Source organism: Erigeron canadensis, chromosome 8 (genome assembly GCF_010389155.1).
Source record: "Erigeron canadensis isolate Cc75 chromosome 8, C_canadensis_v1, whole genome shotgun sequence".
Classification (NCBI taxonomy): Eukaryota; Viridiplantae; Streptophyta; class Magnoliopsida; order Asterales; family Asteraceae; genus Erigeron; species Erigeron canadensis.
In genome coordinates this window covers 16,843,066-16,915,154 of record NC_057768.1, presented here as the reverse complement: position 1 = coordinate 16,915,154, position 72,089 = coordinate 16,843,066, and the positions used below count along the sequence as shown (strand labels likewise).

The following is a 72,089-nucleotide window of genomic DNA, read 5'->3' as shown; positions in this document are numbered from 1 at the left end:
TATATTTATAAAGTACTTTATGTGAATCTCACCAACTACTTTCGTAGTTGACCTTTGAACTTACATGCTTTTCAGGCTAGGTACTAGATCTTTAGCATAAGAGCCTTCCGTTCTAAGCTCATCCTTTTGGCGACGGTTCGTGCGTACAAGTTCAGGAGCTACGAAGACCTTATTGCTATTCCAGTTCAAGTTCTGTTCAATGAGACAATTGTTCTGTCCCATGAATTTGACTATTCTGATTCAGATATATTCTGTAATAACATTTGTACTTTTGTTCTAGACTTAATTATGATCTGTAATGACTTTGCTCTCTTGATCTTTGATTAATCTTTATGGCTGTGTTGAACTTGTACTGTGTGCATTTGTACTTGTCTGTGCATCCCGTATATTCCGCTTTAGCGGGGTGTTACAGATTTGCCGATTGAAGAAAGGAAAAGATACGCAATTGAGGGAAGGCCTTGTCCACACTTACTATGGCCTTACCTCAAGATAGTGTACACTTGTTCAAGAAATACACTACTTCAAAGATATTGTAAAACCTTTGAAGTAAAATCGTATTGGGATGCTCTTGAAAGATATTGTAAGGGCGATGCAACCTTGAAGAAAAATCGTATCAAACTTCTGAAGCACCAATATGAAGCCTTCAATGGACTGAAAGGAGAAAATTTAACTAGTTTAACTACTCAAAATGTTATTCTTAAGAAGGAAACTAAAGAGTCTGATTTATTTCTATAACAAGATTGCAAAAATGAAGAAGAAGTTGAACTAGATTTTGATCCTAATGAAGTAGTATACTATACCTTGAAAGACTGTGATACATTGTTTTATGATAGAGAAGTATCTATAACTAGGATTCATCCTAAGTCTAAAATTGATAAAGTTTGGTGTGTAGAAAATAAAGAAGAATGGTTAGCTGAACAAATTCCATATAAGGATAGACATTATGCTCCTTTTAAACCAGCAAGAACTATGGAAGAAGCAATACAAACGCTTGATACCATAGATGAAATGAATGAGTACGGTATTCCAATTCCTGAAATAGAATATGGTCACTTTAGAAAACAAGTAAAAAATTTTTATACTTGTCATGAGAGAGGTCATATAGCTATTGAATATCCAAATAGGAAGGTCAAGAATCCTAAGAATGACAGTTAAGTCAAGTCAAAGGATGTTAATGATATTCCTAATACTAAAGAGAAGGATAAACTAGTTGAACAAGTAACTTCACCACAATGTATGAGTGCATTTAGAAGATATTATTATGCAGGGTATGCAAAAAGACATCCAGATAATAAAAATGCACAGAATTATGTTAAGTTACTTAAATCTTTGTCATATGGTGAGTCTGTTGTGATAGATCAAAGGATTAATAAAAATAGATCTAAGACACCAAAACGACAGGGACCTTTACAGAATACTACTTCTATTAGTGGAAGTCCGAGTCGTTCTCGTACACCTCAAAGGAGTAATTCACCTAGGAAGATGGCTCAACAAAATTTCTAGAATTAATAGTTCGTTTAAATTCTATGATCGATTGGGGAGTCAGCCTAGATATGGTACTCATTCACCAAGGAATTCTCCTCTTAAGACTCGTTTCACATCATCTAAGAAACAGACTATGACACCATCTTCATCCAAGGCTCCATTACAGAGCGATGGATATTGGACAGAATTAATCATTAGAGATGAATTCAGAAAACCTAAACCTCAAAAGGTTTGGGTTCCCTTCAGAAACTAACCATCTTATTGTCTGATGTGCAGGGAGAACCAAGGAAGCCTATCAGTCTTTGGTATGTTGACAGTGGATGCTCTCAGCACATGACAGGGGACAAGAAAGTGTTGTCGTAAATGGTTCGTATGTTAGTTTCGCAGGTCCCAAGGGCGGCAACATCTCGAGCCAAGGTGATGTAGTCAATGGGAAAATAACGCTGGAGAAAGTCAATTATGTGGAACAATTATCACATAATTTATTAAGTGTTTCTCAGATTTGTGTCAAAGGTAATCATGTCCATTTTACAGAGAAAGAAGCACTTATTTTGAAACCAGGATATGTTATTCCTGAAGACTGGATCCTGCTAAAAGCTCCTAGGAAGAGAGACATCTATGGCCTTGTGTTAGGTGTTGATGATCCAAAGGAGTCAATTTGCTTATTAACGAAAGCAAACGAATCTGAATCGTTGCTATGGCATAGAAGAAAGGGACATATTAATTTCCGAAAGATGATTGATATTGTCAGACATGGTTTGGTTGAAGGTGTTCCCATGAAATGGTTTGAAATGGAAGACAAATGTGTACCTTGTCTGAAAGGGAAATAGCAAAAGTCTGAAAGGGAAATAGCAAAATTCTATTGCCAACCCAATTGAGCTACTTCACATGGATTTATTTGGTCCAGTGAATGTAAGAAGTATCGGTGGAATTTATTACTGTTTGGTGATTACTGATGACTACTCGAGATTCTCATGGGTATTCTTTTTTCAATTGAAAGATGAGACTCCACAGATTTTGATCAACTTCTTTGTTGAAACTGAAAATTTTTATGGTGTTCATATTAAGAGAATCAGGAGTGACAAAGGAACTGAATTTAAGAATAAGACATTGGAAGTCTTTTGTTTGTCCAAAGGAATCCAACATCAATTCAGTGCACCGTATGAACCACAACAGAATGGAGTTGCTGAAAGAAAGAACAGGACTCTACATAAATAGGGTTTCTGTAGTTAAGCGTCATAATAAGACATGTTATGAGCTTCTACATAAGAGAAACCAAATTTACAGAATGTTGAACCATTTGGTATACCATGTACTTTCTTGAAGTATCTACCTCAGTCAAAGTTTGATCCAAAGGTTGAAGAGGGATTTTTCATGGGTTATAAACCGGGTACTCCAATTCGACGGGTTTACAACCAATTGACCAGCAAAGTTGACTTGGTCACTAATGTCAAGATTGTCAATCATAAACCCGTTGTACATTCTGGAACTGGCAAGAATTTTGATTATGATAGTGTGTTTCGTTCATTACACGGTCCTGCTTCTTATTCAGATCCTGAAACAGTGGAAGATGTGATCATTTTAAGAGATCATATGGATTATTCCACTAGTCCTACATATCCTCCTGCTCAAAATGTTGACACTACTCCAGCAAATGTCCAGTCTACTATTATTGGTGAAGGTAGTAAGGACAAGAATAAGCAAACAGATTCAGATGACTGTGAACCCGAGAATACTACATCACTTACTCCGTTAAAGGTTTCACTGCCTGATGATGATCCTATTTATAAAGAATCGGAAGATGATTTTAGCTCTCCTGAGTTTCAGATTAGAACAAATTTAGGAGAAAGTCTGAATGTTGATTCGGTTCCTCAATATCGAACTAGTAAGGATCATCCAGTTGAAAATATACTTGGTGATGCTACAGAACCTGTTCGAACTAGAAATCAGTTGAATAAGGAACTGACTAGTTTGTTTTGTGAAGTGAAAGACACTGAGTGTTTATATTCTGGTTTCATTTCACAAGTAGAACCCAAGAATGTTAAGGCAGCACTTCAAGATCCATGTTGGTTGAAGCTATGCAAGAAGAATTAGCTCAATTTGAAAAACTTGGAGTATGGGAGTTAGTAGATGTGCCTAGAAGTAAAGAACTGATTGGAACTCGTTGGGTATTTAAATGCAAACGAGATGACAAAGGGGTCGTTACTAGAAATAAGGCACGGTTGGTAGTTCAGGGGTTTGCACAACGAGAAGGATATGATTATAACGAAACTTTTGCACCAGTTGCTAGGATTGAAGCTATAAGGTTATTTTTAGCCTATGCAAGTTTCAAAGGTATAAAGGTGTATCAGTTAGACGTTAAAAGTGCCTTTTTATATGGTGAAGTTAAAGAAAAAGTATATGTTCACCAACCACCGGGGTTTGAAGATCCGAATTATCCAAGAAGAGCATATCGACTGGATAAGGCTCTTTATGGATTACATCAATCACCCAGAGTGTGGTATGAGAAGTTGTCAACACATTTGTTGACAAATGGCTTTACAAGAGGATCGATAGACAACACTTTGTTTATCAAATGGAGGAAGCGAGATTATTTAATTGTACAAGTTTATGTGGATGATATCATTTTTGGTTCATCAAACACAAAGATGTGCAAAGAGTTCGAAATGAGCATGAAACAAGAATTTGAAATGAGTGCTATGGGGGGACTTCAATTCTTCCTCGGACTGCAAGTTGATCAAAGGAAAGATGGATTTTTCATACACCAGTCTAAGTATGTTGATGACATCTTGGAGAGGTTTCAAATGTTAGAGTCCAAGACATATGGTACTCCTATTCAGCAAAATCATGGTCTAGGATTTCTTGATCCGAAAGATGAACTTGTGGATGCAACTTATTATCGTGCTATCATTGGCTCATTGATGTATCTGACTGCTTCGCGTCCAGATATTATGTTTGTTGTTTGTCCATGTGCTAGATTTCAAGCTAGTCCGAAAGAGTCACATTTGGTTGCAGCAAAACGTATTCTACGTTATCTTAAAGGAAACCAAGGACTTGGTCTATGGTATCCTATGGGTGGAACGTTTGATTTTGTTGCATATACTGATTCGGACTTTGGCGGTTGTAACAATGACAGGAAGTCTACGACTGGAGGTTGTCAGTTTTTAGGAGGAAGATTAGTATCGTGGCAATGCAAGAACCATACATGTGTTGCTCAGTCTTCATGTGAGGCAGAGTATATGGCTGCTGGTAGCTGTTGTTCCCAGGTATTGTGGATTCAACAACAACTTCATGACTACGGTATGGATTTTCTTGATACTCCTATTAGAATAGACAATAAGTCAGTTACAGATATTACTAATAACCCTGTCATGCATAAGGTCACCAAGCATATTGATATTAGACAACATTTCTTGCGTGATTGTGCCCAAAAAAAGTTAATTCATTTGGAAAAAGTTATAACTGATGATAATATAGCTGATTTGTATACCAAAGCATTTGATAAGACTCGGTTTGAGAAGTTAATTCTTCTCAATGGGATGAAGAATGCTAATTCATATTAAATCTCTCAAAGAACTAATTTTGTAAGTTTGTGTCTGTAAATAGCTAGAGTCATAAAAATACAAAAAGAGTTTTTAGTGTCATATAAAAATCATAAAAATGTGAAAAATGAGAAAATGACAAAAATATGGGAGAGATTTAAGTTGATGCTGTCAGATGATTAGACGTGAGGATACTTAGCTTTTAAGTCTGCTTAATCGTAATATAACTATTTAGTTCAGTGATTACAATTTGGGATATATTGGTAGACACAAAGTAGCAAGGTTTCCTTAATTTGAACTTAATTTATACAATGTACTTGTGGGAAACATATTCAGATATATGGCTGAGAATGCTTGCTTTTAGGTAATGAATTGATCTAGTCCTTAAATTTTGTGAAAGATCTAGCATTACTATAGGATTTGTTCAATGTATAGGCAAAAACCTCTACAACTCATGAGCATGAAAGTTAAATGTGATATTGTTTATGCAAATGAAATGAATGTTAATTAAGGGGCTAATGTGGTCTTTGAGATTCGGGGGTATCCTTGTATACTAGCCTACCTAAAGCTTTCAACTTGGGATAGGTTGTCAGAAAGTTCGCTACATGGGTCTCATAGAAAATCACGGGTTCCTTACAAATAATGAAATGCAAAAGCAAATAATGTTAAATCACAAAGTAGTTAAATTTTGTTATCTAAAAAGTGTCTCATGGTTTGTTTAAGGATGTTTTTAAATATATATTGAATAAGTGTTATCTTAGTGCTTGTATCGATTACGGAAGTATATCTGAATGTGGGTCACATAAGTTCGCAAACTATTCAGTGGCATATTAGGCTACTCGGGTTACATGGTGACTGTCCTTGGCCGGGGTATGTCAAAAGTGAAATGTAGGTATATATCGAAATCCGGTTCGGTTCGGTTAACCGTGGGTAATGAATATCAAAAACCGTAACCGAACCGTTACACATCGGTTTTTTTGTTTTCGGTTTTTTCGGGTTTCAATTTTTTCCAGTTTCGATTTTTTCGGTTTCGGATTATGCGGTTCGGACCGGTTTTTCGGTTTACCGGTTCCTTTCTTACACCCCTACCCCCACCAGACCGTCACCGTGACAACTACCGCCGCATTACACGGGTACCGTGCTAGTACATTATAAATTGTAATGGTAAAAGATTTCAACAGTTTATAAGATTTAACTCAGTAATAGTTTCTCATTATAATTACTTTAGTTTTGCCATCAATTAAAATAATATCATAAATTTCATTCGTTAATCTTGTTTGGAGGAAGTGATTATATATATATATATATATATATATATATATATATATATATATATATTCGTGCACATGTTATCAAGAATCCAAATCTCCACATAATTGTATAACGGATGATAATCCATGCCTTCACACAATTATAAACTTCAAAATTACACATACGTTATTCAGAAAATAATCAAAAAACAATTTTCATTTAAAGAATAACCATCGGTTGGGCTTGATTTGAAAAGTTCTCAAAGGTTCTCGGGAAAAGAAATGGTTCTCAAAATAACTTTACCCTGTATATATATATATATATATAATTGAATTTCGTTGAAAACTTCAGGTCACAATTCGACAACGGGAGGTCTAAGCATACGTTGTCTTAACCAGGTCCGCGCTAGAGAATTTTACCCGATGGGGGGAAAACCCCCTGCTAATCCGCCCGAAGCTAGAACGATTAATAGGGATAAACTCTGCCTCTTCAGACTTGAACCCGGGTATACCTAAGCTAGCCAAGTCCTCGTAAAGAAACTTAATTCCTATGTTCTCCCTAAAACTTGAAGACAAGACCTCATGCAAACGAAATGGTATTTCAAACATTTAGCTTAAAGTTCATATAATGAAAGTTAAATTACTTGTGGATGAGTTTTCAGAACTAACTCAACAGTCCAGGTGAAATTTGAATTACGTGTCAAACTACGTTAGAACTTGAAGAATGACTTAACGGAAGAACTAAGAGGGTAGCCAATGGGTTCGTCCCTGGGCTCGTTCGACATACAGGGACGAGTCCACACCGTTGGGTGGGACTCATTCCATGCTTGTTCGGGTCGCTCGTCCGTTAGTCTCGTTCTTGCAGCGACGAGAGGTTTGTTTGTTTTTTTTTTGTTTTTTTTAATGCAACGGCAACTAGCAACTTTTGAATATTGGAAAAACAGGTCCCTTTAGTGTCACCTTTGTCACCTTTGTATCAATTTGGTTCCTAGAAGTGTCACCTATAGTCCCTTTAACGGCTATTTTTTTGTAACAATCAAACACATTTTATTATCAAATAAAATTACATGATTAAAAGACATAATTAAAGAACAAATTACATGATTAAAACACGAAATACATAATAACGTTTCGATTACTCGTCATCATCTTTGACTGACATTTTTCCTAATTCACGGTAAGCGCTTTCATTGAGCTACCATTTGTCGTGTTGCGGGCATTTGACTTCCCACGTTGTTTTGTCTTCTCCGCAGTTATCGTGGTATGATTCGGCCCAAGTACATTGGTCACCCAACGTGTGATCGGCGTCAAAAACATCATCAATTACCATCTTGACCCTTTTCGCCTCGTCTTGCAAAAAATATGAATATGTCTCTTCGTGTTTCAAGACCTTGCGGCCTGGTGCTTGTATTGCCTCAACATGTTGCTCTCATTGTCGCCTTTTCTCCCGTAGGTAACCTATGACCCCAGAGAGCTCAGTTTGAAGGAGGGTGTCTTCTTTGATATCAGCCATGATTCTTGTTTTCATCTCATCTTCGGTCAGACAAGGTCGGTGAATATTCTTTTTTGATGATGAAGACGCCATTTGCTTAGAAAGGGTGAGTGGGTTTGTATAAGAATGAGAATTGGAATGTTGATGAAACTAAATTGTGCTCTGGGTTGGTATATATAGAGTGACAATCCAAATAGCTGTTCAGGGACTGGAAGTGTAAGTATTTTTTAATTTTTGGCTGTTTGAGGGACTGGAAGTGTATATATTTTGAATTCGAACGCTGGAGGGACTGAAAGTGTAAATAATTTGATTTTTTGAACGTTGTAGAGGCGTCTTTTACTTTACCTATAAATACTAGTCTCTTTTATCAAACATTTCTGATCAACTCACAAACCTTATATACATCTTAAATGGCTTCTTCATCTTCTTCAAATGTTCGTAACCGAAAACGATCAATGACTGTCGATCAAGTGAATGACAGTATCATGGCTGATATTCTCGACCACCAATTGTTCAAAGAGGAACTTGTTGCAGTTATACAAAAGATAAGTGCGAAGAAGAAATGGTGTGCATAAGAAATCAGATACATACAAACAAGGCATTGTACTGAACTTGAGTGTCAATACTTTACGTATCTGCATGAAAAGGTTACCACGTTGGAGCATTTCATCATAATTGTCAAAGCAGTTTATGAGATGAAGAAATAAGTTTTATGTTGCATCTTTTTTTTTAGTTATATTATGTAATGTGTTATGCGTGTTTTCTTTATTTGTAGTATTGTAATGTTTTTTTTAATGTCTGTATTTTTTTAAAATAAATCGTTGGTTGTTTTTATTTTTAATGAAGTGTTTTTAATTTGTGTATGTTTTAGTTTGTTATAATTTTAAAGGGTTAAAAGTGTAAAGTTTGGATAAATTGATAGAATTAAATAATTTGTGGGTCCAAGACTAGTCCTTGAGGGATGAGTCCATTGAAGTTTGGATAAATTGGTAGAATTAAATAATTGGTGGGTCCAAGACTAGTCTTTGAGGGATGAGTCCATTGGGTGCATTTTGGGAGGATTAATTTTTGGAGTGTTTTTTACTGATATGACGCTTACAGAGACTAGTCTTTGATGGATGAGTCCTCACCATTGACTACCCTCTAAGGATGTTTCCCATTTTTATTAACTTTTGATAATATAACCCATCACAAAATCCAATTTTTAAAATTTTAATTAAATACATAAATTACCGTTTAGTCAAGTTTAACATCCTTGTTCCGCAAGACAAGAGCCAAGGATGTCATCTTTATATTTTACAAGACCGGATATCATTTTCTATTTTAGATAACCTAGACACAGTTTTTATACCTTAAATAGATATAAAACCGTTTATATTTTAACCTTCCCTTATGCTGACATAAACTGTATTAGGTCACGTAACCCATAAAAAATAGTATTGAAAGTTATCAAACTATTAGTGTAATTTGCGCTTACAATCTAGTGCATAAAGTTGAGAGTAGACCGTTACACACTTAGTAATCACTTTGATAGTAGTTCCAACAACTAAACTACACACACAAGTACACAACTAATAACTTCAAATATCTAACTAATCAAACCTTCTTTATTACCCTAAAATAATAGTGAAAGCCAGCTCAAAAAGAAACAATACCAACTAGTTTTCTCCTTGGCCTTTAAGGACGAGTAAAGGTAGTTTAAGTTGATTAGGGACACTAGCTAGTAAACAAAACCCTGGTAATTAATTAATAATCGTGTATTTAGTTGAACTAATGTGATTCATATATGGACCTCAAAATGGAAGTGAATTGGACTTAATTGGAGATTTTTGTTTACTTAGATCGTACATGACCGGTACTTGGCTTATACTTCGTTGTGATTGCCAATCATTTTATCAACTTACTGTATTTTAAGGATAGGTAGAGTATTGAACATTAATCATTTCGATCATTTTAATTATACTACACCAATTTCGTGAACATTGTATTGTTTAAGGACCAATGCACATGAAAAAGAAAAGATGTTGGGAAAGTGTCATTCTCATTAAGGGATGTTAGAAACAAGATAATTGCCTAGAGAGTAGGGTTGTATGGCATACCCCAATCTCTCCATGTTACCACTTCCATTACCCACCCCACCATTACATCCCCATCTTAATTTGTTCCAATCGACTCATATTTGAAGAGATACAAGGCTTACAAATTATTAATTTATACGGTTAATAATAAGTACTTATGTTTTCTTATTGAAATAAAACAGATATATAATATTGGGATTATGACCTGAAAATGTAACTAACTATGTCAAAATGTTTATGTTATGTAACTAACTATAAAAACGTTTATGTAATTTAACAAACTACCTGTTTTCATCTATAGTATGTATATAATTACCAGTTGAACACGTAGCCGGTCACCATTATGACCTGGGAATGTAACTAACTATGCGAAAATGTTTATGTTATGTAACTAACTACAAAAACGTTTATGTAACGTAACAAACTACCTGTTTTCGTCTATAGTATGTAAATTACCGGTTATCATTGGAAAGTAACCAGTTGTGCTTATGGAGATAGCAGATTTCGATGACACCAGCAGAATCAGTATCTATACACCATCACCACCACCGACAAATCTGTATTTATACACCACCGACATAAATCTATGTTTCTTTTTGTTCTTTTTTTTCCCCAGACCACCATCTTACTATCTAAACCCTTGTTGGAGATTAAACCCACGAGAAGTGAAAGGAGGTTAAACCTTGTTCGGATATTAAACCCTTGTCGGTGCTTCATTTACCCCTTTTAAGAAGACTCGACCCCATCAATTCTTGCTTTAGAAAAGAAAAAAAATGATGCTACAAGTATACCGAGATTGATTGATCCATATAGATATGGAATCGATAAAATTTCTTTAGATGTCAATATGAACAGATCCATTTTCTTTAGAAGATATATATATATGTATATATATGTATAGATGTGTAGAACAGATTGTTGCTCCGCCACCGTTGTACAGATAGAGATGGTGACATGGAAGTTTAACTTCCGGCTGCTCCACCACCGATGTGTCAGCTATCCCCATCTCTTTCGTCACCATCTATATATAGATCTATAAACTCACCTCAGTTTCTTGCTCCATTATATATATATATATATGTTAGATTCTTTCATTTCTAAAGTTTTTGTTTAAACATTGATTCTTCATATTTGTGATATTTAAGCACCACGAAGCAGATGCATACGGGTGGATGTCAAATTTGAAAGACTTGTGTGTGTGTGTGAGAAGGAGAGAGAGAGAGAGAATGAGACGAGTGTATGAAATAATTTGTTGTATCTTCATTAGTAGGTGAAGAATAGAAATATGAGACAAATGTGTGTTTTGATTCTGTAACTTGTTGATGTTTTTAATTGGATCTGTGTTTTTGTTAAATTGGATCTGGTTGAATAGTGTGTCAACAACGCCAGAATCTGCTGCTATACATATTATAGACGAAAACAGGTAGTTTGTTACATTATATAAACGTTTTTGTAGTTAGTTACATAACATAAACATTTTGGCATAGTTAGTTACATTCCCAGGTTCTAATCCCTAAGCACAACCGGTTACTTTTCAATGGTAACCGGTAATTTACATATTATAGACGAAAACATATAGTTTGTTACATTATATAAACCTTTTTGTAGTTAAATACATAACATAAACAATTTAGCATAGTTAGGTACTTTCCCAGTTCATAATCTCTATAATATTAGATGGAAAATCGTGAAAATAAAGCTCTTAAGAAGCTAAGAAGATATGAATTAATTTTTAAATCGATAAGTAAATATATGTGTATATATGAAAAATTATTATTGTCATGTATAAACAAGTCTATTTTTAATGTATTCTGGGATGTATACATTTTTTTTTTTTGATATGCAACACGTATACATATATTTTGTAGCAAACGCTACAATTTGCATACATTCAACTTGAATGTACTAAAATAATTAGATCATGACTCAACCTCGTTTATATTGAAGTAATTTTGCAGGACACGTAAAGACATCGTTTTAATAAATTTTATTTAATGAGAATGAAACTATATAGACACAACTACAATTGTTGTTAACGCTCATTTAAAAACTAAAATTTATGTGAAAATTAAACAACTGGTTAAAATACACTGTGGCTTGAATCTAACACAATGTGTTTTAGTTGTGTTTTTAAAAGACACATTGTGTTAAGTTTTAAATCACAGTGTGTTTTTGATAACACGTGAAAATCAGAAAATTGTTCAAACACACTGCGATATGAACTTAACACAATGTGTTTTCTAAAAAAATATATATTAAAAACACATTGTGTTAAATTCAGATCACAATATGTTTTGACTAGTTTTCTAGTTTTTACAAAAATTTTATTTTTCAAATGATCACAACTGTACTTTTAAATGATTTCGAAAGTAGGATATATAGTAGTGCCTCTAAGTTTAGGTTTTATATATAACACAACTCAAGTCTATTTATGCACAATTTTACACCAAGTAGAACATGCTTAATTTAACTTTCCTTCATTTAATTAGTGACTTAATTTTTCGTTTAATCTAGCTAAAACAAAGTTTTGAGTATTTGTCCAATTTTTTTTGAAAAATCAATATTAATGAACAAAATCAAACATTAGATTATATAATAGGGTACAATACCAAAAATCAAATCAACCAATAGACGTACCTGACTTTTTATACGCTGGTTATAGGTTCGAACATTATGGTCACGTCATGCTTATAATTTTTTTTTTTTTCAGAGCCACTGTGGTTGTACAACTCGATTAAGAAAACGAGAGCAAGTACTCACGCGTTGCGACGGTAAAATGATGAAGGTGATAGGTGATAAAGTGTGATGGGTCATAGGAGGTGATATGTCATAGAGTGTCATAGCCAAATGCCTTAGCTGTACGGGCTCCGTTCTCAGATTAAAAAATTCGTCGAAAGTATATCGAATGACATCTTTAGATGAAAGAGCATGAAATTTTAAGAACACCCATATAATTTACCTATGTACGGTTTTTGGGATAAAAGATTTTGAAAGAATTAGAGTAATAAAATGATTTATGAAAGAGAGAGAAAGTTGTATGCATTGATGTATGGTACATCATGTTTTACGAGAGCAAGTACCCGCGCGTTGCGGCGGTAAAATGAAGAGGGTGATATGTCATAGAGTGTGATAGGTCATTGGAAGTGATATGTCATAGAGTGTCATAGTCAAATACCTTAGTTGTACGGGTCCCGTCATCGGATTTAAAAATTCATCGAAAGTATATCGAATGACATGTCTAATGAAAGAGCATTAAATTTTAAGAACACCCATATAATTTTTATAATTTATCGATGTACGGTTATTGAGATAAAAAATTTTGAAAGAATTAAAGGAATAAAATGATTTATGGAGGAGAGAGAGAAAGTTGTATGCATTGATGTATGGTATATGATGCATTATCATGTATACATTGTTGAAATTGAATGTTGAAAGTTGAAAAGTGAATTTGTTTTATAATATAGTATAGATATAGATATATATAATAGGGATTATGGCATTGGAATGTAACCAACTATGGCTCAATGGTTATGTAATGTAGTGACCTTTCAAATTGGCTATCTGATGTAAGTACTTTCCATTTTTGTTCTTTTTGTGTATCGGTTGACCTGTTGTACCGGTAGCCGGTAACAATGTTAGATTTACTTTGGGATTATGGCACTAGAGAGTAACCAACTATGACTGAATGGTTATGTTATGTGGTGATCTTTAAAACTGGCTATCTAATGTAAGAACCTCTCATTTTTATACTTTTCATTGTACGATCATGGTTACGGTTGTGGGTTATAAAATCTGACGAAATGGATGGTGGATGGTCTTAGACTCTGACGAGGTTGTAGTGGGTGCTCTCGGTCTCATTTTTTCTTCCATTCAAAAAGTGCGTCCATCTTTCCATCGTCTCCACATCCAGACACGTGCCACCGCTGATTGCCACCAGTAAAACAAACAAATGACAGCCGCCACCCAGACAAACACCGTTGTCATTCTCTGTCAAAATCCCCCCTTTTACCCCATTGTAAACCAAAGTTATTGGATCTTGATTATGGTGGGGATGGGATGGCCGGATCTTTATGGTTAACGATGATGGGGTGATCATAACACAATCCGATTTGGGGATTAGGGTTTGAGTATGATTATTATTGAATCGTGTTCTGAAATCAATAAATGTATATATGCATCTAGTTATATCTAGTGTTGATTTGTGTTCGGGATTGAAGTTAGACATTGAGTTACAGTTTCACATTTGCTCTCCGGAAAAAATTGTTGTTACCGAAGATAGTGCCGGAAATTAGCCGGAGAAGATGACCAGAGTATAAAGTCGTCGGAGTAACCCGGTAGGATACATCGAGTGAACAAAACAGAGAGGTTCTTACATCAGTTTTAACACTTTCGTAGGTTACCACATTACATAACCATTCACTCATAGTTGGTTACACTCCGGTGTCTTAATCCCTATTATTTTTTACGTACAACGTGGCATTACCGGTTACAAATAGGATGTTACCCGGTAGGATACGTTAAAAGAACAAAAATGGAAGGTACTTACGTTAGATAGCCAATTTAAAAAGTCACTACATTACATAACCATTGAGTCATAGTTGGTTACATTTCGGTGCCATAATCCCTATATAATATAATAGGGTTATCTTAAATGGGTGATGACTTGATGGCGATTAGAAACACCTAGGTGAAATTAAAGAAACTAAACTAAACACCAACATATATATTTTACTCTCTCAAATTAGTACCTAGCTAGCTTATACGTAGCCACTTTCTCACATTGGTTTTACACTATAAATAAACACCATCTCATCTATAGCAAACCCTTGCTTCAAAACAAACACATCACCTAGCTTCTCAATTCAATACAATCTTCATTCATTCATACATCAACTAATAAACCATCATGTGTTCTTCAAACTCCAAACAACTCCAATCAAATGATGTCACTACTTCAGCCACCACAACCGCTACCATTTCCGATATCAATGGCCGCCCGGTCCTTCAACCAGCCACATATTCAAACCGAAACTCACCACTTTTCGAACGACGTTCCCTAAAAAAAACCCTCTCCCTACCAAAATCCATCACCATGATTCCCTCAGCTCCAACAACTACTACTACTAAGACTAACCAACCTCCAGTTTCCCCTAAACTAAAATCGCCACGACAACCAGCGGTTAAACGTGGCGGTAACAACCATGCAAATGACATGAATTCGAGCTCCGACAAGCTTATACTTCCTTTACCAACCAAATGCAACAATACTCCCAAATCCGTAATCCCGGTTAAGAAATATAAAAAATGTAGTAACACTGCTAGTGGTGATTATGATCACCTAGTTTTACATAATTCATCAGTAGGAGATGCTACTACAAGTCCGAATTCTATGGTGGTGAAATATTCGTCACAATCAATTGTGGATTCGCCAGGAAGTATAGCGGCCGCAAGGAGAGAACAAGTGGCTGTGATGCAAGTTCAAAGGAAAATGAGAATTGCTCATTATGGTCGATCTAAATCTTCCAAGTTTGATAGCTACTCTAGTAGTCATAAGCTAACATCTTATACTTGTGACCCAACTTCATTTACTAACAATAAAGAAGAGAAACGATGCAGCTTCATCACCCCTAATTCAGGTATACATTAATTCCTAACATCTTCATTCTTTTACTCGATCTATATCTATAATACTCGTAGTAGTTAATGAAAAATTTGTTATAGTTTTATTGACAAGTTTAATAGTAAAGTACGTGAATAATGTATCTTGTTGGACAGACCCTATATATGTTGCATACCATGACGAAGAATGGGGAGTTCCTGCTCATGATGATAAGTGAGTATTTTTCCAATTTCTTTAATATTGTTACATATTTATACTGTAATGAAAAGTGTCAATTAAACTGCGCGCTAACGAATTTGGATTGTCTTATGAAGGGTGTTGTTTGAACTATTAGTTCTAACTGGTGCTCAAGTTGGATCGGATTGGACTTCTGTTCTAAAGAAAAGACAACACTTTAGGTCGGTATTTAATTAATGGTGAAAAAGATTGTTGATTATGAATTGTTGGCATTTTTTTGTTGTTGTGAAATTGGAATTGTTATGTAAATTGACAATGTTATTGAGCCTATGCTGTTAAAACCAAAGTGGCCGTATAAATGACTTTGATTATATATGGTAGTTACTTGTTCATATATGATGTTACTGTAAATGCAATAAGTCCATCACACGATAAAAACCTTTCATTTATCATTATTACCATTATATTTTTATTTGTGTAGATGAATATGTTATATTTAACTTACACTTTACACTTTACAGGGAAGCTTTCTCGGGATTTGATGCGGATATTGTGTCGAAATATTCAGAGAAAAAAATCACATCTATTAGTAGTGAATATAGTATTGAAGTTAGTCTTGTCCGAGGTGTGATTGACAATTCTAAAGCCATTATTGAGGTATAGAAAGTTTAACACCTTTTTTAATGTTACGGAGTAAAAATAGTATACAATGACATACTTTAAGCCAATATGATATTAACTTAATTAATCATGACAGATTAATAAGGCACATGGATCTTTCAACAACTACATTTGGGGATTTGTTAACCATAAGCCAATCGCGACACAATACAAGTCAAGTCACAAGATGCCGGTAAAAACATCAAAAGCAGAAGGCGTAAGCAAAGACATGGTGAGAAGAGGATTCCGACAAGTGGGCCCCACTGTTATCCACTCGTTTATGCAAGCAGCCGGTCTCACAAATGACCATCTCACCACTTGCCCTCGTCACCACCAATGTATCGCATTAGCATCCTCATCAACTACGTCAAAGCCTTTAGTTTCTGCCAATTAAATCTATCCTTACTAGTTAATTAGTGCCCGCAATTAACATGTTTTATTTGATCTCTAACATGACATACCACCCTTTTTCAAATTTTCGAATTGCGGTTTGTATTTTGCTGATGATGTTGATTACTATTTATGTAAATTTTTCGTGTGTCTCTAATAGGTAATTTAAACATCCAACTTAACTGATAACCCAAATGGGTAAAATGTACTGTTATGGTTTTTAAGTGTGGGTTTGATTGGTTGTATAATTGATTGAGTTGAAATAAAGAGATGTGGATCATGTGACAAATCATGTGGTAAAATGGAATCTATGCCATGTGCTTGGTGACCACTTGTCTGGTATTTAATCAAGTTGCTTGCTTTACTTTTATATGGCAGCCTAGCATTGCAGTTGGACCACTAAAGTCAAATTAAGGTTATGCCAAGTCATAACTCATACGGTATAAGAAACTTTAATTTCGTTTGGTGTCATTTAGCTTTAAAAGTTGGAGTATATTACATAAATTGTCCCTGTCTTTTCATGATTTTCGCATCCATGATCCCTTCCACGTTAGTTTCGTTAAATGATCAGTCCAATTTGACAGATCCGTCAGCCATCTTCCGTTAAGTGGTCCATATGCCCTTAAATGGTGAAGGGTCAATTCATTTTTATAAATAAACATGAACCATGCTTGTAAATACCTTGAATGACTTTTTATTATCATTATTTTTGGTTTATTATTATTATCATCATGTGTAAGACCGTAACTCGAGTCGGAGAACGCTTTCGTAACCTTAAGGTGGGATTATTTTATAACGATCGTCTTATCGCGAGTTATAATCAGCAATTTGTTTTTTGAACGGTGGTAGAATTAAATTTTAGTATATTAAGACTAACAGGAGTGGGAGGTTTGGGAGGGAGGAGTGATTTAACCATGTGTCATGTGGGGTAAGAACAGTTGCTCCTTAATAAAAGGTGGAAATGAGTGAACTTTGGAGAGTAAGGCGACTTACACCATGTGGCATGTGGGTAGGGAAGTGTTGTATATATATAGAGGATGAAGGGAAAGAAAGATAATAAAAAAAAAATTCAGTCTATGTCGATTTCTTGGTCCATGCAAAAGTCGAAGAAACAAAGGGCGACCTGTGTGGTTCGCCTAGGAGGCGGTTCGCCCAAGGGGGATGGTGTTTGGGGCGACTTTGGACGAAAAATGGCATGGTTCGCCCCCACTTCCTTCAGTCAAATGGAGCAACTAATAAGAAACAAACTATTATGTTGAGAGCTAAGATAGGCTTAGAAATGTCACAAAAGAAAAAAAACTTTTTATGTAAAAGAGCTCCCACATCATATCTTCCAACTAGTTTTACAGTTTTGTTGGTTTTTGTTAATAAAATTTATGATTATTCAAGACTAGTAGTTCGTATTTAAGCAAAATTAGCAAACATATTTTTCTTGAGGGAAACTAGAGTGACAAACAAAATACAAACAAACTTTTACAAACATCCACTAATGAAAATTAAGAAGAGCAAGAGGAGAGAGAAAACACAATCAAATATCATTGGTTCAATTCACATTACATGTTAGTTTGTAACATTATATTAGTCTATAAGCATAACATTTCTCATTTTTTTTATTATTATATTGGTGCTTTAAGGTCGGGTCATTAGTAATATGGTTAGGGCCCATAAATTTTGGTCTAATAGTCTAGGTATATATTGGGCTTTTTTAAAATGTTATGCAGATAAACAAAATAACCGCTCCAACTCTCGGTTCTTCAAGCATCAACTCTTCTTGAAAATCTTGTATTTAAATTCTATTTATATATGTATATATATATATATATTTATATATATCTAAATTGTATTTATATATGTATATATATGTATTTAGTATATTAAAATTGTATTTATATGTGTATATATATGCATTTAAAAGTATACGCGAATTGTATGAAGACGTATACATATGGAGGCCTACTTGGAGTGATCTTCAACGTATGTATGAAGTTCACGAAGAAGTTCATGGACTCCCCGGCATGAAAGGTAGTTTTGACTGCATGCATTGGGCATGTGAAATGTGTCTCACAGCGTGGCGAGGTACCCACACACGAGGTGATGTCGGCCACCCGTCGTTGATGCTTCAAGCGGTTGCATGTTATGACTTATGGATTTGGAACGCCTACTTTGGAAAGCAAGGATCAAACAACAACATCATTGTATTCGAATCATCACCCGTTCTCGAGGAAATCATTTCCGGATTGGCTCCTACAAGTTTGTTTTTAATTATATAACTTATGTTTTTAATTATATAACTTACGTTTATTAACTACGCCTACTTATCTTTTTAGTTAATATGTATTATATAACTTATGTTTATTTATAATTAGGTTCCTTTTACGCAAACGAGAATTTTACAAGAGTGAATACTACTTAACAGATGGTATATATTTTATTTTATTTTTTGACGTTTGTGAGGACTTTCACTGACCCCTTTGATGAAAAAAGGCAATTGTTTATGCGTAAGCAGGAGTCGACGTGCAAGTCTATTGAGAGGGCGTTCGGTATACTCAAAAAAAGATGGCATGTTATACAATATCCGGCACGATATTGGAAAAAATAAACTATGATTGATGTGGTATATGCTTGTATAATCTTGCATAACATGATCTTACAGGATGAAGACAAAGCTTTCTGCCAAGACTTTAATCCGAATATTGGATGCAACAAACGCCGATTGAACAACGTATTGCAAATGGGGAAGCGGTTCGAAATAGGGAAGTACATAATATGCTGAAAGCGGATTTGGTTGATCATGTATGGGCGAACAGGGCACGTGTCGCTACACAGCCAGACGATGACGGCGATGACAACTTAAATGAATATGTTAGTGATGACGGTTAGTAGTTTTTATCTTTTTATGTTAAATAAAATGCGTGTAATGTTTGTCTTTTATTTTAACAAAATGTTTGATGTGTTTTAATATTTATATAATTTATTATAAGGTAATATATTTTATATATATATTATTTATATTTATTAAAACAAAAAAAATGACAAAAATAAAAATAAATACCCCTTCATGTGGGAAGCCCCATTGTGCCCCCCCTCCACCCACCCACCAATAGTCTAAAGGCTATATAAAGATTATTGAGTACAGAAAGTCAGTAGCATGTTTTGTTCTCATTTTCTTAAAGCAAGATTACTATACATACATATATATGGGAGAAGAGAATATAAGGTTGGGCGACATCTAAGCTTAGGTGTGAAACCCTCACATACTTATATTTTTAATATTTCTTGTTTAATGAATAAATGCATGGGCCCTCATGATTTTTATGGATTAAAAAAACAATATGTGAGTGTTCCACACCTAAGCTTAGATACCCGACAGCCTTATATTCCCATCCCCATATATATAAATATATATATAGGAGAGAGATCAAATGAGAAGGTGTGTTAAGGAGAGAATGTCCTATTGGCTATTAAGAGTGTGACACGTCGCCTCTAAAAAAATGCGCGGTAACATTTTTTTAAATAATTTGACTTCAAACCTAAGCTGACTCAATCCACCTCAATTTGACCCAACCCCAGATGACTCACCCCAAGCTGACCCATCCCAAGCTGACCCAAACCCGTAATCTACATTTGTGTAGATTATGTGTAAATTGTGTCAAGCTAACCCAACCCCCAAGCTAACCCAACCTGACCAGACACCAAGCTGACCCAAACCTGACCCAACCCAGAACCCAAGCTGACCCAAAACCCATAATCTACATTTGTGTAAATTATGTGTAAATTGTGTCAAGCTGACTCAACCTGAACCAGACCCCAAGCTGACCCAACCCAGACCCCAAACTGACCCAGACTCCAAGATGACTGATCAAGGTGACCTAAACCAAGCTGACCCAACCCACTGAGAGCCCAAGTTGACCAAGCTTCACAAAACTTTATTTTATTTACAAAATTGCCACCACACTTTTTTTTAAATTTTGACACATGTCGCGTTCTGATTAGCTAATAGGACCTTCTCTTATTTCTCTCCTTAAGACACCTTCTTCCAGGATCCTCACCCTATATATATATATATATATATATATGTATATATATATATATACATAGGGAAAAGGGAATATAAGGTTGTCCGGCACCTAAGCTTAGGTGTGGAACTCCTCACATACTAATATTTTACTATTTATTGTTTAATGAATAAATGCATGGCCCCCATGATTTTTATGGATTAAAAAAACAATATGTGAGTGTTCCACACCTAAACTTAGATACCCGACAGCCTTATATTATACATGTGATTATAGCAATATTCGTGCACATGTGATCAAGAATCCAAATCTCCACATAATTGTATAACGGATGATATTCCATGCTCCACATAATTATAAACTTCAAAATTACACATAAGTTATTCGAAAAACAATCAAAAAAAATTTTCATGTAAAGAACAATCATCGGTTGGGCTTTATTCGAAAAGTTCTCAATGGTTCTCGCAAAAAAAAAAAGAGTTCTTAAAATAACTTTACCCTATATATATATATATATATATAAAGGGAGAGAGAGAGAGAGAGTGTTTCCTTATTTTGAGAACCATTTTTTTGTAAGAACCATGAGAACTCTTAAATTATATATTTGTTCACATGTCTTTTTTGTTCATTCACATGTGAAATGATATAAAAATATATGTTGTAGATGAAACTTTTTTAAAAACCTTCAAATTAGCCTTTTATGAATTTGTGAATGAATATGTTCACGTTTTTTGTTCACATGTGACAAACGACTATATATAAGGTTTTGAAAAAAAATTTATTCTACAACATATGTTTTTTGGAGTGGTCGATCATTGTGGGCTTAATAGTGTAAAGACTTTGAAACAAAACTCAGGCGTCATTTCGAAATTGGAAGCCAAAGAGGCTTCATTGTCTTCATAGAAAAACCCGTACCAAACAAAACCATAAAAACTCGCATGGTATTAAATGAGGGGGAGTAGTGAGCCTCTTGGATAACTCACAAGAAACAAAGTATTTGGCCAAATAAGAGAACCCGTAAGTTGACTACCCACCTAAAGTTTCATATATATATAAATGGTCAATATTTTTGGGTATTTTGGGAAATTCAGAGCTCACTAAGAACACAATGCCACTACACCTCTACCAGCATTTATAAGAACGTTGGATTGGATATGATGATACACAAACGTAACACGTACTAGTAAATTGGCTCAAAAAAAACACAAAAAAATTCCCATAATAATATGAAAATTATGTTTATTACAAAACCAAAACACTACATACAAAAAAATTGATCAACTTTATGAACTTTTACATACAAATGTGTACTAACTGAGTTTAGCCATGGCAGTTGGTGTTGGAAAACTCTGATCATCCGTCCAATTCTTTTCACCCCAATGTTTCAACATGGATTTCCATGAGCACAAATTGTCAATACACGTTTTTAATCTTGGGTCTCTTATTTTAATTTTCCAGTGCTCATCCTTAAACGCCCCCTTTTTGGCTTCCCTTCTGTCCCATTCAAGTTGTGCTTTTTGCCTTGATTCTAACAGGCAAAACTGATGCAACTGACTAGGCATTGCATCATGCAGTTTCCACCACCGATCATGTGCGACATCGCTTGCAAACTCTCGAAATATATCCGAGTTCCAGTTACAGTCGTAATCACGAAAACACAACCATGGTTTCATGCCGAGGTAATGAAGTACATAAAGCTCTGGGGGGTTGGCTCCAAAAAGGCGTGTTTTTTTCTCTATGGTCTCGTCGTCGTCCCCAATCCAAAAGTTTTTTAAAAAGTTAATGCTTTTAGGAATCCGGTGCCACCAAGTGAAGATCTCGTTTAAATACCCTTGATCGCCGCCATTATAGGATGTGATCTCATTGATATGATCCATTAGAAGATTAAATGTACAATTTGATGGCTCAATCACCATCACACCTGAGTTGAACAATGTCCCGTTGTTACCTGTAGCCGAGATTTCAGGCATACCAAACAAAAAATCAATGTTTTTTAAAATCAGCAAATCCGCATCAATGAAAATGATCTTTTCATAATCTGTTAATTGCCATAAACGGAACTTGCTATAGTTCCATTCATTGTATGCATCTTTTTCTGCTTTTGGGTTTCTTATTCGTTGAATCGTCCTAATCTTCCATCCTGCCAGCTCGAGTCCACTTCGATGATAATCAGAGATTGTCTCATCTACAAGTATCACAAGATCACGATTTGAACCTGACATCCTAATGCTTTGTGCCGCCGCAATTGCTCCACAAACATAAACATGAGCTGAATGTAGGATTGTCACGTACGCCTCCCTCTGAACATTCCCTATATAATCTCCATCTATTTACAATAATGTACAGAACAATTAGTTACAGGATCATTATAAAACCATTTACCAGATACATATAATCATATATTTTCCCAGTTTGACTTGCCAAGTCTTTCATTTTCAACTTTGACCGTAAATATCTTCGGTTATGTCTTATAATCCTTATGTAAAATATATGAATGGATTGGGTTTTGAGTACCGTATATTCATAGATATAAATTAAATCTAATACTATATTAACACAAACAAAAATATTTAAGGTCAAAGTTGAAAATGAAAGATGCGGCAAGTCAAACTAGAACATATAAATTGGTATGAAAATAGTAATAATTATTTATAAACTTTAAAAATGATGATACTAACTGTTTTGATGGCATTAAAATAACCGGCTAACCTTGAGGTTTAAAAGGCAATGCGAGTTCACATGATCCAACTGGTAGTTGAGTCTTTTCACGCAACACCTTCAAATTTGGTTCATACAGCCAGACATTTCCCTGGCGAGCCACAAGTTTTTTACAAGGAAATAGGTTTGGAATTGGGAAGCACTCGGTAACAAAAACTATGTGCACTGGATGGTTCACTTTAGATGAGGCTGCAAGCCCGGCAACTGCAACCTGCAAATGAAGCCTTGAAACATCTCTTGACCAATTCGCCTCATTTCTACAAGGAAGCTTAACCACAATCAAATCAAGAATTTTCCTTGGCACGCCGAGTCTAGGCAGGGTGGGACAGCTCGGAACTTCTTCTTCTTGTTCTTCATCGATCCATTCAGGATATAGTGATTCCCATGTCACATTTTCATCAACAGGATCAAGTTCAAGATTAATGATTTGATCTTCTCTAATCGTTGTAATATGCGTCTTCCAGTCACTAATTTCTTTATCATGAAAATTTAAGAATCCAATCCCATGACTCATGTGGTTTTTGGTAGATAATTTGTGCATAACACTTGATACATCACCCCAGTTTATTTCTAAATGTGATATGTATCTCTGATCTAGTCCACCACCCCATTTCCACCTGTTTGTAAAAAATTGAATCATACAATTAATAACACTCCACTTTTGTTTCAAGCAAACAAATGCCCATTAAACAAAAAACACATTGTTTGACTTTCCGAGTCTTTTCTCTTTGATTTTGACTGTACAATATTTTTGTTTTTTTTATATAATACTTGATGAAAATTATATCAATGAAAATTAATTTAAAACCTAATCTAATCATATAATATATATCAAGTATTATATATCATGAAAAAAGATATTTGAGATCAAAGTTAAATAACAAAGACTCAAAAAGTCAACCTTTGACATTTAAATTGGGACTGATGGGAGTATAGCAAAGAGTAAGATTATAGCATCTTGCTATATATTCTACGTACTGAATATTAACCAAACTTGATTGATAAAGGGCAAAGTGATTTACTGTACTTGGAAACAGCATGAGAGATATAGGTGTCGCGGTTGTGATGACCCGTAAGAGAGTATGTGATTATGATGAAAGTTGAGAGCACAACGACAAGTAGTAGTGGCTTCGATGGTTTGTGCTTGCAGTTTCCAGGTTTATCATGTACAGAGATCGAAATGGGCTTCTCATCATCCTCTAATTTGCTTCTTGGCAACCTTCTTTTGCATATCTCATCGCTGAAAATCGTGTCCAAGTAACAAAGACATGTAAGTGAACTGAAAGAGAAGTAAATCATGCATTAATTTTACTTTGAGCACTATACAAAACATATAAGTTGCACAATGTAGACACTTTTTAAGGTAATCGGTAGATGATCAAATTCTGTAGTATACTGTATACATATTCCTCTTGGTATGGCTAGAGACAACTATTTTTAAAAACATCACCTTGGAATTATTAAGCATGTGTTATAGGATGAAAATACCTAATGTTTTTCGTTTTTGTTTCCCAATGAAATGTGGGAAACATAAAACGTAGTCAAATCATAGTTTTCCAAAATTGTTTTTCATAAAAATAGAAAACATTATTTTCCATTAATCTACAGGAAATTAGAAAACACTTTTTTTTTTAATTGTTTTTCACTTTTCATTTTCTAAATTATGAAAACCTCAAATTATTTTTCATTTTCTAGTTTTGAACTCGTTTATTAAAACGTTCATTTGTAGTCTATAGATGGAAAGCTCTTTTCATTTTCTTAAAAATTAAAAATTAAAAATTAAAAACTAAAAAACATTTTTCACAACTAAACGCGCCCTAAGGGTGCGTTTAATTGGTAAAACACCATTTGTTTTTCACATTTGTTTTCCAAACAAACATGAAAAACATAAAATACGTTCAAATCATAGTTTTTCAAAAATATTTTCCATAAAAATAAAAACATTGTTTATTACTTTTGTATGGAAAATTATAAAACACTTTTTTTTTTTTTTATTGTTTTCTACTTTTCATTTTTCTTTTTTTTAAATTTCAAAAACCTCAAGTTGTTTTTCATTTTATAGTTTTGAATGCGTTTTCAAAATTTTCATTTATTTTTTAAAGATTAAAAATCTTCTTTCATATTTTAGAAAATTATAAATGTAAAACCAAAAAATATTTTATACAACTAAACGCGATCTAAGCAATCTTCCAGCTAAAGAAGTACATTAATAACAAGTATAATTAGTTCTGTAGTCTTTTTCATTGCTACTTATAATTTATGTAAAAAATATTCAGGATTAAGCCATAGAATATAAATGACCAAAAAATGATATACGTATTCTCTTACAAAATCACCCAAAAAAACTTTTTAATAATTTGAGAGAAATTTTTAATGGTATTAGTATATACTAATATTTAAAAGAATGTATCAATTTTTCTAATTGACCAATTAATATATATGACTGTCTAAATATTTGAAAATTTGAAATGAACAATATAATAAACTTTTTAATATCAGGAAAGGTTAGGTAAAGTATGCAGTACCTATTTTAGGTAAAACAAGGGTGACTATGTAAAATTCAGGGAGGACTATGTAAAATTCAGGGCGCTATGTATGTTTATCAAATTCAAAGGTTTAATTTATAACTTTTCTTAAAACGACAGGACCTAAACTTAAGTAAAATCTGCGGTACGAATCATTTTCCCTTTTAATATTACCAAAATTGATAACAAAAAATGTACTATCATTAGAAATCAATTCCCATTTTGAATATAGTAAACAAATTTTGGTTATATTAACATTAACATGATCTATCAAAATTATTATCACCAATCAAATTTCATTTATTGTTTTTATAATTGAAACGAAAAAAATATTTACTATTATCAGAAATCAATTTTCATTTTGAAAAAAATTAAATTATACCCGCACAATTCGACGGCATAATGACGGCGGCGGTGGTGGTGAAGGTGGCGAAGGTAGTGGGTGACGGTTGACGGGTGGTAATGGCGCACAGCGGTGGGCAATCATTGATAGTGGTGGTGGTGGCTGTGAGTAGTTTAGGTTATTGATGTAATGTGATTTTGATCAACTATTGAAACTCAACTGTTGAAACTTAAACTTCAAATTAATAAAAAACAGTATTTGCTTTATAATATAATTATAGATTAACATAACATGATAATGTTCGTTTTTATTTTAATACGATAAAATTTTTACTTGGTTAAAAGGTTATTGGATGAGAAGTTGAAAACCCCTGATCCCATGTACCATTTGGTACCCTTTAATCCTCTAACCAGACTAGTGTCCAGGTGAATCTCAACTATTTAATAATCTCACGATTATCTTAATTTTTCCTTTGGCAAGACTCATGATAATGATAGTTATGATAAATCATTTCGATTTTTCAATTGTATTTTCTTTAGACTCTATTTACATAATCAATGTAGTTGTGTGGTTTTCACCCAATAGTTGAGTATATCAACTTCTCAATTTTAACTAGGCTCATTTTATTTGATTTTTTGTTATTTGTAACAATAAATCGTTTTGAATTTGTTTAACGATGCTGATGAAGAGAAAAAGTAATTCTTTACTAAGTTTAAGATGTGTATGAAGTTCTCTGAATCATAAAAATATGCATCTCTTACCAGTTACCACTAGTCTATTATGCCACTTAGGCACTTAACTATGACTTATCTTATTTATTTTATCTAATTAATACATATATGTTTCTAATTATGTTACTTGTTTAGTTATGTAAAAAGAATTAGGTTTTTTCTTTCCAACGATCGATCTAACCATCAACGTTATAATTACTTTCATCTTCCATCACTACAAATAATTTTGCATTTGTCCACATTATTAGTTAGTGTGAACAAATTAAAAAATTTGTCATGCTTTTATGTGTAAAAATATGTTAAACCAAGGGTGTGTAGAAATTTTTTCACACTAAAAAGTGTGTAGAATTAAAAGTTCACACTTTTCATAATTATTTTGTAACATCTCATTTGTTCACGCTACCTTTTTAGTTATAGAATTTCACACTAAAAAGTGTGAACTTTAAATTCTACACACTTTTTAGTGTGGAGAAATTTTTACACACTTTTAGTTCTATATATTTTTACACACATAAAAGCGTGACAAATTTTTTAATTTGTTTACACTAATTAACTAAAAGTGTGAGGAAATGTAACATTATTTGTAGTGCATCTAGGCTACAACCATGTTAATAATGGGTTCTTTCATGGCACATTCAAGGTCGTGACATTACAAGGATACTACCCTCTAGTCTTCATAGGATATTACATGCAACACTTTCGACAAGGTGTATTCTCCAAAAAAAAAAATGGCATTCATTTTATCTATTTATTTATTATATTCCACCTATTGCCTTTGTGTGATGGCAATTAAAGAAACTAAACCTGATATGGATGGAGAATCTCTCATGTTTTGGTCTTATAAAAAAAATCCCAATTCTTGATTAAAAATTAAGTGTAAAATTTAATAATTAATTTTGTACCGTAATCTTTGATTTTAGTTTAAAGGTCAAGATTTTTTTAACTTTATCTCTCAAATTGGAGTAACTTGAGAGAATCTCTACCCACTTGACATAAAGTACTTGAGATTTGCTAAATTGCAAAGGGAAGTGATATTTATACAACAAGTTTTAGCCATCTACAACAAACGTATAAACTTATTGCGTAGTGTATAACTGTACCATGCAAGATTTGTTGTAGATGGTTAAAAGTTGTTGTAGAAATATCATTTCTCAATCGCAAATAATCTTTGAAAGGCTTAATTATGGTTGTATATCTAATGACCCATGGTTAGGACATTCATATAGAGGTTGCTTTTAATTATTTCAAGTTTGACCTCATTTTCGGTCAGGCGGTGAACAAGAATGTTCTATGTGGCCGGGGGTGGGGTCCACTCTTTGGATTATTAAGCGTTATCAAAAACCAACTCGCTTTGCGTTCGAATTTATTTATTATTAACCAGAGCATTATAGCCGCACGATGCGACGGCGGTTTGATGGTGACGACGAGTGTTGGTGGTGACGGCGGTCGTGGTGAACTGTTGTTGGTGGTGAGTATAGGTAATTGATTTAATATAATTGATGTAAAGGGGTAGTGAGAATATTTTAGAAAATAAAGAATTGATGATGTTAATTAATTTATTAAGAATAAAACGATAATTTTATGTCTAACACTTTTATGAGAGATAATGATAATAATTATAAGATAGTATAGATACTTAATTAATTGTTTGTAGTATTAATTGTTAACTTAGTCTAGCTAGTGGAGCCTTAATTGGTTAATTATCAAGTGAAAAAGGCTGGGAAGTCGGTTAATTGATTTTATATAAAAGTTAAAACCTAAAAGTAAAAATGGAAGTAATTAAAGTCGTTGACATATGTAGGCTTATAAAAGAAAACTTATAATAGTCAAATGATATTCAATCATCATTACGACACTTTTTAGAGATGGTCAAATGACCACACGAATAATAATAGCTTTCACCAACCTAATTTAGGTGCACCTCAACTCTTGATCATCCTTTTCATTCACCTACCGCTGCCTCTTTATCCATTAACAAAAACGAAATCATAACAAACCCGACGACACATGTCGTTTAAGAATTTCAGACTGTATGTATTTATAATAATTGTTACTCATGTATGGATTGATTATTTTTAAATATTTTAAAGGTTATTAAATAATAACTTTTGGTGTTACAAATCAATATATTCCATGAATATGCTTTTGTTGGATATAATTAAGCTTTAATTTTATATATATATTATCAAATTAAGCTTTACATGTATGAAATGTATATAATATATTAATGTTTGTCTGTTACATGAAGCATGCCAAAAAAGCACATCGTTTTTTATACTACGAGTGCAGTTTTAATTTCATGATGGAACTTGCTTAATTAACATCTTGCAAGAATAATGGATCGGATGATATACCGCCTTAATGGAATCTGATGGTTGATCAATTAAAGCCAAATAACAAGGAGTCTAAATACTCGTAATAGTTAAGATCGATTGTGTAAGCATCAAAAACTTATATATTTCAATATGAATTAAGCCAAGCAATTGATCATATATATTAATTCAAACGATCTTAACCTAGTTTTTTACATCATGGGTCGGATTTAATTAAGTTTCTTTCCTGTTTGAAAAGATGCATTGTTAAGTTGAAATGGGGGAACCTATAAGTTAAGGGACATGATGATCATCAAACTGTGAGCTGTGAGACCAGGCCGGGGTTTAACAGGGGTAAAACTGTTATTATTAAGCTTTGATATTTCAATTCTTTAAAACACATAAGCTTTTGATAAATTTGTATCTATGTAGTAAAAGTTATTAACCTGATGACATTAATTAAGTTACATAAAACATTAACCAGCAGGGTTGGATAACTGGTTAACGCCCTAGCTTGCCTCTGAATACAGAGGTCAAGGATTGTATTTGTTTATGTCTTACAAGTCTGTAGGTCCTAATCTATCTTAGATGGAACCAAGAAGCAACCTTTCTACACCGTTGTAATAGCGTAAGGCTCTATACATCTCAACTTCCCCCATGTGAATAACTAAGGAAAGATTATATGTGATATGGAGCTCTCTCCTTTAATTAAAAGAACAATATTGATTCCAAGTTTTGTTATACTGTAAAGAAGGTAACATTTGGAACAATAAAATAGCAAAAACGAATTAATTTGTGGTTGTCCTATATACTCCTATATAACTCAAACTAATGACCACATCAAAAACATAACAAGGATATGATGCAAAATGTATCATTAATTAACCGGCCAAGGGTTTTGAAAGACGAAATGAAATGAAGTAGCTTACTTGGAATATGATTGTCTATTCTCCATGACAGACGGGTCGATCAGCCACTAGAAATAAGGACTTGGGCTAGCTCCTATATATAGCTAGGTGGTTATGTGAACTGAAAACTTTATAAAAAGAAGCAGTAGGCTATATATATATATATATATAGTGGGTGAATCTATATGAAATGAAAAGAAATGAAATAAATATTGGTGTTGTTACAACATTAAATAGAATGTGTATACGATCGAATTAAGAGGAGATATATATGTATGATGTATATATGTAAAAGAGAGGGACAAGCCAACGTATGTGGATCATATGGTATATGAATGATAGGATGTGTCAAAAGGTGTGCTGGTATGTAGTAGCTTTACGTAATCAGAGTTGGTGTAATGAAAAAGAAGGAAGCTAAGGGAAGGGAAGGGAAGGGAAGGGAAGGGGATGGCAGTGGTTGGGTGGGTGGTGGATTTAGGATGAGACAGCTCGATAAAGAGATCATAACTTCTCTTGTAATGTTGGACTCCTCGTATGACTTAGACCACAAGTCAAGCGATTTTTATTTAATTAGTCTTGTTTATTGTAACTCCTCGTATCTCTAGTTTGGCTATTCTTTAATTTATAACCCAGTCATGGAAAAAGAAAAATATGGATTATGGATACACATATTGTTGTTATGCCTCTCAACGGTAAAGTACTTGTGTTTCTAAAAAGAATGGATTAATGCTTTGTATATAGATCGATATTGATCTAATATATATAATATGTATATGTATATGGGGAAGTTGTGGTGTGTTGACCCTTAGATGAAAGTCAACGGCTAAGATTTAAAGATATTAATTTTTATTCAATGGTCAAGATTTCCCTAACTTAACTCAAGTTGAGGAATTAACTTGATGAAATCCCCTCTCATATCTTATTGTGCAAAATATGTGAAGCATAGTATCGATAGGAAATAAACATCTTTAATTATTTCGTTTCCTATCAACATATATGGTATCATAATGGTAATTAAAACATGCATTTTAAAGCATCGTAACTCTCTCGTGTGCATGTATTGTCTTGGTATCCAGAGTACATACTACATAGAACTTATACCTAGTAAGTCCTCATCCTCACATATGGATCACAATATATAGTATCTCCAAATTTTGGACAAGTTTTGAACATGTGACCTCTACCCTTTATCTGTGGGTTCATATAGTCACATGATGACCGTATCTATGAGATTTTAGTCCATTGGTTAATACATGCATCCTAATTACCACTAACATGTTGCATGTGTACTTTTTGAATTCGATTTCGTAAATATCTCTTTTCTAGCCGAGCCTAAACGAGCTCTAGTCGAATTCGATCTTATATTGAGCCCAAGCCCGAACTTAGAACACATAACTCAATTAAGCTTACGCCCCTAAACAAACTTTTATATATATATATAGGGTAGAGATCCTAGAAGAAGGTATCTTAAGGAGAAAATGGAGAGAATGTCCTATAGGCCAATCAGAACGCGACATGTGTCAAAATGAAAAAAAAATGCGCGGTGGCATTTTGGTAAATAAATCAAACTTTTCTAAAGCACGGTCAGCTTGGGTTTTGATCAGCTTGGTAGGTCAGCTTGGTTAGGTCAGCTTAGGTTCTGGGTTAGCTTGGTTGGTCAGCCTGGGTTCTGGGTCAGTTTGGGTTCTGATCAGCTTGGTTGGTCAGCATGATCAGTTTGGTCAGCTTAGGGTCTGGGTCAGATTGGGGTCAGGTTATGTTAGCTTGGGGTTGGGTCAGCTTGGGGTCAGGTAAGGTTAGCTTGGGGTCTGGGTCAGCTTGGTTAGCTTGGGTTGGGTCAGCTTGATACAATCTACACAAATGTAGATTATGGGTTTTGGGTCAACTTGAGGTCAGGTTGGGTCAGCTTGGGGTTTGGGTCAGGTTTGGTCAGCTTGGTTAGCTTGGGTTGGGTCAGCTTGACACAATTTACACATAATCTACAAAAATGCAGATTAATTTAGACAAATGTAGATCCCAAGCTGACCCAGAACCCAGGCTGACCAAGCTGACCAACCAAGCTGACCCAGACCCAAGCTGATCAGAACCTAGGCTGACCAAGCTTGACAAAAGTTTGATTTATTTACAAAAATGCCACCGCTTTTTTTTTTCAAAAAGCCACATGTCACGTTCTGATTAGTTCATATGACATTCTCTCCCTTATCTTCTTAAGACACCTTCTCATTTGATCTCTTATATATATATATATATATGGGAAAGTGAGTATGGGGTTGTCCCCTATCTAAGCTTAGATGAGAAACCTCTCACATTTGGTTTTATAATCATAAAAATCATGGGGGGCCATGTATTTATTTAAAATTCAAACAAATATTAAAATATTTGTATGTGAGGGGTTCCCCATCTAAGCTTAGATGGGGGACAACCCCATACTCATTTTTCCCATATATATATATATATACTAAAACATTAATAGAGCTTCTAAATACTAATCGAGCTTTTAATAATTGAACTTAGTTTTATTACTCGTCGAACTCGAGTGCAAGCCAAACTCGAATTCGTTTTACAGCAAGTTCCTCCGTATTAGTTTGTACAAATGAATGAACGAGCATGCACACAAAAATCCATTCATTTAGTAGAAGGAACATGAACATATCCCCCCTTCGTTCATAAATATTCACAAACATTCGCTTATTAATGTTCATAAATATTCACAAATATTAATGTTCGTGAGTATTCATTCATTTATATGTGTGGGCATTCATTCAATTATATTCATAAACATACATTCGTTTTTTGTTCTTGAACCTCTGTTAGTATATGTTCGTTTATATGTAAAATATAACTTTTATTTATAGTTATATTATTTAGTATTTCTAATATAAATACTTCCTTTAACTCAAACCCAGAGTTAGTTTGGTTAATGTAACATCCAAACTTTAAAAATTTCTGATTTCAAAATTTTTCATATTAAAAACCACACAAGGTAGAAAAGGTCTTATTAAATGTAAACATTGCCAACCGACAGGTAAAGTTGACCACAAATGTTTTAAATGGTGTTATTACTAGTCAATCCCACAACATCAATTCAAGAAACCAGAAATGAATACAATCCATGGGCTAACAGAAACCCGAAATGAAAGGTAATATTAAATGTCTAAATGTATCTAGTAACTAAGGCCTCCTCAAGACTATGCACTCTAGTCTACCCGCTGCTTCTCACACGATCCTTTATCAATGCTACTCTGCGAGACACAATCGACAAAGTAAAAACAATTGTCAGCTTATAAAGCCGAGTAAGATAAAGGCATTATATAAATATATTCCCAAAAGCAGTTTATTGAAAACGGTTACATTTGTATATTTCGCCATGGTTACCCCAACTCAAGCAACTCGCCCAAATTAACAGTACACAAACCCCGAATTGGATCAACCCAAAATTTTTATATATGTTTATCACATGCACTTTACATCAATTTATCTCAATAGTCATAACCTGCAACCAATTATTACACGTACACAACAAATATACCACAGATAGGATAACCGGTAAATCCAATGCATGTGTCTATCATATCACACATCAGGTTACTCCAACAAATATAACCTTCAGTAAATTATTAACACATATACAACATATAGGATTAGCCCACAAATCCTATCAATGTGCCTAGCAATTCAGCTCATATGGATTCCTATTGCAAGAAATCCTATCTCCATTCCACTGGAAAACAACATAATGTCAATTACACGATACACTACGAGATAGCAAAGTGCTACTTATACGATACACTATAGAATGACATAGTCTCCATTACACGATACACTATGGGTTAAGGTATGGTCAATTACACGATACACTATTTATTCTCAAGTATTCACTATTTCTTTAGATTAGCAACAACACAAGCTACCTTACACATTTCAGGGCTCTTACACGTACACAAGTGATCACGGCAACTCTATGGTTACTAGTGTTACTACAAGCAACTAAATCTATCAACAAAGCTCAATGACATGAAATTACACGTTCAATGTCAACATATATAGTATAATAACACAGTTTATGGGATAACACAACAAATTCCAAGTACACTATGCAAATCAAGAAGACTCAATCACCTCCCGTCAAGTTCAACCTCCATAATCGAACATGAGGTGAGTCAAGACAATTACATTGGCAACTATCAAAACCCATGCTGCACGTGCACATCTAAAAATAATCCCGTGTAGCTTCATAACCTATATATCCTTTAATACCCTCCTGTATTAGCTAAACATCAATAGAGCATAAAGGTAGCAACACACATGACATTACCAGAAACTACATATAGGTCCATATATTCAATCCTCACATCATAAGTTCCTGTAACTGGATCCTACAAGAACCCTCCCAATACAGCCAATCACATAAAGGACTCGAGATTTCATTTAGCTAATTCATATTTAATAGGAACACATTTTGATTATGTCTCACAGGGGAAATCCGATATCTTACCTCAAATGATGCTTAGAAATGCACAAAAGCTGATTATAGAGCTTGCTAGATGTTCCCACGACCTATGGACATGATGTACAAGCTTAGGTTAGAGAACCAATCATAGAATCAGCACAGCGACCAGTTCAGCGACTGATCAAAAGAGTCACTAGTGAATGAGAGCTGATAGATTAGCACAGCGACCAACTTAGGGACTGTTCAGCAACAGATAGACTTAACAGAGACTAGGTCAGTGACTAAGACAGCGACCAAAAACTCAGCAATAACCAAGACACATTTCACAAAACTAGGCTGTCTTTGAGAGGCTTTTTAGTGTACATCCCGAATGTTTCAAGACATGAGCTTCTTACACCATCTAACACTACATATTAAGAGTATCTTTGAATTTTTCCAGAATTTTTTCAATAAGTGTTACTTGCTCAAAAGGTCTATCATATCCAGCCACATCAGCTTTCGTCCAGAATCTGATACTTTCTGGAAATCAGTGTTTTCAGCCCATTTTTAGGCAGAATTAAGGAAAACTTTATTCTAGGCGAATTTAGTAGACACATAGAGGTTTTCAAAAACATAAGATTCATCTTCTAACTCATTCATATGAATTAACTATGATTTTTATAACATGACTGAAATTTCAGACCAAATAACACCTTGTTTTCGCAAATCCTTTCGACCCCTAATCGACCCAAACCAAAACCCCATTGTTTCCAGATCACAAAAATGATTATATCAGGCCATGTTTATGCCATAAAATCGGCCATCAAACCCTCTTGGGTATTGGGACTCAGTTGACCAACAATATAACCCTAAAACGTTAACTTTCGATTATGAAATCAATTATACAAACCATAGAACCTAATCCAGATTTAATCATCACTTCAAAACCTGAAAACGACAATATAATGAATTAAAAATACTACCTTTAACCTGGACTTGATGAAAGGAACGATTTAAAGCTCAAAACAACCTCGAATTTTTACCGAAAAGCTTCTAGATCGCAAAGAGGGATGAGGGAGAGTTTGTGGCGGCACTATTTGGGGAGAATGAGATGGATTAGGGCTGATTCTAACCTAGAACTCCAGCCAACACTTTCCTAAGTCGTCACCCTAAGTCCCTCGAGTTCTAACTCCAAGCAATAAGACCCTAACTATGTCATTAAACATAGTTAACTAGCATAAAGCATTATAATCATAATATTTTCACAAAATATATCATAACACATAATAACACATCTTAAATATTATAATTAGTCAATTTAAACACATATTAGTTTCTACACATATGAAAATATCACGAAGCATGTTAACCGACCACTGGTCAACATACACGAAAATAAGATTTAGGATGTTACAGTTCACTAAATGTTTTTAAAGAAATTGAAACCGATCAAATTAATATGAATTTAAAGAAATTGAAATCTGAATGAATTATAAACTTTTCGTGTTTGGTTGACCGAAAATGGAATGGAATGAAATTCATAATATAAATATAATAATAATTGATAGTTATGTTTTTGTACGAACTCTAGGTCAATTTTATTGTATGTAAGAAACCCGGCTAAAATAGTTAATGTGACATAGTTGATTATGTGGAGCCGGTTGCTTACCACGTGGGATAAATAACTCTTTTAGAAACACAAATTTTTTTATATCATCACAAATTTCTCTGGCACGTTTCTCACTCTCTCTCATTGACCAAACTACTTTTTTCTTCTTTCTTTCTTATTCCTTTTTTGAATCATTAATAACAACGATATACGCTATTTACTAAAAAAAATGATTGAGATGATTGTAGATTCAGAGTCCAAACCCGGATGATGATTATGATGATGTTGCTCATTTACTGATGGGGTCGCCGGAAGTGGTGGTGGTGGTGGTGGTGATGGGTGGTCGGAAAACGATGGTGATTAAATCATAGCTACACTGGTAGAGATCTCAGGCCGAAAGTAATCAACGAAAGTGTTAAGATTAGAGAGAGCATGGAGTTGAGAGATGGATGTGGTTCATTCACCATCGTAATCGTCATCCTTTCACTTTTCCGATATGAAGCAGCTCAAGTTTTAATGATGATGATGATGTTGAATGAATTTAAAAGTTTGTTGCCGGCAGCGATATAGCACCCCGTTTCCGGTCAGTAGAGAAGTCGCCGGATTCTGGTGATCTTTGCAGTTTTCCGATGAATCTTTCCAGTTTCCGGTGACTTTCTCTAGATTCCGGCAACTTTTTCCAGTTTTCCAATGGTTCTTGACTCGATTTCACTCGATGCTGATCAATTCCACCCCTCTTCTCCTCTCGTTATCATGTTGCAAGCTCTCATACATTTTATGCAAACCCAAACCCCTCCGCCTGCTGCTGACATTGAATTATTAAACTGTATCTATATCTACTGTATCTATATCTACTTCCATGTCATTTTCGATCTTGAAGAAGAAAATGGTAGCAAAGATCTGACCATCATCCTTACCAACAAGATCTGATCGTAGATCTACTACTACCACAACGACGTTGTATTCGACCACACCATCCTAGATCCGCTACAACCAACACCTTACACACCGTGCATAGTGATGTCGCCGTATCACCACCCTTTGACGGAAAAATGGTTTGCCAAGGTTTGCCGGGAAAACTACAAGTGGTATATCGTGCTTAGTGTATATATATATATACATATATTAATGTATGTGTATATAAACTTCTAGTTTTCATTGATTTTGGTTTTTGGGATTCAATTTTGTAATGTGTATATAGATTTGTATAGGAAACTGATTGATACATACAAGTTTTTTTATTTACTCGTATACAAAATCCAGCCAAATATGCCACATAAGCAGTCAACAGATCAAACTGAAAATGGTGATCGGTTAACTTCTTACCCGGTAACTTTTGTTTACTATAGGACTCTTGAACAAGTTTCCTGAATACAATAAAGCTGACTTAAAGTTCGTGCACACAATAACTTTTGGTGATTAGTTGACTACTTATCCTTGATATTAATAAAATAAAAAATATTTTATTAACATTTATAGTTTTTATTAAATAATAATATTTTTATAAAATAATAAACTTTATATAAAACTAACATTCATTTTTAAATAAATAAATATTATAAAAATTAAATATTTTTTATAAGTTAATAATTAAAATATATAAAATACTAATAACGTTCTATAAAGTTATAATTTATTTCCCATATTATTTTATAATAAATTGTAATAATTATAATAATAATCATAATTTATTGTCAAAAAATAATCATTTACAATAAAATTATTATCCTCTTTAATAAGAGAATAGAATGTGAATTGTGACATTTTTGTCTTATTTGAAACAACTTACCGTATGCTATATATATATATGGTATTTAGCATTTGTAAAACAAAAATTATCCTGAGTGCAGTGATAGATTTTTTTTTTTTTTTTGGTAAGGCAATAATTATATAAAACTAAAAGTTAATTACAAAGTAAAGCTCTACAAACCAAAGATTTGCACGTAGCAACCAATTGGCCATAAGCAAAGAATACCAATAAACACAAAACAACAACCTACACTATGATTAACACATAAAAGACTACCGAAATCTAAAACAAAAACTAATGCTTACAATGGATTCTACCACATCAATCTTTCATCTTCCAAGGCGCAATGCACCATTCAATCCATTTAAGAGGTTGTTTTTTCATTCTATTTGATATCCAAAACTACGAAATAACTTGAATTTCATCACAAACCTTATGTAAAATTCTCTTTCCTATCTTCAAAACCTTCTTGTTTCTAGCTCTCCAAATAGTATATAGCATTGACCAAACTACGGCTTTCCAAATCATTATTTGTTTCTCATTAAAACCAATTACCCCATTATGGTTGAGTAGTTTCTCTACCGAAAAATATATTAAAATCACTCATCCTCTATTATTTAAAAATATTTGTCCACCCTCTAGCAACTCTTTAACAAGTTACAAAACAATGGTCGATTGTTTCAATTACATCATTAGAACAAGGACAAAGTGTAGAGTGAAGGTCAATACCTAAATAGTCAAGCCATGATCTCACCGGTATTTTCTTTTGTTTAATTCTCCAAATTATAATGCTTACTTTTCTAGGCACCAAGTAATTCCAACTTGTTTCTAAATTTGAGCTATGGTTGATAGGAATTACCTCATCAATAAGCTTTCTTAATTCTTTCACCACGAATTTTTCATGCTCCACAAGATTCCATTTTCAACAATCTTTTTTATCCTGTCGAGGTGTCTTTTGTTGAATTAGGTTAGTCAAAGTATGGAGTTCGCCTAGACCTCTTCCTCTAACTTCCCTCAACCAATTCTATTTCCACTCCCAAACTTCGCCATTCTAACTTCCTTTTTTGCCAACTTTAACTTTCTTATTAATCTCAAGATGATATAGTCTACTGAAATTAGATTCTAACAGTGTATGTTTCCACCCATGGATCTTTCCAAAAATAAGTATCTAAACCATCGCCCAACACTTTTGAAAATGACATAATGAAAGGTATGTTTAATTTGTCGATTTCATTGCCAACTCGAATAATATTACTCCAAACCCCTTTCTTTTCATTAGAAGTCACATTACCCTTAAGTCCGTCATCTACTCCATGTATACTTTTAATTACTTTACACCAAAGGCTTTCATCCTCAACATGAAATCTCCACCACCATTTACCTAATAAACCCATATTAGCACTTTTTAAAGTGACAACATTTAATCCGCTAATCTCAAAACTTTTTTGCACGTTCTCCCATTTCACCCAAGCCATTTTCTTAGTTTCATCATTGCCACCCAAAAAAAAACATCTTCCAATCTTTTCAAGATTTTTTAACACTCCAACCGGCACCCGGTACAGTGAAAAGTAATAAAGTGGTAAACTTCCAAGAACCGACTTGACTAGTTTTAGTCTCCCACCATATAACATGTAACCTTTCCAACCCGACAACTTCTTTTTAAACTTGTTTTCAACCACATTCCACTTTCTAATATAGTTCATATTCACACCAATTATGAGACCCAAATACTTGCGAGAATGACCCACTAACACACCCCATCCTACTTGCAAATATCTCCACCTCGTTATTTTCTACTCTAATACCAAACACCTTGCTTTTATTAGTATTTATTTTCAAACCCGCCACTTCTTGAACACACTTTAAGATTCTCATCAAGTTTCTAGCATTATTCACGTTCCATTCCCTAGAAAAATATAGCATCATCCGCATATTGCAAATGCGAGACAGTAAGATTATTGCTCCCAACTTTGACTTTGAAAAATTTCTTTGTAACTGCTTCTTTGACCATCACACTTATCCCTTCCGCGACAATGAGAAAAAAAATGGTGCTAGCGGGTCACCTTGCCGAACCCCCTTTTCAATACAAAACTCACTTGTCGGTGCACCACTTACCGAAATTGAGATTGAAGCTGTAGACATACAAGAATATAACCATTCACACGAGTTTACCTTTAAAAACTCGGTGTAATTTTCTAATTTTAACCACCGCCACCGTCATTACACCGCTACATCGCCACCACCACTAGTCACCGCCACCACCGCCACCGTCGTTACACCGCTACACCGCACATGTAATTTTCTAATTTTAACCAACAAATGTAAAAAAATTAGTTGAAATAGATATGTAAATAATGTATTCATATAATACATACATGTGGACATACATCAAAATTCTATTTTAATTTGGTTTTTTGGATATTGAATCAAGCGGTTTTTGGGTTTCCCATTTTTTTTTCACACCTCTAAGTTAAATTTTGTGATTGTTAAATCAAGTAAGATGAAACCGATGTAAAAAAATAACGGAAATGAAAATATGGTTGTCTAACATTCAATTTAGGGGAAAGACCTCTCATATCTTAATTTTTTATTTAATAAAAATTATGAGAGCTAATCATTTATTCATTATGAGAGCTAATCATTTATTCATTATTTAATAAAAATTATGAGAGCTTAATTTTAAAATGTATATATTTAATATGTCAAACGTTTTTGCGGGTTTATCATATTGATTTTATTTAAGGTTTTTTAAGATTTCGTCTATCTCTATTTTTGATTTAACTTATCCATATTTTTATAATGGTTTTATTTGCTTTGTTTTTTACCTCACCTCGTATGACCTTTAGGATTTTACCACGTCGCAACCCTTTTTGGTTTTCCTTGCACAACTGTCTGCGAGTCTGCTTTTTTTTATTAAATAAAACATATATTTATTTATGTTTGATATAACAAACATAGACATATACGAGTATTTATATTCTTTTTTATCTTTGATATAACAAACATAGACATATATTTATATATTCTTTTTTATGTTTTTAATTGTCTGTCATTATGTACCACTATTTTGTTTCAATCGCACTTTTCTCCTCTGTGGTTTGTCTGCTAGCCTACCTAATTTCTTTTTAAATAACTGCGCTGCTGCCTGCTAAAATGTATATATTTAATATGTCAAACGTTTTTACGGGTTTATCATATTGTTTTTATTTAAAAAAATTTAAGACTTCGTCTATCCCTATTTTTGATTTAACTTATCCATATTTTTATAATGGTTTTATTTGCTTTGTTATTTACATCATCCCGTATTACCTTTAGGATTTTACCACGTCGTAACGAGTCTGCTGTTTTTTTATTACATAAAACATATATTTATTTATGTTTGATATAACAAACATAAACATATACGAGTATTTATATTCTATTTTATCTTTGATATAACAAACATATATTTATATATTCTTTTTATGTTTTTAATTGTCTGTCAATACCATTATGTACCACTATTTTGTTTCAATCGCACTTTTCTCTTCTGTGGTTTATCTGCTAGCCTACCTAAACTTTTTTTTTTAAGTAGCTGCCTACTAGCCTGCTTAAATTTAAAATGTATATATTTAATATGTCAAACGTTTTTACGAGTTTATCATATTGATTTTATCTAAGGTTTTTTAAGATTTCGTCTATCTCAATTTTTGATTTAACTTATCCATATTTTTATAATGGTTTTATGTGCTTTGTTTTTTTTATCTCACCCCGTATTACCTTTCAAATTTTACCACGTCGCAACCCTTTTTAGTTTTTCTTGTGCAGCTACCTGCCAGTCTGTTTTTTTTTATTAAATACAGCATATATTTATTTATGTTTGATATAACAAACATAGACATATACGAGTATTTATATTCTTTTTATTTTTGATATAACAAACATAGACATATATTTATATTCTTTTTTATGTTTTTAATTGTCTGTCAATACCATTATGTACCACTATTTTATTTCAATCGCACTTTTCTTCTTTGTGGTTTTAATTAATATGTTAAAAACTTATATTCAATTATTTTTTATCGTGCTTTTCTCCTGTGGTTTTAGCTAATATATTCACAACTTAAATTAATTTTTTATTTTCATTTCGTTACTAAAAACTTTTATAAACGTTTGTGGTATTTATTTTAGACAAATATGTATTTCATGTGTCGAAGCTTTTACTAAGATATATAGCGACACATGCATTATCAATCTAACCACAATAAATGATACCACGTAATGCATAGAGGTAACCTAACGTGGTTTTGCTATTATATATATTTTTTAAGCAAACCTATCAATGACATAATGTTTTTTTAATTAAACGGTTGAAGATTCAACTTAATTACGCTAGAATAATAGGTGTTTCAACTTGACAGTTAAAACTTCACAAAGCCGGGCCTATTTTTACTAGTATAAATAAAAGGGAAGTGATAATCGTACCACATTTTTTGATGCATTTACCACACTGTACATATTTTATAGCATACTGTACAATTATGTAATGTATCACAGTGGTAAATTAATCAAATTCTGTGGTAAGAATATCACTTCCCTAAATAAAAATACGAGGAGGATTAGGTTAAGATTAACTTTAAGTAATGAAAGATTGTTAGTTGGGTTGCTAGTAGTGAAAGACCAGATGTAGTGACTCCACAGAGAAAAAGAAAAAGAGTATCCATTTCCAAACCCCCATAATTCCCCTTTTTCTTCTTTGATTATTTATCTCTTGTTTCTTCAATTCCATCATCAATTAATCAAAACAGTAACAATGTTAGCTGCTGCACCTGCACCTCCTCAATCATTCTCATTCCCCCTCAAATCATCAAGATTCATTCCCTTATCAAAAAATAATACATTCTTTATCATCCCACCTAAAAGAAAACAACACCACTCACTCACACTTATCAAATCATCACAAGAATATAATGATACCCAACAGCCTTCTTCTTCTTCTTCATCTTTAGAACCACCCAATCAAACAAAATCCCCACTTTCTGTATTTCTTGATATTCCAAGAAACTTATGGAAACAAACTTTACGCCCTTTAAGCGATTTCGGGTTTGGTCAAAGGAGCATTTGGGAAGGTGGGGTTGGTTTGTTTTTGGTCTCTGGGACTGTTTTGTTTGCACTTACTTTAGTTTGGTTAAGAGCTTTTCAATTGAGATCAAGATTTAGAAAGTATCTTGCTGTTTTTGAATTTTCTCAAGCTTCTGGGATTTCAACTGGTACTCAAGTTCGAATTCGCGGTGTTACCGTTGGTAATGTGATTCGGGTTAATCCCTCTTTGAAAAGTATTGAAGCTGTTGTTGAGGTTGGTCCCTCGGTTCCTAACTTTCTTTATTATAGTGCTTTACTTTATATGCATTCTAGTTAAGTTAGAGTCATTACTTGTTACCTTTTTGTGTAATTCCCGACCGATTGTAGTTAACATTGTTGTATTAACTAGTGGTGCCAAAGAACACCCATTATGTTTTTGGTAATCATGGGTGTTCTACTCGCCAGACTAATCCCAAGAGTTAACTCACTTTGCGAGCCCAAAGTCAGAGCATGAGAGCCTCTGTAGGGTACTAGGGTATCTTAATTTATGAAAAACATGTTTACCCAAAAAAAGATACATTTAAGGATGAAAGTATGTTACATTTAGGTGCAGTTATCGATAAGTTAGAAATACATGAAAAATATCTAAGTATGTTACATACAATGGTTGAAAGTGAAAATATGACCATGGGAAATAATGTCAATATATGTTACATTATGTTAAAATTACCAAGTTTGATTATGTATTAGTTAGATTACTTTATATGTTTGCAATGTAGGTTGAGGATGATAGAACTATCATACCAAGGAATTCGTTGATTGAGGTGAATCAATCCGGGCTCTTGATGGAGACTATGATTGATATTACTCCAAGAGATCCAATTCCTTCACCTTCTTTTGGGCCATTGGATCCGGATTGTGTTAAAGAGGGTTTGATTGTGTGTGATAGACAAAAGTTGCGAGGGTATCAAGGTGTGAGTTTGGATGCACTAGTTGGGATATTTACTCGGATTGGACGGGAAGTGGAGCAAATAGGTGTTGCTAATACGTATGCATTGGCGGAACGAGCTTCCGTTGTTATTGAAGAAGCAAGGCCTTTGCTACTAAAGGTGTGTTATGCTTATCTTACAGTCATTTCTTGATAATATTGTAAAGGGTATCTGAATTTGCGTTTATAAAGTGATATATGATATTACATATTCAGAATCAATATAATATAAATTAATGATAGAAGAAAGTGTTTTGATGTGTTAACGGATTCTGATCATTTAAGACTGAACATAGAATAACCAAAATTTACATTTCTCACCTACAAAAAGATAAACTTCCTGTACACGAGTGAAAGCCACAAGAAATAAGTTACATAAAGTGTGAAAGCTATTATGTTTTACTCTTAGATAATCAGTTATGCAACTGATATGAAAGCTTAGTTTAAAGAATCAGAATACAATAAATAAGAATTTGTTCAACCAAACCTTGAATAACTGATTACTTTAATCTACGACTTGATATTCAATTTAGAATGATCCAAACACCCCGTAGTCTATTACTGGCACTTTGATATAGGTAAATATATTTTCAGAGTGGGTAGATTATTCTAGTTAAACAAATTGTGTCACCTAGTTCTTCAAGTGTGATTATGTGGACCCTGATTCATGATTTAATCAAAAAAGTTAGCATGAAAACCACCTCCCCAAAAATTAAAATTAAAAAGTGAACCTCGGAGGCGAAGTTGGGTGGAGATGCAAGTTCAAACCTTTTCTAATGCTAGGCTTCCAAAACAAGGGAGAATAACACAGATACAACACCTAAATGTTTACGAAGGTAGAATCTCAATCACTTTACCTCCAAACATTCAAAATAGATAACAGTTTAAGGTCACATCCAAGTACCTTTAGAATAACTTTTTGGCAACTACATAAGGAGAAAACGGCAGTACAAAAATGTACCCCCCCAAACATCCGTACAAAAGTATTGCCACTTTCCTTCTAGGATTGTTAAAAAATTGCAACATTTCTTATAGTATACTCATACTAACTTTATTATGGCCTACAAGTTCTATTTGATTTTTATCGTTAAGGGGAATTTTAGTCCTTTGATCAATCTTTTTAAACTATTAGATATCAAATTGGATGAGGCTTACTATTATGTATTTCTGTGGAGGTATATGTGTCCTTTGTAGGGCTATAATTGGCTTGTGAGAGGATGTTTGGATGCGCATTTTGTTAAAGAGAATAAATTACATAGTGGCACAATTATTCGTACATTTTGTATCCAATGGGTCTTTAAACACAAGCTTTTGGTAGTTGAGTCATCTTGACAATGCTAAGCCAAAGGCCCTTTTTGGATGTGCATTAAAAATAATTATTTCGAGTGCTGGTTAACACTAATCATTTATTTCCGGTTTTGGTTCTGCAACTCCACAATTGAAATATGCTGCCAAATATCCTCTTAGACACATATGTGACATGACTAAAAGATAAAGCACACCATGTGAGTTCCAGAAACCCGCAATGAATTAACGTTGAAAAGCTTCATTGAAACATTCGCTAATATGGGAGATCTTTCCTTCACAGCAATACAGATTTGCACATTTTTTTCAAATGTTGAACATCGTGTGGTGATATTGGAAACAAGACAAAATGTCATATGTGGTGTGATTGTGCAGTAACCTTTGAGATAATGTGTAAAAGATATCAACATAATTTCATTTCTCAATTCGTACACAATGATTCAATTATGCACAATTAGGCTTAAGAGTTCTTAGAAACTGAAAATTTGTTTGCATTGATGGAATGTCTCCTAGGATGAGATGTCTCTCAAAGCATGGTGCCAGCCTTAAAACGTTATGCGATTGCCGTTAGCCTTCTTTTAGAGATATTATAAAATTTAAGATACTTGAAGGTTCTTTTACTAGAAATTTGTTTTAATTAAAGCGTCTTATACCTGTATATGCAAATCTTGTGTAACTAATCATTTTCTATTTCATGATGACGGCGAGTCATAGTACAAAAGAAATGACTCTTCAACAATGGTACTCATGTATTCTCATTCACCAATTTTCTCAGATTCAGGCCATGGCTGAGGATGTTCAGCCTATGCTATCCGAGGTTCGCGATAGTGGTTTGCTACAGGAAGTTGAAACTTTGACTAAAAGTTTAACTCAAGCAACAGAGGATTTACGGTAAAGAATGTTTTCATGCATCATTGTCCACTTTTATTTTGGTATGTAATTTCCATATTATTGTATGCTTGTAATTTGGCAGAAAGGCGCATTCTTCTATTATGACTCCAGAGAACACCGAATTGATTCAGAAGTCGATATATACCCTTGTATTTACTTTGAAGAACATCGAGGTTCGTAACCTCATCAACCATGTTTTGTTTTAAATTTTTTTTTTCTATTGACACCCATTTGTTTAAGGCTGGCTTGTAAAGGTTCTCTTCAAAACGAGTTTAGGTTGAAATCTGTCATTTATATAATAATCTATTTGATTGCTTTGGGTTGAGTCACAAGAACACGTAGTTGTCCATTTTTATTTTCTGTTTTTAGAAATACTTGAAATTTTCATTATGATTTACAAAAAATAGTATATTTATAATACCAGTTTCAACTTCTTGGTAAGACAATTTAGGGAGTTGAAAGAATTCAACCTGTTAACTCTTTTAGCAAAAATAATATATATGACCCATTTGTAAGCATAGTTGGCCAATTTATAAAACAATTTTTTAATTTTTTTGGATAACAATTTCCTTTTTCAGAGTATAAGCTCCGATATTTTGGGATTCACGGGCGATGAAGCTACCAGGAAAAATTTGAAGTTGGTCATCAAGTCACTCAGTAGGCTATTGTGAAGACCGAATTCTTTAAATTTAGAACCATTCCTAACTGTAAAAATGTTCATAGATCCTGTTGTGATCCGGCTTTTTAGTATGTCAGGCAGGTTCAATAGTATGGCCTGTTTGCAACCGTGTGATACTGCGCGTTTTGTTTGTCAAGTTGAAAATTTGAAGTCTTGTAGAAACATTGTGATTGAGACATCATGTATGAGCGAACCTTACATATATTGGCACTTTATATTAGATAAATCTTTTGGATTGTATGAACAAACCAATTCATATTCATATATATACATATATGGAGCTACATGTAGAGAGCAAGGGAGTGATAAATTTAATTCTGCCAGCCTCATATGGCTACATCAATAATCAAGTTATTATCTGCATTTCCAGTGATTGCATAATATAGAATGTGGCCTCAAATTTGGTACATCAGTTTGGAAGAACAGTCCACGTCTTCAAGCCTTGCCAATGAACTCTACATCAAATAAAAGAACGGAATCTGGTGGAATGATGCAAGAACCTACAAATGCACCATTGCAAAAGTATTAGGTTTGATTTTTTATTTCTTATCATAATTTTGTGGATATATAGCTATGGAATCTGTTTACCTCCCTTACAACCAGCTCCTCTCATGCCGTATCCAAGTTGTGGAGGAAGCTTCAACGTCCGTTTTCCTCCTATTATCAGCAACAACCATTAACAGACTTATAGAGCATACTAATTGAAAATTTGGTATAGTGATATACAATATTGGTATATGATCCAGGTTTCAGCTCTGATACCATGGACTTTCGGACTGGGAGGAGTTTGTCACAGATTTATATAAGAATCAAAGAAACAAAAAAGGGATCAACTGAACGAATATTAGTACCAGCAAGCATTGGAGGAACTCCATCACCCCCTAAAATACCTTGATCCCATCCTTTAATCACCTATAGATATAAATACAATAGTAAACTTCAAGATGTAGATCAAAACCTTGCACTAATTAGTACTTACTTATGATAGAGTTGTATGTCTTGTTACCTCACCGACGCCAATGCGAAATGTGAGAGGTTTTCCTCTATTGTAGCTGCTATCAAACACTTTCCCGCTTTCGAGTTTCCCTACATAATGTGCCTGTTTCACCACTAGTAACTTAAATAAGCTAGTTCAAACTACTTTATTAAAAAGCTTTTGGTTTCTGGATTGTTTATATAATAATACTAAGGGCGGTGATCATGCTTTAGCTATATATGATCAAACATGTTTCATATTATTATACTGTAAAACATTATGTTTAGTGGTGTAGGCCTAAAAATATACTGTACGGATATCACCCTGATAATAATAATAAGCAAAAATGAATCTAGAGAAGGATGAATGACCTTGATGAGTTGGCCTTTCTGAGGCTCGGCACCATATCCAACAAGTTTATCACAAAATGCAAGTCCAGAATCAGTAACAGTGAACTGGCATACTTCCTCTGCAGCCGAAGCCGGTTGGGGCGACACGATTGCATCGAAAAACTTAACACAAAGGCTTTCAAAACCAATGACAATGGCTGTTTGCCTTCTTGTTAATTTGAGGAGGAGTTGTTGTTGTTTTGGTTTTGATGAGTGGTGGTTGAGTTTAGAACAAGATGATGAGGAGGTTGGCAATGGTGAGGTGGAGGCTGAGCAGTTAACAATTGGAGAGACAAGGGAAGAAAGATGTGTGGTGGCCATTTTTGCACACTCACAACAAAGAGGAGGCGGGCCTGGATAAGCTTATACCACTCTCTTTTTATATTTTAGGATAAATGCAGAAAATAGAAAGTACATTTCGACCAATTCACGAAAATAACAGTGACGTTTAAAAGTTTTACTTTTTAGAAATGAACTTTCATTTATTTACGAAAATAATAACATTTGACATGCGTACATGATGACATGGACATTTTTTGATTACGTGTCATTTTTTAATGACGTGACATACTATATAACTACAGAAAATATAAAGGACCTTTCGACTAATTTACGAAAATAGCGGTAACTTTTAAAAGTTTCACTTTCTAACAATAAACTCTCATTTATTATTGGATTACTTCAACACCGACGACGGAGATGTTGGAGGTGGAGATGGTTTCTTCTCGATTTCTTCAACTAATTTAGAAAACGACGGCGATTTGTTCGAGTTCGAGCTAACCTCTGGACCTCCGTTATCTAGGTCTATGTCATCTGTCGACGAACTATTCTTAAACGGTCCAGATCCGGCCTATGAAACTCTCGTCTCACCTTGAATTTCCTCAGAATCTCTCTTTGACTAAAACAACGACGTTTTGACATCTAATTTTATTCTTTTTTTTCTCGAGATAGACGAATGAAGAAGAACTAGATCTATGTATCCTTTAAGATCTTCATACACAGCTTTTCAAATTTTTAATGTTTGAAATAGGAAGAGACTCAACAGAAACCAATAAAATTAAGCTGAAATTAATTAGTTCCAGAAGAAAATGACGAGAAAAAAAAAATACCTTGTCAGAACCGATACTGAAACGGAGTTATGTCATTTTTTTGGGGGAAATGACACGGCTGATAAAAATTACGTAATAAATAAATAAAGAATAATTTCATGTCATTAAAAAATGCCACATAATTAAAAAATGTCTACATCATCATGTACACGTGTCAAATGTTACTATTTTGGTGAATAAATGAAAGTTCATTTCTAAAAAGTAAAACTTTTAAAGGTCACTGCTATTTTCGTGAATTAGCCGAAAGGTGCTTTCTATTTTCTGCCAAAAAATTTAAACATAGAAAACTGCAAGTTGTTAAGTTTTTTTTTTATATTCGACATAAAAAAAAAACTCATCTTTAGATTTTAGTAAGAACAAAATATAAAAATAGAGTATTGTCTTGAATATGTATTTTTTAGGCTTATTATTCTAAATTAATATTCAGATAAAATAAATAAAGATTAAGTATCCAAGAATGTAAATAGACCAAATGTCTAAAATAGAAACGAAGTAGGATAGCGATTATCTAAAGTTATAGGTAAAGTTAGACAACCCTGGAACCTTGGATTGAAATCAAATGACAAGATTCAAAACTCAAATTTGAATTTTGACATTTGATTTTAATTCAATGGTTGAGATACATCGAACTTCACCTATGAAGTTGGTATAACCTTAGAAGATCGTTATCCAACGAACTAAGATTTTAAACATTGTATATTGAAAACTGGGTATGAAAATTTTTTTCAATTTAAGAAACACATCATTTTATTTATTTTAGCAATTTAGCTTAATACAAATTTTAATTGAATCAAAACCTACATTTTATTGAACATAAATAAATTACTTATTTGTTATTATTGTTTTAAGAAATATGATAATATTTTTCAAACATCAATATTTGACAAACAACTGATCTTACAGAAAATAAAAATAAAAATAATGATACAAACGTTTGAGCTTGACAGAAACTTAAAGATCGACTTTTTTAATTGAATGGCCAAAATATAATTGTATTTAAACAACAAAGCAAACTAGCAAGCCACTAGTTGTCAAAGAGTACAATCCTTTTACATTTAGAATGTTTGTAATGGGATCTTCCACCCCAGCATTGAAGCCCAACCACCTCAAGGTGTGGTGTCAACCGTTACCAGCTCGGCGTTGTTAGGTAGTGAAACTGGTGTTGTTGGCTCAACGTGGGGTAGGGATGTGCAAATAGCTTGACCCGCGACCCTTAAATAGAAGAAAATTAGAACCGTGACCCGGCCCGTGATGGTTCGGGTCAGGTTCTGGCAAGTCGCGAGCGGGTCACGGGTTTTTGGCTTGACCCGACCCGACCCGCGCAACCCGTGACCCGAAAATGCAACAAAAGCTTGACCTGTGACCCGGCCCATTAGTCCTTTGGGCGGGTCGGTACGGGCCGGTTCCGGGTTGGGTCACGGATTTCGGTTTTTTTTCTCATCCCTAACGTGGGGTGGTTGGTGTGGCTCCATTATTTAATTTTTTTTTCCTTCCAATCTTTGAAAACTAGAATGCAAAACCAAAATCACACTTTATCTGGTGCTAGCAGTTGGAGTTGGATTAGATATTAAAAAAAAAGTCAACTTCATATACGAGTAAGAATAAAAAATATAAATGATTAAGAAGAAGATAGATTACAAAAATTCTGTGAAGGTGAAGAAGAAAGACATCAATAAATGTAGAAAGGAGTCGAGGAATAACGTTTATATCTCTATTGAATCCTTTAACATTAGAGTTAGCGGAATGATTAACGATCGTGCAGAGAGTCAAAACGATAAAACTTAGACTGCTAAAATAATTAAAACTTATAGAAAATACACTTTAAAAATATAAAACTTAAAACTTTTGAACAGATTATAGAACTCAAACTCAAAGTTATATTGAAAATATTTAGAGAATTATCAGATTAGGTAATTCCTATCGTGATTCTTCTCAACATACAATGACATTTATTTATACAATTTCAAGAGATATGATTAGGTATTAGCCGGGTGCACTTGTGGGCCCCATAGTCACTAATTTCAACCTATTCTTCTCTTTACTTACACACCATTCCTTTAAAGGAATTATTACAAACGACAAGCAAAGGACATATTACTATCTTTGCTTTAGATACACACCATTCCTTTAAGAGGAATTATTACTGACAACCAGCAAATGACATATTGCTATCTTTGCTTTGGATACACACCATTCTTTTAGGAGGAATTATTACAAATGACAAGGAAAGGACACATTACTATTCTTGCTTTTGACACACTCCATTCCTTTAAAAGGAATCAAACAAAGAGCATAGTAACTTGAAGATAAGTGAAAATCTTGATAATTGATGATGTGGTTAGGTCCATTATTTCAACTGCTTCATATTTTGGATTTATTAAGGAATTCTGGTCTGGACTTCATTTGTTGGACCGTTTGCACCATTTTTTTCAGAGATGAATTGTGATTCACTTACTTGATCTACTAACCCATTCTTGACTTCTTGGGTTTTGGTTCCCCAGTACTTCTTGAACGTTGAGTCCAAGAGATAGTATACTTTTTCTGTTCCGAGTTCTACACCTCTTATGAATTGTGTTAAAGCAATGAGGCCTTGATTGACTTGAGATTCTTGTTGGGCTGTGTCATAGCCTAGTTGATTTCCATCCCATAACTCTTTGAGCATTGTATCTAAAAGTTCTAGGCCTTGAGTTGTTAACCCTTGATCTTCCTGGTTAAGGCATTCTTCGTTTCCTGCAATGAGAACATTAACCAACCTTGACAAATTATTGGCTAATACATTCAGCTTGCCATCAATGTGTTCTAAGTGGATATGAACCCCAGTTCCGGTGAAATAATCAACAAAATTCATCCACATAACTCTTGATGGCTTATTTTGGACAGTTTTGTTGTAGAAACTAATAATTGCTTGGCAGTCTGTTCGGAGTGTTACTTCGCCTTTTCCAATGTAGTAAATTTTGAAGGATTTTAATCCTTCCATGGCAGCATGAATTTCAGCATCTATTGTGGATTTTATTGGATTAAACTTCCCACTAGCGTAAGCACACACTTTCTCATCTCTTCTTGGATCATTCTTCTTGCGTTTCCATTTGCAGACTACTCCCCATCCTTCCATGCATCCGTCCGTTTCGATGATCATATACGCATTTTCTGGAGGGATTTTCATATCTGGCAAGTTCTGTACTTGCTCTTTGATTTTGCGGACGATTTCCCAGTCGGATTGCTTCATCCTTTTATCACCATGTGGACTGGTCTTTTCATACAAAGGCCCCAATAATGTTCCCAACTTTGGAATATATGCCCGGGCATAATTAAGAATTCCAAGCCAAGAACGCAATCCCTTCTTATTTTTCAGGTTTTCTTCATCAAATCCAACAATTTTCTTGATGATGTGAGGTTGAAGCTTAATTCTTCCGTTAAGATTAACCCGTTTTCCCTATTTCACGGACATCGATTTTCATCTTATTCTCTTATAAGATTAACCCGTTTTCCTTGCAAATTTTTAACATTTGCTCCAGGTGCTTTGCATGACTTCTCTCATCATCTGAAAATACGATTATATCACCAATATATACAACCATACATTTTTCATATCCTTTGAAGCAGTGATCTATTTTTCGTTGAAAAATTGTTGGAGCATTCTTGAGGACGAATGGCATAACAAGCCATTCATATAACCCATCTGGTGTAATGAAAGCGGTCCATGGAATTGAACTTTTTCCATTGCCACCTGGTGGAACCCACTCTTCAAATCAAACTTAGAGTAGATTTTTGAATTGTCAATATTTTGTATGATGGTGTTAATACTAGGCAGGGAGTACTGATCTTTGTAAGTATTATCATTGAGCGTTCTGTAATTGAACACCATCCTCTCTTTGGGGTCAACCGATGTTCCAGAATTGACCATCATTGCCATGGTCCTATGACGGCTTTTGCTTGGTCTGATAACCCCCAGTGTTAGCAAGGCTTTGATATGCTTCTGAAATTGCTCCTTCATGGCCGACGTGACATGGCTTAGGGGTTTATCTTGAATTGTGATATCAGGATTAATGATATCCATTTTGCACTTGATCTGGTTCTTTCGCCAATGCTTCAATGGTTCCTCCCAATATAACCTTGTTGCTTTAACCTTTCTAATAAAGGTTTAAACTTTTGTTGGAATGTTATACTTGTGTGACCAATATTGAAGAACACAACTTCACTTATGGCCAAAAACTCATCTTCTTCTAGCTCCATTTCTTGTATAGCACATGCTTGTATCTCCGCTTCTGGCTTTGTCTAGATTGTTGCTATTCCCTTGTAGAAAGTGACTGTATTACCTTCTAAATGAATCCCTCCTTGTTGGCTTTTAATAAAATTACAACCAATCAGCCTTTCTATGCCATCACGATCCCTCATTCCCATAGGGAAACAATATGTAAACGGAATTCTAAATTTATATTCTCCTATCTCCATTTATCCACCTTTCAGCTTTTCATCAACTTCTTGAACGGAGTTAATTCCTGAGAACTTAAAGGAGTAAAGGCATTTTTCAATGGCCTTTACCGGAACAGCATTTCTGTCAACACAACACGTAGTACATCATGTGTCAAGAATTGCTTTGACAGTGAACCTTTCGACACCTAGGATGTCAAATGTGACAGGCAGATTATACAACCTGTTTATGACTTTCTTCTTCTTAAGACCCATTTTAACGGTCTCTAATTCTTGCACAAGGTTAGCTTGCTCAATAGTGCATGCTCCATTTCTCTAACCTCCTCTACTTCTGGGTCGCTATCAGCATAATTCTTCAGGTTAGCTGGGTTCAGCCCTTTTCTTTTCAGGACTTCCTTATCCTTTTCATTATTAGGATCAAGTAATCCTGTGTTCTTCTTTAATCCGCTGGTACCATCCTTTTCATCTTTGATTTTAAGTGGTTGATTTTGTCTATTAACCAATTCCTCCCATTCTTTTACCAGCTCTTCTTTCTCACTTTCCTTAAAGGCGCCTTTTCCTTTAAGGTCTTCTGCATCTTGCTCAAGGATCTTCTCCATCTGCTTCTTAAGCCTTTAATTTTCGTTTGAAAGATGTATACAGTATCTGAGAAATTCATTAAGGAGCTCATCTTTATTGTGATAAATCTTTTCTTCTGGTGGGTCTGGGGTTACTTCTAGTTGTAAGTAATACTTTGAGCATAACTTACATGCCGTTAGTAAGCATTTTGAATAGTGACTTCTGACCCTTTTTGTAGTTTTTAATCCGCAGTAAGAGCATCCCTCATTTTCTATGGCTACTTCGAAGTTTATTGCCAACTCATGTTTGATACACTTCTTCTGCTCATCATTTAATGGCAATGATGACCTCCAATTTGCATTTGGTGATCTCGCAGGAATTTGATTTCCTTTTACGAATGCATATCCCCATTCTTCGGGATGCCCTGTTGTGAGAGCATTAGCTATATATTCTTTAGTTTTTCCAGCCGATTCCCCTTCAGAGAGACTACAAATTCCATCAGAATCTTCATCGCCCATATCTACAGAAACAACATCACAGTCATCAGGTAGCTCTATTTCTTTCAGCATAGCAGCTCTAGTCATATTTCCTCTCGAGCTTTTGCACTCCCTTGCAAAATGGCCTTCTTCTCCACAAATGAAACATTTGCATTTGCGGGTTCTCATTCGGTCAGCATGCTTTGTTTTGAAGACTCTAAGATGAGAGTCATGAGGTTTGCCTTTGTACTTTGTTGCCTTCCTTAGGCCATACTTCTTGTCTGTTGAGTATTGGCCATAAATTTTTATTTGGCCACAAAAGAGAGATCTTTTAAGCTTCTTTGAAGGGCAGCTTGACTGCACATCTCCTTTAGGTAATTATAAGTAAAACATATTACAGGTACTACTGCCGCTGTTGTTGATGGATGCTTTTCATACCACTTCTTTCTAATATCATTCCCCAGTAGTGGAGGCATTTTCCGAAAAAGCTTCTCAGTTGTTTCTTCTAAATACATTCTTCCGGACTTTGCAGTTAATGCCTTAAACTGGTCTAGGTACCTAAAAATGTCTTTAGGGTTATCACATGTTAACCTTTCAAGATCATTATAGGCCCTATTTTGTTCCTCTGTGCTCCCTTGATAGGGATCTCCAAGCAAGAATATCCTTCTTATTTAAGAGAGGATATTTTGAGTATCGTCAGCAATTTCTACCAGAGCTTGATAATCTTCAGGGAACGCCATTTGCCATTGAATGAAAGTCTTCTTTTTAGTATCTCCGAGGAGATTTTCAATATAATTGTTAGAAATTCAAAATTAGTGATAAATTGTAATTTAAATTTGTGGACTTACTTGTAGTTAGGTCATAGGTGAATGATTACTAAGGTTGAGGGGCTAATTGTGATAATTAGCATATTTTTGTATTTAGGTATAAATACCCTCATACCTTAGATAATCATAACCTTTTCCCATTCCATTTTCACATTTAATCCAATCAGACTTTCAACACACACACTTTCTCTCTCAACACACACACTTACACCAAGAACACACACTACACACACTACACAAATCCACCATTGTTAAGCTCGAATTCCGGCGAGAAATCGTGTTATGACATGTGGTATCAGAGCAAAACATCATTCTGATATCGATCCATAACTGAATTCGATCTCAAATTCATCAAAAATCAAATTCGAAAACCGTTTTTCTATCCGTCCACTGTTTCATCACTTTTCACCGCTCAAATCACATAAAATCATAGATTTTTGTTCACCAATAAATTCCTGATAGTCTAAAACATAATCCTGTCAAGTTTCAAGTTTCAATTCAATCTATAACTCGAGATTGAATTTTTTAGTTTTTGGCGCTAAAATTTGGGATTTAGTTCTGTTGTGTTTTTTGCTGAATTTTATTTAAGGATTTGTTGCGGAGGTGAAAACAAACATTTTACAAGTTATTTCAAGTCATAACTCCCAGTAATTTTAAAGATATTGAAGCTTTTAGAAGTCATCAATGAAGTTTTTGAAAATACCAGTTTTTATGATGAAGAAGATGATGCTAGAACGATTCTCACTAGGACGATCTTCATCAGTGTAACAACCCTCAATTTCCGACTAGGAAAACTTAGTTATAATCATCTAGGTATCTATCCCTAGAAGTTTATTAAGAGTATTGCCTTCTAGACATTTAGGGCATAGTGATAATTGCCCTTTAGTACAGTGAAATGCCTTAGAAATGCCATAAACAAAAACTATAATCATTCAAGACAATCTCATACTATAATTTAGTTCTAATTGAACTTGACAAAATGTCAATGAACCAAAAATTTTAATTCGAGAAGTTAAGTTAAATAAATAATAAACTAAGACTCACAAGTTGGGATAACAAGATAATTATTCGTAAATGTCCAACAATTCAAACACCAAGTTAATTAAAGTACATATGAGCACAAAAATATAATGACTATCTCCAAAAATTTAATTTATAAATCTTATGCATAGAAAAGAGTTGAATAATAATAAGTAATATATGTATGTCTAATAAAAATGCAAAGATTATAAATAAAGAGTTAAATAACAATTTGAGACACGAAAACTATATATACATACATATATATACACGACACACATATATAACAGTTGGACCCAATTAACTAGTTATATGAACAAATAATTACTTGATCCACCTATAAATCAAATACCCATCTAAATATATACATACACATGTATACTTACACTATATTTAACAAAAGAAGAAATTTATGTGTTTTGCTACAACACACACACACCCACGGCACATACACACCACACATACACTCACACAATTTGAATTCTTACTACATTTTTATCCTTGAAACTCCCTAGACCCATGCTTGATTAACTCCCAAGACATATGTTCCCCCACACTCTTTCACTCCCTCACTTCCCTATGCTTTCTCTCTCACATACCTCTCATCTTTCTCTCAAAATTTTCTGCACTTTCTCCTCTCTTCTTCCTCTCCAATTCGGCTCCAATAACCAACAAAAAGGCAAGAAAAATCAATCTAAAGTTATAGTAATAATAAGGGTTTATACTAAATTAATCAAGGGTTGATTCAAGATACATTTAAGGGTTGTTTCAAGACAAGATTAAGGGTTATATGAGGCTTTTATGGGTCACGAAATTTCTGCCCAAAAACACTTTCAAAGCCGAGTTCATCAAGGGTATAAATCTTCATCTCTTTGTTTAATCTATCTTGTTCTTACTTATACTCAAAGATCTTTATCAAAAAGGTTATATTTTCTTCATGTTTCTTTGAAAAACACACTTGATGAAGGCAAGTTGATAGAATCTTCTTCCTCATGCTCATGCATGTCGAAATCTAGAAGACAGATTCAAGGATTCAACAAGTTTAAGACCCAAAAGTGTTGTTATAAATTAAATAACTTTTAAAGTGATTTTCCTATGAAATATGGTCATATTTTTATATATTTTGATGAATATATTTCTGGAGTTTTTCATAAAAATATGTTTTTAAGTTGATGAATTAAAGATGGATAAAGATTTGTTGTTAATATGATGAGATGATTACATGCATGCTTAGATTTGCACTAGTTTAATTTGATTTTTGATATGGGACTTGAGATGGATCTTTTAAGGATGATTGATGAACTTGAAATTTGATTGAAATCTGCATATTTGATGTTAAGAGATACAAAATAAAGTAATAATTTTGTTAGTGGGAATCTAGAGGTTAAAGCAAGCAAACAAAACCATTGGTGAGTTGATATAACCAATAAACATTCTGACAGAATTGATCTCCTGTCTTAGAACGGGTAAACTGAACATGTGAGGACATTTTCAAGCAAAACTTTCAAAATAAAAGTTGTAGAAAAATGAGTTAAGATTAACCTCCAACTGGAATTACTCAAAAATACTGAACCAAACGAAAGATATGATTTTTCTACTAAAACTGGTCAAAACTGTAATTTTGTATGAATATTTTATAAGCTTTAACAATTTGTATCTCCTAATCCATAAAGTTCCAGGAGGTCATACTTGGTGGAAAGTAATTTCAATGTGTTGTGAACTTAAAATAAAATCATGGGATTTTTCTAACAATCAAAACATCAAGAACGTTTACAAAACTTCTGATGTCGCAAGCAGTGCCCATTCGGGACAGTTTGCGTTTGGATAATTTTTACGGACACCAAACATCATCTAAAAATTCACCAAAATTCACAAAAATACTAGATACATATAAGTCACTGTGTAAAAAATCATGAAGGTCCAAATAATTCGGCTTGACCCCAAATTGGTAGCCAACATTTCATAAAAATCTGAATTAAAAACAGAAAATTTGAAAGGAAACTAACCATTTGTATAGTGGGCTAAAAGATGCACTAAAGACCATAATGGGCTAACCCGGCCCAAATACTAAACCCATAGAACCATAAATCAGTAGGCCCACTTGGCCCAACAAACCATAAAGCCCAATAACCAATATAACCCATTAAGCACATAACCCAATTAAGGTTAAGCCCAATAACTAAATTAAGCCCAAGTCACTTAAAAACTCATCACATTTTGGCCTAATTGATAATGGCCCATAACCCTTAGACGAATTTCATGAGATAAGTGTAATCAAAATAAAACAAAGATAATTAAGTGAGAGTGACATAAGTAATTATGTTAACCAAGCTATATATATTGATATCACAAATGTTAATTCACGCTAAAATCGGTTATACAATAAATGATGAATAAGGATAACATAACTTAAGATGATATTTGTATATGATAACCTAAGATGCCAAGTGAAACCACAAATGAAGCCAAGTTATCAAAAATCTAACAACTTATAACTACGCATGTCATTAAAGTAACCTTTTACACCATCAATCGCTACAACCAAAACAATGCGAATGTTGGCAATATACTTGGATTCCACAATTGATAGCAACATAATGAAAGTGGCATTTCTAAGTGATGGCTTAAGATAGGAACTTACGTGTATTAGTCCTATCGTAGGGATAGTCTTGGCTTGAAATATGATGGAGGAACATAATGGATATATGGTCAAGGAAGCTATAGATGGGAAGTACCCATTTTGGATAGATGAGTATAATATGCGGCATATCAAGGTGAGTCATAGCCCCCTTTCAAACTATTTCATGTGTTCTAACTATCGGGGTGAAAAGCATGATATATAAGCTAAATTGCTTTTATTATTACACATATATATGAAATGATTTTTGATATTATGATTATGAAATGAAATTGTTTCGCATGTTCATTATGATAAATGATTTATATGATGAGCTTGAGTTCTGTCAAACCGCTTTCTTCGGTTCACTACTATTTACTCCGATTATGGAGGCCTTTAGTTAGTTAGTTGTGCAACTAGGTTTCGTCCACCCACCCATTTGTGTAACGGTGGAGGGTTGGTTGCCTTTGTGACAACCTCCAAAATTATGGACTTTGAAAAAATGGTAGTAGTAGTGGCTCAAGCATTTACTCATCAAAATTATGTAAATTATGCCTTTGTGGCTAAATGAAATTTGACATTGAATTATGCCTCGTGGTTAAGTGAAATTGATATTAACATTGTTGATAATTGGAAATTGTTTGAACATACGGATTGGGTATCGTCCCTCATATGATATCTTGAAAGACTTTGAAATTGGTGATATTGAAATGATTTTGGTAACCGAATGATTTTGGTATGATATATGAGTAATCGATTTATATACTTTTTCTCTCATGATGATCTGATAAACGAGAACCTGACATTTTACTATGGATTTTTCCAAAGTCTTGATATGACATTATGGTATACGGAAACTTGATAACATGATATGAAAATTTTGTCGATCATATGGTTTGGATATTTCGAAATGTAATAGTAATCAGTTTTTCTAAGTATTAAAATGGTGATGTACCAAGATTTATATAAAACCTATGCACTCACCAACTACGTTTTCGTAGTTGACACTTTTTCTTCATGCTTTTCTGGAAATAAGCTTAAGCATTGAGGATTTATATGCTTCATGATTATTTGCATTGCCCTTTGGAGTCAAAGATCAAACCTTGTGATAGGCAATGGAATCCGCCTTGATCATTGTAGTATACTATTTCATGTGCTTGTTATTTGTTTCGTGAACTTAATATTCAAGTACGGTGGACGCATTTGTACTTGGAAATTGGTTCACATGCTTGTACTTTTGTAAATTCTTTTATCAAATAAAACTATGGTGAATGTTATTTATAATCCTTTGTTTTGAATACTCGACTGTCTGTACATCTCATTGTTCCGCCTTAGTTGGGGTGTTACAGAAAATGGTATCAAGAGCCAAGGTTATAGAGAACATTGGGGTTCCTACGGGAATTTCGAAACTATAACCACTTTTCAAAACGATTTTTATAGTCGAGTCGAGCATGAGGTTAAGTGGATTAGTTTGAGCTTTAAATGGTAGGACCCTAATTAAACATAGAGTCATGAATCTATGTTTAATTATGAGAGAACCATGTAAAACTCAAACGACCACTTGGACTTATGTTCAAAAGGATTGCTTTTCGAAAAAAAAAAAAAGAAAAAAAAAAAAGAAAGAGAGATCTTTATTAAATCCGTTTTCATGAGCATACGTGTTGCATTTAGACATTCACCTAAGCACATATAAGGATTTGAGACTTGCTTTAGTTGAGGATTATGCTAGCTTGGTAGGATTCCTCTCCTTGCACATTAAAAGTGAAACGAATCTAAGATTGAAATATATATTTGTTGATACATGCTACTCTATGCTATAACGTGCAAACTTGGGCATGATTGATTTGATTGCAATATAAAAGTTATAAGGTACAATGTGAAAGTTGTAATGTGCAATGTGAAAGCTTGTATTGTCTATGTGAAAGTTTAAAGGTGCAATGTGAAAATTTTGTGAGAAATGCATGCGTAAAAGATTTATGAACTATGATGTTGAACTTTAAGTAGCATATGCACTATAAAATAATGTGATTATTATGAAGCATGAAATTATTTTCGAATATGACTTGTTTAAGTTATTGGGTGATGAGACTGATTATTTAAGAATGAACTGAAAGGGGATATAGGTATGACGAGAAAAATGAAATTCTATAGCCGATATGGATATAAGAGCTTTTACTCTCTAAGTTTGGACTATTTGAAATATAGATATAAGAGCCCTTACTCTCTAAGTTTGAGCTATTGAAATTAGCGTGTGAATATTGCGATGATTATGTAGTCATGCCTTACTATTGACATACTTATTGCACCCTAAGGTTGAGTTATATAAGGGTTAGTGCGTAGATGATGTAATGACTATATAGTTGTGCCTAATTATGAGATAGTTATGATGCTCTAAGATGTGACTATTGAGAACTAGTAATCGCTTGATATGACGATAATATGGTTAGTCCTTACTATCAAGATAGATATTGTATGTTGAGATTCGACCGCTTGAGAACTAGTGATTGCCCTTGGGAAATTCATTATAAACTAGAAATTTTCTAAGTATGAAAGTTGTCATTAAGTACCCCTCCGATATTCATTCACTCATGCTTTTTGAAACTATTCAATATCCTTTTCTTATGACACCGCTATTCATTATTTACATGCGACGTCGCGATATCACCTATAAAGCATCCTCTCACGAGCGTTTGACGATATACTCTAAGGATTATAGTCCCAAGATATGACGCGACTTGAAGATATCTACACACAACCTTTTTATGCGATCTGAGATGGCGCAAAACATATGGGGAATGTCAAACTAAGTCGGAGATTTACAAATGGTGAGCGGCACTAAGGCCTTATCACGATACAACGTCACCAGTCGAACATGTACCCATACATTCTAGATGACACACTGTGAGGAATGTAGCCTCGAAATTTGGTCCAATATTTCTATTTTAACACGTATACGCGAACATCTATCTATACTATTTAAGTCAGTGCGGCGTATATTGACGTCATTAAAAGTTGGAGTCCAATGGGCAACGTAACACATAGAAGTGATTTCTTTAACTCGCGCAAGGAGTCTGATTCGAGCCTTAATGAATCTTTTGTTTTATATTTCCTACTTTATTCATTCGAAACCAAATTCTATATCCTTGATATTCTTAATGATTCAAAGTAATGATCACCACCGCTCCTTTTCAAAAGTTAATAACCTAACAACGTACAACTCACTCACGCCAGACTCGGCAATGACGAAATCAAGTAAGTAGTACTCCGCTCTCGCTGCGACATCAAGAGATGCGAATGACGTTTAGTCTTCAGTTGTCCAAAAGCGAAATGCTTGGGATAAATATATAGCATAGAAGATTCTATTGGATCATGTACATAACATAGGTTGTGGAAGATATGTTGTATGTCAATCAAAGTACAAAGAAGCAAATTTTCACAAGCGACGTTGAAGCATTCCGTTTAACTCACTTAAAGATATTAATCTGGGTTGACGTCTTATTCTCGCTACGAACTCTTACTCCTCACTTCCACGTTGAAGCTAGCCAAGTGAATTTTGACAAACACGAGGACCAAAAATGATGAAAGCATGGTCCTTCTTCTTTTCCAAAGATTTACGATTCCCTTAATCCACGGATGACTCGACACAACACCTGAAAGTGGTGAGACCAAATAACTAACACCACCCACTCGCAACGACGTTAAGAGAAGGACTCACTCGATACAAGGAAGTTCAAGAAACTAGCGAGTCAGAGAAATATAGTATAGAAGATACTATAGACTAGTATACCCAATGAAAGCGATGCCTTGGATATGGTCTATATATGAGCGAGTGTAGAGGCAATTGAACTGAGGCCTCAAAGTGATGAAGGAATTAAAGGTCCTTTTATCCATGTAAAATGGAGCCTCGACGGAAATTAAAAGAAATTCCAAAGTTACCGTTGGAGCGAAGATGCAAAATTAAGGAGGATAAGAAGTAATATAAAACTTATGTGACCCCCGCGATTTGAAGATAAATGAAAAATGATTTGGGACTACTCTGGAGGACAAGAGTAGTTACAAGTGGGATTAGGAAATCTGGCAAATTGAAAGTCATCGAGAATGACAAGAAGATTCGACGGATTGAAGACTGCCAAAGAACGCAAGAAAGTAAGATGATTCAAGGAACCTAGTTAAGAAGGTGGTTAATGAGCTTGCTTAGGGGAGAAAGCGAGATGATACGAAAAGCAAGAAACCCCTTATAGAAAAATGTTAAGGGGGTAATCACAACAAAAGAAGATACTCGAACATGGAGAATGAAGCGCAAGACTATACTTTATCGTTCAGGAAGAGTTATTCAGTAGCATCATTGAAAGTGATGTAGAGTAGAGAGTAAAGTAAAGGAAGGCGATTTAACCCAAACGGTAAAGTGAGGACATCGACGTTATCTACAAGATATAGTTCCGGAAATATTCATCTTTATGGCACTCCTCATGTTATTCTTGAATACCACTTGCAAAACCACCATCGAAAACTAAGCTATTAATAGAATAGATCAACTAAGCCAAGAGAAAGCGGTATATGCTCAACACACGAGTTTAGAAGCGAGGTGAGTTATGAAGGTTAACCCCTCGAGGTCAACGTTTGTAGAGAGGTAAGCTAAAATGGGATTAACTTGAGTGAAAAAAAAATAAAATAAAAAAAAAATATTTTAGAACACATGGTGAACAGTCAAGAACCATCGACCTACGAAGTAGTGCGCCGAAGAAAAGTGAAGAAGGAAAACAACATAAAATCGCTAAGTTGGTAGTGAATGCAAATAAGAAATACGACGCTAGAAGTCAAGGCAAACACTACCCCAAACGATCAAGGAAGTTGGTCGCAGAATCAAGTCTCAAATAAATAACAAACTCCGGGGAGAGCTAGTTATGGAACGTTCGAACAGAAGCATGATAAGGATAACTCACATCTATGATGAGTTGGTATCAAAGGTACCATATCAAGATGATGTGATGGGTACCCCTGAATTAACTTCTAGGATTAGCGACTGCGTTATACAAGATAACGATTACTCTAATAAGAGATGGATTTGAGTGGCAAAGTGGTAAGGGGTATGGTTATCCACAAGAACACGAAAGAGAGAGGGAGAAAACTAAATGGTTGAGAAAAGGATAAGGTGTAGAGCTTTACCTAAATTATGTTACATCACGATTCCTACAAGCATTAGGCTAGTGTACTTGAAAAGAAGCTTAGCTTAGATGCTAAAAATAGATATGAGGCTTTAGAGAGCAATGTCAATTGAAATGTTATAGGGGTATGAAAGGACCTAAAAAGGATTTCATGCTAACAAGGACTCGAAGTGTTCGTCTTGCCAAGATGGTGGTGATATGAGTATTGGTGAGCATAAGAATTGGGTGAATCCTATCGCGAGGAATGTGTAGGAAGTGAAGAGAAATGGAAGAGGTTATATGTGCAATGTCAAAAAGGAGTTTGGTAGGAAATATGTCACAGATGATAGAACTTCTACATTAAAGAGGAAGAAATAAAGGTGCCATGAAACGATTTGAAAGCCAATATCGGCAAGAGCAAGAGAAATTATTAACGATGTGACTTAGCGTATAACGGAAAAATGTGACTTTGGGAAATTAAGTGCGAAATTGAAAGAACAAAGGTGAGTATGAGGAACGAGATGGAACTATCATCATATATTACATGACCGATTTCCCTTGCACGCCATGAGACAATAAAGACGTACTGAAAACCCTAGAATGAGGTATTATGGAGATGTACCCTTGCAAATTTTAAATACATCTCAACACCCCGGATTAGCATCACCCTTGTTAAGGGGGTAATTCCTTAACAAGTGATTAGTCACAAACGAAGTCAATATATTTTCTAGTAGCGGCAAGCGTGTCCAACGTTAAACCAAAGAAACATAAAAGTAGGCGAGGAGCCAGTAGAGGATACTTTATTTGAGAAAGCAAACGATAAAGGAAAGTGTACAAAGTGACAATGAGAAATGAGTGGCCACCAACGATTGATATTCCAACGCCTCTTACTATTTTTGTTATAACTCACGTTACGAACCGTTCGTTCATTTTACACCTCCGTATTGACATTCCTATGATCATCCCATTATTTAGTATTGATCTAGGCAATATAGACAGTCCACAACAATTAGATACAATTAATCTCTAGTCGTCTCAAGAAGTGAGCAACATTCGTAACCTTTTTCTTTTCGAAATTTCTAAACACGAGAAATGTTAGGGCACCAAGCAAGAGATGCCCCCAACTACGGAGATCAAAAGCTTGTAAGTAACAAAAAGGGTCGTGATAAAACCTATATGAACTCTCACATTTGTACGACTCCGTGAAGCTATCCTTATCGTCAATCTATTCATTTTATCACCGTGTGAACAAGCAAACTTCGAGGACGAAGTTGATGTTAAGGGGGTAATGATGTAACAACCCTCAATTTCCGACTAGGACAACTTAGTTATAATCATCTAGGTATCTATCCCTAGAAGTTTATTAAGAGTATTGCCTTCTAGACATTTAGGGCATAGTGATAATTGCCCTCTAGTACAGTGAAATGCCTTAGAAATGCCATAAACAAAAACTATAATCATTCAAGACAATCTCATACGATAATTAGTTCTAATTGAACTTGACAAAATGTCAATGAACCAAAAATTTTAATTCGAGAAGTTAAGTTAAATAAATAATAAACTAAAACTCACAAGTTGGGATAACAAGATAATTATTCGTAAATGTCCAACAATTCAAACACCAAGTTAATTAAAGTACATATGAGCACAAAAATATAATGACTATCTCCAAAAATTTAATTTATAAATCTTATGCATAGAAAAGAGTTGAATAATAATAAGTAATATATGTATGTCTAATAAAAATGCAAAGATTATAAATAAAGAGTTAAATAACAATTTGAGACACGAAAACTATATATACATACATATATATACACGACACACATATATAACAGTTGGACCCAATTAACTAGTTATATGAACAAATAATTACTTGATCCACCTATAAATCAAATACCCATCTAAATATATACATACACATGTATACTTACACTATATTTAACAAAAGAAGAAATTTATGTGTTTTGCTACAACACACACACCCACGGCACATACACACCACACATACACTCACACAATTTGAATTCTTACTACATTTTATCCTTGAAACTCCCTAGACCCATGCTTGATTAACTCCCAAGACATATGTTCCCCACACTCTTTCACTCCCTCACTTCCCTATGCTTTCTCTCTCACATACCTCTCATCTTTCTCTCAAAATTTTCTGCACTTTCTCCTCTCTTCTTCCTCTCCAATTCGGCTCCAATAACCAACAAAAAGGCAAGAAAAATCAATCTAAAGTTATAGTAATAATAAGGGTTTATACTAAATTAATCAAGGGTTGATTCAAGATACATTTAAGGGTTGTTTCAAGACAAGATTAAGGGTTATATGAGGCTTTTATGGGTCACGAAATTCTGCCCAAAAACACTTTCAAATCCAAGTTCATCAAGGGTATAAATCTTCATCTCTTTGTTTAATCTATCTTGTTCTTACTTATACTCAAAGATCTTTATCAAAAAGGTTATATTTTCTTCATGTTTTCTTTGAAAAACACACTTGATGAAGGCAAGTTGATAGAATCTTCTTCCTCATGCTCATGCATGTCGAAATCTAGAAGAAAGATTGAAGGATTCAACAAGTTTAAGACCCAAAAGTGTTGTTATAGATTAAATAACTTTTAAAGTGATTTTCCAATGAAATATGGTCATATTTTTATATATTTTGATGAATATATTTCTGGAGTTTTTCATAAAAATATGTTTTTAAGTTGATGAATTGAAGATGGATAAAGATTTGGTGTTAATATGATGAGATGATTACATGCATGCTTAGATTTGCACTAGTTTAATTTGATTTTTGATATGGGACTTGAGATGGATCTTTTAAGGATGATTGATGAACTTGAAATTTGATTGAAATCTGCATATTTGATGTTAAGAGATACAAAATAAAGTAATAATTTTGTTAGTGGGAATCTAGAGGTTAAAGCAAGCAAACAAAACCATTGGTGAGTTGATATAACCAATAAACATTCTGACAGAATTGATCTCCTGTCTTAGAACGGGTAAACTGAACATGTGAGGACATTTTCAAGCAAAACTTTCAAAATAAAAGTTGTAGAAAAATGAGTTAAGATTAACCTCCAACTGGAATTACTCAAAAATACTGAACCAAACGAAAGATATGATTTTTCTACTAAAACTGGTCAAAACTGTAATTTTGTATGAATATTTTATAAGCTTTAACAATTTGTATCTCCTAATCCATAAAGTTCCAGGAGGTCATACTTGGTGGAAAGTAATTTCAATGTGTTGTGAACTTAAAATAAAATCATGGGATTTTTCTAACAATCAAAACATCAAGAACGTTTATAAAACTTCTGATGTCGCAAGCAGTGCCCATTCGGGACAGTTTGCGTTTGGATAATTTTTACGGACACCAAACATCATCTAAAAATTCACCAAAAATTCACAAAAATACTAGATACATATAAGTCACTGTGTAAAAAATCATGAAGGTCCAAATAATTCGGCTTGACCCCAAATTGGTAGCCAACATTTCATAAAAATCTGAATTAAAAACAGAAAATTTGAAAGGAAACTAACCATTTGTATAGTGGGCTAAAAGATGCACTAAAGACCATAATGGGCTAACCCGGCCCAAATACTAAACCCATAGAACCATAAATCAGTAGGCCCACTTGGCCCAACAAACCATAAAGCCCAATAACCAATATAACCCATGAAGCACATAACCCAATTAAGGTTAAGCCCAATAACTAAATTAAGCCCAAGTCACTTAAAAACTCATCACATTTTGGCCCAATTGATAATGGCCCATAACCCTTAGACGAATTTCATGAGATAAGTGTAATCAAAATAAAACAAAGATAATTAAGTGAGAGTGACATAAGTAATTATGTTAACCAAGCTATATATATTGATATCACAAATGTTAATTCACGCTAAAATCGGTTATACAACAAATGATGAATTAGGATAACATAACTTAAGATGATATTTGTATATGATAACCTAAGATGCCAAGTGAAACCACAAATGAAGCCAAGTTACCAAAAATCTAACAACTTATAACTACGCATGTCATTAAAGTAACCTTTTACACCATCAATCGCTACAACCAAAACAATGCGAATGTTGGCAATATACTTGGATTCCACAATTGATAGCAACATAATGAAAGTGGCATTTCTAAGTGATGGCTTAAGATAGGAACTTACGTGTATTAGTCCTATCGTAGGGATAGTCTTGGCTTGAAATATGATGGAGGAACATAATGGATATATGGTCAAGGAAGCTATAGATGGGAAGTACCCATTTTGGATAGATGAGTATAATATGCGGCATATCAAGGTGAGTCATAGCCCCCTTTCAAACTATTTCATGTGTTCTAACTATCGGGGTGAAAAGCATGATATATAAGCTAAATTGCTTTTATTATTACATATATATATGAAATGATTCTTGATATTATGATTATGAAATGAAATTGTTTCGCATGTTCATTATGATAAATGATTTATATGATGAGCTTGAGTTCTGTCAAACCGCTTTCTTCGGTTCACTACTATTTACTCCGATTATGGAGGCCTGTAGTTAGTTAGTTGCGCAACTAGGTTTCGTCCACCCACCCATTTGTGTAACGGTGGAGGGTTGGTTGCCTTTGTGACAACCTCCAAAATTATGGACTTTGAAAAAATGGTAGTAGTAGTGGCTGAAGCATTTACTCATCAAAATTATGTAAATTATGCCTTTGTGGCTAAATGAAATTTGACATTGAATTATGCCTCGTGGTTAAGTGAAATTGATATTAACATTGTTGATAATTGGAAATTGTTTGAACATACGGATTGGGTATCGTCCCTCATATGATATCTTGAAAGACTTTGAAATTGGTGATATTGAAATGATTTTGGTAACCGAATGATTTTGGTATGATATATGAGTAATCGATTTATATACTTTTTCTCTCATGATGATCTGATAAACGAGAACCTGACATTTTACTATGGATTTTTCCAAAGTCTTGATATGACATTATGGTATACGGAAACTTGATAACATGATATGAAAATTTTGTCGATCATATGGTTTGGATATTTCGAAATGTAATAGTAATCAGTTTTTCTAAGTATTAAAATGGTGATGTACCAAGATTTATATAAAAACCTATGCACTCACCAACTACGTTTTCGTAGTTGACACTTTTTCTTCATGCTTTTCTGGAAATAAGCTTAAGCATTGAGGATTTATATGCTTCATGATTATTTGCATTGCCCTTTGGAGTCAAAGATCAAACCTTGTGATAGGCAATGGAATCCGCCTTGATCATTGTAGTATACTACTTCATGTGCTTGTTATTTGTTTCGTGAACTTAATATTCAAGTACGGTGGACGCATTTGTACTTGGAAATTGGTTCACATGCTTGTACTTTTGTAAATTCTTTTATCAAATAAAACTATGGTGAATGTTATTTATAATCCTTTGTTTTGAATACTCGACTGTCTGTACATCTCATTGTTCCGCCTTAGTTGGGGTGTTACAATCAGATCGTCTCAGTGCTTGATATTTCACTTTTCATACTTTAAGCTTTGTGGCTTGTAGGACAATCTCCTCAAGATCGTTCTGGCAAGTGGTTGTGGTGTGAAGTATTTGTTTGTGGCTAATTAATCCGAAAGGATTGGTTTGGTCAATTTAAATACTTGAAAAGTATTTGATACTTGATAATTTTGTGACAGAAAGCTAGGACGATCTCCTCAAGATCGTCTTAGCTCACTGATTCTAGGACGATCCTGACAAGATTGTCCCAGTTTCTTTGAAAAGTTGTTGTGGTTTGGTTGATCATTTGAAGTCGTTGTGATTGGGAATCACACACTTCCTGGGTAACTAATCTCATTGATTGGTTTTGCTCAAATTTCTTTCAATCCATTTCATACTGAAACTCTGTCCAATGTTTACAAAAATACTTAGAAAATTTCTTCAAGTAATCAACTCTAGGACGATCTTCTGCCAAGACCGTCTCATTTCTAGAATTCCAAAATGGTTCTCTCAAGATCGTTTCATTTCAATTCAATTCATTTCATTTCATTTCTTAAATTCAATTCCAAAACTTACTTTAATTTCAATTTCATTCCATACTTAGCCAAATTTCTTTCAAAGTTTCCAAGACGATCTCATTCAAAATCGTTTCAGCTGTCTTTTACTCAAGACGATCTTCATCCTAGAACGATCTTCTAGGACGATCTTTCCCTAGATCGTTTCATTTCCAATTTTAAACAACTCTTATTTAATTTCAAGTTTCAAATCAAATCTCTTTCAAATGGCTTCTTGTGAAGCATTGGCATTGGGTTCAGATACAAGACCTCCAGTTCTCTACAGTGGTTCCTATGGACTATGGAAGAAAAGATTTATGGACTATGTGGAATGTCAACCAAATGGTCACCTACTTAAAGATTCCATTCTTAATGGACTTGCAGTTCATCGCCATCCCACTACTGGTGCAATACTCACTCTTGATCTTTTGAATGCTGAACAAAAAGATAGAACAACTGCAGATAACAGAGCTAGATCATGCTTATACAAAGCACTACCAGATGAAATCTATGGATTTGTTGATTCTTATGATACAGCCAAGGAAATATGGGATGAGGTGGCAAGACAAATGGAAGGATCTGATGTGACCTCAACAATAAGATTGACAAATGTGTTAACTGAGTTTGACAACTTCAGCAAATTACCAAATGAATCTCTAGAGGCTATCTAATGTAGGTTCTGTAATGTCATAAATGAACTTAGGAAGAACAATGTGAAGAAATCAGAGATTGAGTTAATGTTAGAAATCCAAAAATAGTAATAAATTATAATTAAGATTGTGGACTTACTTGTTGTTAAATCATAGATATATGATAACTAAGGATGAGGAGCTAAATATAAAGTTTAGCATGTGTAAGGACTTATAGTATAAATACTCCTCATTCCTTAGGCATCATATATATACATGTACATATAACTATTTCAATAACAACCTTCATAATTTTCACACACCTCTATCCGTCTAAAACACACACTAAACACACCAATAACACACACACTTACATCCACCATTGTTGAGATCGAATCTAGAGCAGAAATCGTGTTATTACATGTGGTATCAGAGTAAAACATCACTTTGATATCGATCCATAACTGTTTTTGATCTCAATTTCATCAAAAATCAAATTCAAAAACCGTATTTCATACCGTCCCCTGTTTCATCATTTTTCATCGTTTAAATCACATAAAATCATCAATTTTTTGTTCAAATTTAGATTCCTTATAGCTTAAAACATAATCCTGTTAAGTTTCAAGTTTCAATTTGATCTAGAACTCGAGATTGAATTTTTAGATTTTGGCGCTCAAATATCGGAATTTGATTCTACTGTGTTTTTAGCTAAATTTTGTTCAAGGATTTGTTGCGGATGTGAAAACAAACAGTTTGCAAGTGATTTCAAGTTCTAACTCCAAGTAATTCGAAAGATATTGAAGTTTTAAAAGTCGTTAATGGAGTTTCTGAAAATGTTTTGTTATCTGATGAAGAAGATGATCTCAGGACGATTCTCACTAGGACGATCTTCTGC

General features: G+C 34.0%; 4 protein-coding genes and 1 long non-coding RNA gene across 5 annotated transcripts; 2 read left to right on the top strand and 3 right to left on the bottom strand.

The window, feature by feature from the left end:
- The first annotated feature begins 14,661 nt into the window (after window positions 1-14,661).
- LOC122578577 lies at window positions 14,662-16,833 on the top strand. Its single transcript, XM_043750561.1, has 5 exons — window positions 14,662-15,483; window positions 15,623-15,680; window positions 15,782-15,865; window positions 16,166-16,301; window positions 16,402-16,833. The coding sequence occupies exons 1-5, from the start codon at window positions 14,754-14,756 to the stop codon at window positions 16,696-16,698; spliced, it is 1,305 nt and encodes a 434-aa protein (XP_043606496.1). The 5' UTR covers window positions 14,662-14,753; the 3' UTR covers window positions 16,699-16,833.
- Window positions 16,834-21,898: 5,065 nt separating this feature from the next.
- LOC122579618 (UDP-glucuronate:xylan alpha-glucuronosyltransferase 1-like) lies at window positions 21,899-30,504 on the bottom strand. Its single transcript, XM_043751823.1, has 4 exons — window positions 30,269-30,504; window positions 24,456-24,668; window positions 23,420-24,045; window positions 21,899-23,036 (listed from the first exon to the last, which is right to left on the bottom strand). The coding sequence occupies exons 1-4, from the start codon at window positions 30,292-30,294 to the stop codon at window positions 22,021-22,023; spliced, it is 1,881 nt and encodes a 626-aa protein (XP_043607758.1). The 5' UTR covers window positions 30,295-30,504; the 3' UTR covers window positions 21,899-22,020.
- A 2,774-nt stretch (window positions 30,505-33,278) lies between these two features.
- LOC122578896 lies at window positions 33,279-35,813 on the bottom strand. The gene is made up of 3 exons (XR_006320561.1): window positions 35,660-35,813; window positions 34,743-34,804; window positions 33,279-33,489 (listed from the first exon to the last, which is right to left on the bottom strand). It is a non-coding gene; the product is annotated as an uncharacterized LOC122578896 (long non-coding RNA).
- A 6,885-nt stretch (window positions 35,814-42,698) lies between these two features.
- Window positions 42,699-47,199, top strand: LOC122611162 (protein TRIGALACTOSYLDIACYLGLYCEROL 2, chloroplastic). Its single transcript, XM_043784138.1, has 5 exons — window positions 42,699-43,370; window positions 43,876-44,205; window positions 46,165-46,280; window positions 46,363-46,453; window positions 46,859-47,199. Exons 1-5 carry the CDS (start codon window positions 42,828-42,830, stop codon window positions 46,949-46,951), a joined length of 1,173 nt encoding a protein of 390 aa, XP_043640073.1. The 5' UTR covers window positions 42,699-42,827; the 3' UTR covers window positions 46,952-47,199.
- LOC122611163 (peptidyl-prolyl cis-trans isomerase FKBP13, chloroplastic) lies at window positions 47,143-48,683 on the bottom strand. Its single transcript, XM_043784139.1, has 5 exons — window positions 48,307-48,683; window positions 47,966-48,058; window positions 47,811-47,871; window positions 47,548-47,616; window positions 47,143-47,459 (listed from the first exon to the last, which is right to left on the bottom strand). The coding sequence occupies exons 1-5, from the start codon at window positions 48,643-48,645 to the stop codon at window positions 47,395-47,397; spliced, it is 627 nt and encodes a 208-aa protein (XP_043640074.1). The 5' UTR covers window positions 48,646-48,683; the 3' UTR covers window positions 47,143-47,394.
- Window positions 48,684-72,089: the final 23,406 nt, after the last annotated feature.

What these genes read in the sequence shown, in the direction of transcription:
- LOC122578577 (XM_043750561.1), top strand. Translation starts at nt 14,754, where the DNA reads ATGTGTTCTTCAAACTCCAAACAACTCCAATCAAATGATGTCACTACT. An exon ending in CTTCATCACCCCTAATTCAG is followed by an intron (nt 15,484 to 15,622) that starts GTATACATTAAT and finishes CTTGTTGGACAG; the next exon opens with ACCCTATATATGTTGCATAC. An exon ending in ATTCTAAAGCCATTATTGAG is followed by an intron (nt 16,302 to 16,401) that starts GTATAGAAAGTT and finishes TAATCATGACAG; the next exon opens with ATTAATAAGGCACATGGATC.
- LOC122579618 (XM_043751823.1), bottom strand. Translation starts at nt 30,294, where the DNA reads ATGGAGAATAGACAATCATATTCCAA. An exon ending in ATCTCTCATGCTGTTTCCAA is followed by an intron (nt 24,046 to 24,455) that starts GTACAGTAAATC and finishes TTTTACAAACAG; the next exon opens with GTGGAAATGGGGTGGTGGAC. An exon ending in ATTGCCTTTTAAACCTCAAG is followed by an intron (nt 23,037 to 23,419) that starts GTTAGCCGGTTA and finishes TATTGTAAATAG; the next exon opens with ATGGAGATTATATAGGGAAT.
- LOC122611162 (XM_043784138.1), top strand. Translation starts at nt 42,828, where the DNA reads ATGTTAGCTGCTGCACCTGCACCTCCTCAATCATTCTCATTCCCCCTC. An exon ending in CAAGGCCTTTGCTACTAAAG is followed by an intron (nt 44,206 to 46,164) that starts GTGTGTTATGCT and finishes CAATTTTCTCAG; the next exon opens with ATTCAGGCCATGGCTGAGGA. An exon ending in TTACTTTGAAGAACATCGAG is followed by an intron (nt 46,454 to 46,858) that starts GTTCGTAACCTC and finishes TTCCTTTTTCAG; the next exon opens with AGTATAAGCTCCGATATTTT.
- LOC122611163 (XM_043784139.1), bottom strand. Translation starts at nt 48,645, where the DNA reads ATGGCCACCACACATCTTTCTTCCCTTGTCTCTCCAATTGTTAACTGC. An exon ending in TTCGCATTGGCGTCGGTGAG is followed by an intron (nt 47,872 to 47,965) that starts GTAACAAGACAT and finishes TTATATCTATAG; the next exon opens with GTGATTAAAGGATGGGATCA. An exon ending in AGTTCCTCCAATGCTTGCTG is followed by an intron (nt 47,617 to 47,810) that starts GTACTAATATTC and finishes TGCTGATAATAG; the next exon opens with GAGGAAAACGGACGTTGAAG.